Raw genomic sequence first — 72,089 nt, forward strand, 5'->3', positions numbered from 1 at the left:
ACACCAGACGTAGAGGGGTGCTTTCAAAGGGAGGGAACATGCATATGCGTACCCTAAATAACACAGGTTTTAGCAAGATTAGGGTTAGGGTGACGTCCAGGTAACGTGTGTTGTCGAGGGTTGAATTTAAGAATTTGGTCAGTGTAGATTATTGACCGCTGAGCAGTGGTCACCGGAGCATGTGTTTTACTAGTCCGGAACCCAGCCGATTTAATTTAAAGCCCCACTGCACTACTTATAGCTACTTGTGCCCTCTACATAGCAAACAATACCTAAGCGGTGACCGTTGGTCCCCCATGGTCCCCTTTTTCTTATGTTAATTGAGAGCTGATTTTATGAGATAACCATCGACCTGTCTGACCTTTCAGGGAGGTCTAATCCCTCCTGGCCAAACTAGTGCAGATAGGCTTTAAACAATATAGTGGGACCTGGTTATTACGAGGTCCTTTGGACCATGGAAATTGATGTTATATCGGGGTAAAAAAAACAAAAGATTGTAAAAAGCTGGGACCAGCACAATCACCTTGTTTATAACATAGAAAAAAGAATTTGAAAGAAAAAAAGTAAGTTTTTGATGGCTTACCAAAACTGTACATACAGCCGTAAATACATGTTATGTAGCCTGTAAATACCAATGTGTTTATTATTGTGTATATCATGAATATAACGTAATTTAATCAGCTTTTCTGTTATCTTGTCTCGGAAAGAGTGGTGATCCTCTTTTAAAGATGTTTTTACCATGTTATACCATGTCCAGTCTCTGTAAGATATGACACCTGTCTCTCTCTATCTTGTCTTACATGTTTGCAGTATGTGGAATAAATAATGAAATTAAAAGAGAAATGCATGTGGTTTTCTGTGTTACTATTGTATTATTTAAAGGGCGAAATATTTAGGCAAGGAAAGATAAGCTATTCATTCATGAATTAAAGGATATTTGATTAAAAACATATTTACGATTCTATGTTTAACAATTATTCAAGATCGTAAAAATTTATTTTACTGCATAAAAAAAACAGGAAGATTTGGATATGAAAACGGATTAAATGAATATCGGGCAAAAGTAAAACGCAGAAAGGGAAGAAAGAAGTAAAGGAAAAATGTGGAGCAGGAAAATCAAGAGAAAAGCGACGGAATGTTAAGGGAACGGGAGAGAGAGGAACAGAGATGGAATGTTAAGGGAACGGGAGAGAGAGAGAGAGAGGAACAGAGATGGAATGTTAAGGGAACGGGAGAGAGAGAGAGAGAGGAACAGAGATGGAATGTTAAGGGAACGGGAGAGAGAGAGAGGAACAGAGATGGAATGTTAAGGGAATGGGAGAGAGAGAGAGGAACAGAGATGGAATGTTAAGGGAACGGGAGAGAGAGGAACAGAGATGGAATGTTAAGGGAACGGGAGAGAGAGAGAGAGAGGAACAAAGATGGAATGTTAAGGGAACGGGAGAGAGAGAGAGGAACAGAGATGGAATGTTAAGGGAACGGGAGAGAGAGAGAGGAACAGAGATGGAATGTTAAGGGAACGGGAGAGAGAGAGAGAGGAACAGAGATGGAATGTTAAGGGAACGGGAGAGAGAGGAACAGAGATGGAATGTTAAGGGAACGGGAGAGAGAGAGAGAGAGGAACAGAGATGGAATGTTAAGGGAACGGGAGAGAGAGAGAGAGGAACAGAGATGGAATGTTAAGGGAACGGGAGAGAGAAACAGAGATGGAATGTTAAGGGAACGGGAGAGAGAGAGAGGAACAGAGATGGAATGTTAAGGGAACGGGAGAGAGAGAGAGGAACAGAGATGGAATGTTAAGGGAACGAGAGAGAGAGAGAGGAACAGAGATGGAATGTTAAGGGAACGGGAGAGAGAGGAACAGAGATGGAATGTTAAGGGAACGGGAGAGAGAGAGAGAGGAACAGAGATGGAATGTTAAGGGAACGGGAGAGAGAGAGAGAGAGGAACAGAGATGGAATGTTAAGGGAACGGGAGAGAGGAACAGAGATGGAATGTTAAGGGAACGGGAGAGAGAGAGAGGAACAGAGATGGAATGTTAAGGGAACGGGAGAGAGAGAGAGAGGAACAGAGATGGAATGTTAAGGGAACGAGAGAGAGAGAGGAACAGAGATGGAATGTTAAGGGAACGAGAGAGAGAGAGGAACAGAGATGGAATGTTAAGGGAACGGGAGAGAGTAGTATCAAGTCAAGTATCAAGTTTATTTGTCTTCCAGAAAACACATGTGACAAAATATAATAGAGTATAATCATAACAGTACAATGTAGAACAAAGGAAGACGAGGAGACCTTGGTTGAAGCACAGCTTGTTAAGTTAAGGCCCCCTCTTATGATGTGACAAAGATAACTTATTTATGAATACAACAACAAATATGGAATATATAAAACTATTTACAAAATACTCTCAGAGAACAACTACCCGAATTTGCATCTAATATGATCTAATATGGATAAACCCATATGGAATGAGAGAGAGAGAGAGAGGAACAGAGATGGAATGTTAAGGGAACGGGAGAGAGAGAGGAATAGAGATGGAATGTTAAGGGAACGAGAGAGAGAGAGAGAGAGAGAGAGAGAGGAACAGAGATGGAATGTTAAGGGAACGGGAGAGAGAGAGGAACAGAGATGGAATGTTAAGGGAACGAGAGAGAGAGAGGAACAGAGATGGAATGTTAAGGGAACGAGAGAGAGGAACAGAGATGGAATGTTAAGGGAACGGGAGAGAGAGAGAGAGAGAGGAACAGAGATGGAATGTTAAGGGAACGGGAGAGAGAGAGAGAGAGAGGAACAGAGATGGAATGTTAAGGGAACGGGAGAGAGAGAGAGAGAGGAACAGAGATGGAATGTTAAGGGAACGGGAGAGTGAGAGAGGAACACGAACACAGAGCTGTTTTAAATTAAAAATCTCTTTGAACAAAGGTTATTTCATCCAAGGTACTGAAAATGCACTTCAAAGGAATTGACCCGGGGAATTGAATTATAAAAAAAGTAATTTTGAGGCAAAAAAAAGGTTCCACATTTATTGAGCGCGGGAACGTTCCTACTAACTGCTGGAATCTACCAAAACTACCGAAACGGGTCCTAAAGCAATTTTGAGTACTCTAAATGAGATATTGAAAACGAAAAAAAAACTATATCAGTATACAGTGCACCTTCATGTCGAGATGATCGATGATGAATGGATTAACTATCGATTCATTCGCATTTGTCCTGGGGTTGGTTTATTGAGAAACTCATTTATCTGTTTATTAATGTAAATTATTTCTTCAATTTCTTCTTGAGGGACTTATTCACATATTTGCATTCATTTATCTATTTATTTATGATGTGCATTTATTTATTTACTTATTTATTTAACTGTTTATATTTGTATTTAATTTTTTTTTTTAATAACTATTTATCTATCTATTCGTTCAATTGCTTAGTAGTCGTTCATAAATTCATGTTCTTTATCATCGAAAAGGGCCAATCTTCACGTTTTCCCCCGCTTCATTCGTTTATCTATTTTTACTCATTCGTTGTTTTTTAGTTTACTTATCATTTGCATTTCTCTATTAATTGTATATACTTCATTTATCCCATTTTTAATACAGTCTACAAATACCACTTATCTGTTTCCCTTTGGCGGTTGCTATAATATAGACAGGTTTGACTGTATGCCGTGTTTCCTTTATTTACTTATAGACATTTAATTAGGCCTACTGTTATTTAATTTATCATATATTCATGAGCTCTATAAATATCCATTTACGTAGTCTTTCACAGTCAATCTACCGTCTGAGTAAAAAAAAAAATAGATAAATAATTTTCTATTCATTATTAATGCCCTAATCTTATATACTAGGCCTAATCTGGCCTCAGTTTTTAGTTCTTTGCACTATTTATTTTTATTATTCCTTCACTAATTTACTTCGATCTTTCATTAACTTAACTTAATTACATTCATGTAGGCCTATATGTATACATCTATTCCTGACAGTATTCAAAGAATTTCTGGGAACTAAAATAAGGATTCTTATTATTTGTTTTAATACCTTTTCAATGTTTGCTTAAAGGTACTATGTCCCATTTGCAGGCCAAAAAAAATGAAAAGTTAAATTCCAACTGCATTCGAAAGATAATACTAATTTAGAACTTCCCTAAAAAAGGTGGGGCTTGAAAATGTCTTCAAGTGGGAAAATAACGACTATTAGTTGTCAAATCGACTTTAGGGCTATAGAGCCCAAAAGTAATAGTCTTGATTTTCAGACAATTGTACCGAATGGTCATACGTTTTATGCTACGCAAAGATTCAATCAGTTTAATCTTGGCCATCACAAGAAGTGGGTTATCGATGTAGACAAATGCTCATGTACCCTCTACAACTCTTTTCATGTATGTTATTACCAAAGAAGAAAAAAAGCCAGTCAGTCACTCAATAGTGTCTGACAGTGAAGTCTAGCAAGTAAACGGGTTTCCTTGCATAATTTGAATATGAGGACACTGTTAACGTTTAAATTTCACAGATAGGACATACATGACATATTCATAATTCCTGCAAAGTTCTACAGAATTTGAGGTTGGCTGCAAAAGGGACATAGTACCTTTAAGGTTATGCATCGGGTAAACACTGAAGAAAGAATACTGACACATTTTCTGCAACATGTATTCATCTTTTTCTCGTATTACTCTTGAAACCTTGACAGAGTTTATTATTCTTTATGCCGAAGTCATTCCGGAAGATTCCTGCAATTGGTAGGATAGAGAATGAAAATTGTAAATGCAAGTCACGAGTCAGTCTGATAAAAGGGCACTTCGCGTTGTTCATATCCTTTTGTCTTTTATTGCTTAACTCGGAAGCCCAATCTTAATCTTATAACCCTAAATCCTAAGCCCCGAATGGAACCCTAACCCTAGCCAAACACATTTATTACATTTGTATTACCAGTTGCGCCGGAAGCAGTTTGGGATAAGGGGGAGGGTGCAAACATTCCAGAGGGCTCACGTTCCAGGGGCAGTGGCGTAATGAGCAAAAAAGTTTGGAAGGGGGGGGGGGGGGCAGAAGAAAAATTTGCATCACTATCACTCTTACACGTTACATGCAGGCCCCGCGGAACGTTTTTCAAAGTAGAGAATTAACGATAAGGTAGAGCGTAAATTGGCGTGGGGTCCAGGGGCTGAGCCCCCGGAAGCTCAGGGTTTTCAGTCATTAAATTATGATAAGATGAGCATCCAGGGGCCCTCTCTAAGGCCATTGATGTGGTCCAGGGGGGCAGAGCCCCGGAAGCTCAGGGGCATTATTAAAAGCACTTGCCGTCCTACGATTAAAAACAATTGCCCTCGAAGGGGCTATTGTAATCGATTATCTAAGTATTTAGTAGTTGATTCCCAGTGTGATTTTATATATATTCTAAGATAAATTATATTACCTAGTCTATAAATAATTAATATAAATATTAAATCTTACATTTTTTAAAAATAAATTTATTTGTTTCTTACATTAGGATATCAACTTTAAGATCATGTTTCCTTTCCTTTTTTAAGAAATAAGTTCACTTGTCAAAATATATGTTTTATTCGTATTTATAGTTATTAGCACTAATGTACTACACCTTCTACGCTGTCCAACGTAACAGCAGAAACAATTAAATCTCTTTTTGCCCAGCATTACACGATTAAGTACTGTGAATGCTCAAAAATACTACCCAGTATTTGACGACCAATCGAATGGTTGTACGGCAACGTACATGCCTCTCAAAACCGTCATAATCACACACCGACAATCCATTGGAAGGCAGGTTACTTTCCTTTTTTATTGTTTTAATTTTTCATTCCAATTTAATGAATTACCAAGTTTCAGATTCAAGGCTAAAGATAAAGTTGAGTTCTGGTCATGTGATTGCATTGTGAAAGAAACGGTGTGGAATCTATCAGAAAAGGTTGATCATCTAGTATATAAGTATTCGTGTGTATTGCAAGGTTCTGGAATCATCAAAATGATAAGAAATTTGGCCAAATCTTGGCCAAAGTTACAAGCACTGTACACAGAATGGTGTATATGCCCCAAGACGAAAATCCAATTGAAACCAATTGAACACATATTGAAATTTCAATTGGTTTCAATTGGTTTCAATTGGTCTCAATAGGTCTCAATAGGTTTTAACAGGTTTCAATGGGACCTCAGATGTTTTCAATTGGTCCAGATTGGCCCCATTGGACAAATTGGCCCCATTGGCCCCATTGGAATTCCTTCGCGCTCCTTTTGGGAGATCAACCGACCCGCGCGCATTTTATATTACATGACATATGGTAAAATTCTCGACATCTTTTTACACTTTTCTTTACCATTAAAAATCGAAATTGAGAATAATATCCTCAATCGAGATTTGAGAAGAAGGAAACATTTCCTTTACATTCCATGTAAAACCATGCCCTTACTTGAAAAAAAACCTCCGTCACTTTGACGTTGAACTTTACAATCCATTAAAAAAAATTACTCTCTCATACACAATGTCAATGGATCGGTCGCACTGTGCTCGATTGCCTTTCAATAAACCAATCTTTAACTTTGCAGCAACGCGTTTTGCGTCAAATTTGTAAATCCTCAATCACAGACAATGACATATGATACGTAAGCTTTTCATACATATAAATTTCATTTTGATTGATTCATTTTTAGCTCCGTCAATTTTCATGTCAAATCATGCTTCATGTCCCATTTTAGAAGCCCGACCCAGGGTTTTTGTGCCCTGTACTGTATGCATATACGTAATGCTATGCATACACATATAACTGAACATGCCTAAGTACAGTACATGTACACACGCGCAGCGCAGCGCGTACGAGCGCACTGCACTACATTTCATTGGGTCAGTACCATTATGAAAATAGGGGAACAATGAGTGGGATGGGTTTAGTGCCGTCACAATAAACTTGCGCATTACACGCGTACGTATAATTAGAGCAATTTATGCACCCCCAAGAAATAATGAATACAGCCCGACCTCTCTACACACAGAACTGCACAGATACCGCACAGTCCGGTCAAGGCGGTACGCGTAGCGTTAAACTGCCAAATTTACAGAAATTGTGAGGAGCGCTTTTGCTATGAAAGGAATTGATATGGCCCCATTAGACTTTAATGGGTCCCCAATTGGTTTCAATTGGTCCGGATTGGCCCCATTGGACAAATTGGCCCCATTGGCCCCATTGGCCTAGGCCCCATTAGACTTTAATGGGTCCCCAATTGGTTTCAATTGGTCCGGATTGGCCCCATTGGACAAATTGGACCCATTGGCCTAGGCCCCATTAGACTTTAATGGGTCCCCAATTGGTTTCAATTAGACCAATTGGCCTTAATTTGGACTTCAATTGGTCCCATTGAAACCAATTGGCCAATTGAAACCAACAAATCTAGGCATCTCATGAATATTCATTATCACTTTACACGTGTCACAGAAAAATAAATTTATCATGATTTGTTAAGCAAATTATGACAATGCACATCAATTTTGTGATTTCTTTATTCCTTCAGCAATTATTAACCAATAGATTATTTTGTCTGATCATGTTACAATTACATTCACGTTTTAGCAATAGATATATTGATTTATATATTGATTATATGATTACTAACCAAAAAACAATATACATATTTAGTATATATATTTGTACGAGCCAATGGCACTGTAAATGAAACTCTTGAATTCACTTCAAATGATCTTTGTGATGAAGTTAATGCAAATGAGATTGGAATATACCTAATTGGTGGACAGTTGCCAATATCGATTATGAAGTATCAATAGTTTGGAGGAAATTCTGTATGGGAAAGAGGAGAGAAATAAAGGAAAATATCAATTAATGAATCATGTTTTAATTCTTGTTAAATATCTGATTTATAGAAATAGAGAACTTAAAAAACCACCCTCTTTTAATGAAATAAAGAATAGTATAATAGGGGATAAAGTAGAAGAAAGGAAATTGGCAGCAATGAGGGGAACTCTCACTATTCATTTTTCTAAATGGGAAAACCTGAGTATTAGACAAACAATTGGAACCCAGAGCCAGTCGTCCACCGGTTAAGAGGGGGGGGGGGGGGGGGGTGGGGATAAGGGAGAGGTCGGGTAGGGTAGGGTTAACAAAAAGAGAAAACTTTTCTCTCAGGACAACAGTATAAAAAGAAGTATAAGTTGCTACATTGTTAAAACAAAAAAATTTGGATTATACAACTGCATATGTTTTCTTTGAAAATATGAATTTTTGTTTCAAATATGATGTATAGGAACTAACTATGTAAGTTTCTTTTGAAGCCGTTTGTAAGACAAACATTTATATTGATTTATAATGTCATCACATTTGCAGTGAGAGTTACATAATTATGATGATTGTAATTTGTACTATGATTATAATTTGTTTCAAGAGAGAAAAGAATAAAAACTGACCATAAAAAAAAAAATAATAATAATTTATCACTGGTTCTTCTAACTGGATCGATTTACCAATTGAATCCCCATTGAATGCCCCCATTGGAACCAATTGGCAATTGGTCCCCAATTTGGAGTAAATGGAAAGTGAAACAATGGGTACCCATTGAAACCAATTGGCAATTGGTCCCCATTGGAACCAATTGGCAATTGGTCCCCATTGGTTTCAATGGGTACCCATTGTTTCACTTTCCATTTACTCCAAATTGGATTCAATGGGGATTCAATTGGATTTTCGTCTTGGGTGGGACTACACGAACACATGGCGAAAAATCCTACCCGGATTTTTACGATGTTTCATGTCATATTTAGAATATGAAGGCATTTGAAGAGCCATGCATTTCAGGGAACATGTTTAATCCGATGTTCTTCCACCCTTGCATAATAACAATGATAACGCTCACAAATTTTTTTTTTTACCTCTTACCAGAACTCAACCTTCTCTTTAAACATTGTTGACTCGTTGTAACCATGTTACTCAATGAAACTCCAACCTCGATCAATATGACTTGAATAGTATAGTATTAATGACTGCTTTGAGAGAAATAGTTGTTTTATTACGCTCAAGGGAAGGTTAGAATTGTGCTATTCCCCGAGGCTTGCCGAGGGGAATAGCCCAATTCTAACCTTCCCGAGAGCGTATGAAAACAACTATTTCTCGAATATTAAAGCAGTCATTAATACTTTTATATGCCGAAAAAAAATAGACTAAAAAATAAAAAATAAAAATAATTTACATTTTTGTCGAAGACGGGATTCGAACTCTTGCGTACAACAAGAGGTGTATTGAAAACCAACGCTTAGACCACTCGGCTATCGCGCGTCGTTAACATGCTTGGCAGTTTTCTCCAATATAATTATACATTAAAATGGATTGAAAACGGCTCCGCGTGAGGGATGCTTCGCAAAAGCTCCATGAAACGGACCCTTCTTTTACTTTTGCAATGCATATTGGCACGAACTTAGATCAAGATCTATCGGCAGATGTTGTTTTTTTGTTTTTGAGAGTTAATTTTCGTCTTCATGTCAACAATGCAAGATAAAATTGTCGGTAAGATCGATCGAGATGTTATTAAGTATATATCTCTATGATCGAGATTCAATTGTATTGAAATTGCCGACCAATTTTTCGCACACGTATGGTATCCTCCATCGCTCAAACCATTTTTTAACATGTAAACCTATGGGGTAACCATGGAGACTGACCTATTTTTTTAATAACCATGGTTATTAAAAATATTGAAATGTTTTATGCATGGTTACCGGGAATTTTACAGGAACAGTTGAAGTTTATGAATGCAATTCGACCAATCAGATGGCTGGATTTCTTAAGTGAGGTATATAATGCACATTATAGAAGTCATTCTGATATTCAAGTTGGTTTAAATAGGAGAAGACATGATGGAGAGAAATGAACGTTTTAAACCAAATCTGATCCAAAGTAAATTTAATCTATCAAGCACAAAATAATAACTTGTTGACTTAATACCAAGGGGTATTTCGCAAAGACTAAAGCAGAGCCCCGAAAGCTCAGGGGTTTTTAGGTATTTAATTACGGTCAGATGAGGATCCAGGGGCCCGCCTTAGGGCCCTTGGTTGGGTCCAGGAGGCGGAGCCCCCGTTTGCTCTGGGGTTTAAGGCATTTATTTCCGGTCAGATGAGCATATTTTGATACCCCATTTGTGACATTGGCAGGTAACTTATTTGTTCTCTTTCTTTCTTTCTTTCTTTTTCTCTGTAACATACTTTTCAAAAAGTGAGGGGGGCTCGAGCCCCCGAGCCCCCGAGCCCGACCGTTCTGCAGGCCCTGACATGAAAGCTTCTAAATAAGCATATTTTTCGCCCGACTGTAATTTTGGGAATTTCTAATTTTCCAACAAACGCATCAAAAGGTATGACTTACAAAAATATTCAGAAAAAATACCGGAAAATCATGTCATTTCAGCAACATTTGTGAATCACTGGTATCGAATAAGAAATGCCTCCCCCATCGGTACGCCAGCGTTCAGGGGCTCATGTCTTCTCACTCCTCTAACGAAAAACATACACGCTTTCCCATCCTCTCATGCACAATATCTCCATGATATGCGCCTATCGCTATTATAAAAAACCGCCATTGATAAATATAGGTGGCATGCGGAATGTTTAGGAAATTTAATTGCTGTTAACTTTCCTTTTCTTTGAATGGAATTTTAAATGTTATTTAATTCAGGTTTTTTTTATTGATATGTTCTTTTTGGTTAGAAATACAAACCATCTCACTCCTTTACTGTTTTTGTTTTGTTTTGTTTTGTTTTTGTTTTTTTGGGGGGGGGAGAAAAAAAAAGCGTTTTGCCCCCCCCCCCCCCACTTTTTTGGTTGGGGGGAGTGCCCCCGCCCCCACTTCGGGCGCCTATGTGTACTATGTAAGCGTTCGGTAAGCGTTAGGTTGCAGTTCAACCTTGACGCATTATTAAGAGCACCTGCCGTCCTACGATTAAACACAATTGCACGCTAAGGGGCTATTGTAATCGATTATATAAGTACTTAGTAGTTGATTCCCAGTGTGATTTTATATATATCCTAATATAAATTATATTACCTAGTCTATAGATGATAAAACGATATTAAATCTTACATTTTAAAAAAAATAAAATTATTGGTTCTTTACATTAGGATATCAAGTTCAAAGTCATGTTTCCTTTCCTTTTTAAGAAATAAGTTCACCTGTCAAAATATATGTTTTTATTTGTATATATATTTATTAGCACGGACTGTCAGGCTGGTGTTCTTGCTGTCAGCAGAACTAATTTAAATCTCTTTTTGCCCGGCATTACACGATTATGTACTGTGAATGCTCAAAAATATATCCAGTAGACACATGTAATTGACGGCCAATTGAATGGTTGTACGGCAACGTACGCGCCTCTCAAAACCGTCACAATCACACACCGGCATTCCATTGGAAGGCAGGTTACTTTACTCTTTTTTTTTGTTTTATTTTTCATTCCAATTTAATGAATTACCAAGTTTCAGATTCAAGGTTAAACATCATTGTAACCATGTTACTCAATGAAACTTCAACCTCGATCAATATGACTTGAACAGTGCACATTATGGAAGTCATTCTGATATTCAAGTTGGTTTATATAGGAGCAGACATGATGGAGAGAACTGAAAGTTTTAACCAAATCTGATCCAAAGTAAATTTAATCTATCAAGCACAAAATAATAACTTGTTGACTTAATACCAGGGGGTGTTTCGAATCCTTCACTCTCTTTCTCCCTCCCTCTCCCGCCTTCTCGATTTCCCCTGTTTGTTACCGATGATCCAGATCCTATCTAACCTCCCTCTCCCTCCTATTCATCTCTCTTTCTCTCTCTCTCTCTCTCTCTCTCTCTCTCTCTCTTCCAGGCGCGTAGCCAGGGGGGGCGGTCGCCCCCCCTCCCCCAAAACGCCGGCCAAAAAAAAAAGAGAGAGAGAAAGAGAAGAAAAAAAGTAAGAGGAAGAGGAAGAAAAAGGGAAAGGAGTCGTCTTCTTCTCTAATAATTTAATGAAACGTCAAAGCTTCCGCGCTTCGCGCGGAACGGGGGAAATTGAGTTCAAATTAAGGATTAAGAGTCGAGAACGGAACAAAGAATCGTCCTCTTTCACCAATAATTTAATGAAACGTCAAAGCTTCCGTGCTTCGAAAGAGGGGGACTGAATACAGATAATGAATAAGGGTCGGGAAAGGTACAACGAATCGTCTTCTTTGTCTAATAATACGTCAAAGCTTCCGCGCTATGCGCAGGAGCTAGGGCGGACTAAATTCAGCCAAGGATTATGAGTCGAGAAAGGTACAACGCATCGTCTTCTTTCACTCCCCCCTCCCTGCACCCACCCACCCCCCCCCCCCCCCCTAGGGAGCGCGCTTTGCGCGCTCTTTAAGTGATTCGCACGCTTTGCGTGCTCACTACCGCCCCCCCCCCCCCTGAAAGGAAATCCTGGCTACGCGCTTGCTCTCTCCCCCCTCTCCTACCCTTGATCTCTCTCTCTTCCCCCTCTATCCCCTCTTACTCTCCCCCTCTCTTTGTCACATCCCCATTATCTCTCCCCTCCCTTTATATATATATATATATATATATATATATATATATATATGTATATATATCTTTCTCTCTCTTCCCCCTCTCCTACCCTCTTGCTCTCCCCTCCCTCTCTCACACCCCTATTCTCTCTCCCCTCTCCCTCCCTTTATCTCTCTCTCTCTCTCTCTCTCTCTCCTCTCCTGCCCTCTTAATGCTCTCCCCTTCTCTATATCACACCCCCATTCTCTCTCCCCTCTCCCTCCCTTTATCTCTCTCTCTCTCCTCTCCTTCCCTCTTAATGCTCTCCCCTTCTCTATATCACACCCCCATTCTCTCTCCCCTCTCCCTCCCTTTATCTCTCTCTCTCTCCTCTCCTGCCCTCTTAATGCTCTCCCCTTCTCTATATCACACCCCCCATTCTCTCTCCCCTCTCCCTCCCTTTATCTCTCTCTCTCTCCTCTCCTGCCCTCTTAATGCTCTCCCCTTCTCTATATCACACCCCCCATTCTCTCTCCCCTCTCCCTCCCTTTATCTCTCTCTCTCTCCTCTCCTGCCCTCTTAATGCTCTCCCCTTCTCTATATCACACCCCCATTCTCTCTCCCCTCTCCCTCCCTTTATCTCTCTCTCTCTCCTCTCCTGTCCTCTTAATGCTCTCCCCTTCTCTATATCACACCCCCCATTCTCTCTCCCCTCTCCCTCCCTTTATCTCTCTCTCTCTCCTCTCCTGCCCTCTTAATGCTCTCCCCTTCTCTATATCACACCCCCCATTCTCTCTCCCCTCTCCCTCCCTTTATCTCTCTCTCTCTCCTCTCCTGCCCTCTTAATGCTCTCCCCTTCTCTATATCACACCCCCATTCTCTCTCCCCTCTCCCTCCCTTTATCTCTCTCTCTCTCCTCTCCTGCCCTCTTAATGCTCTCCCCTTCTCTATATCACACCCCCATTCTCTCTCCCCTCTCCCTCCCTTTATCTCTCTCTCTCTCCTCTCCTGCCCTCTTAATGCTCTCCCCTTCTCTATATCACACCCCCCATTCTCTCTCCCCTCTCCCTCCGTTTATCTCTCTCTCTCTCTCTACCCCCTCTATGCCCTCTCCTACCCTCTTGCTCACACCCCAAATATCTCTCTCTCTCTCTCTTTCCTTCTATTCGTATCTGAGTTTACATGAAAGGACATCAAAGATAAATACACATGTACATCATGCAAACATCCTTTCTCAAAAAAGACATCACAGCCTTTATTCAAATTATTTTTCAATTTCCACCACAAATCATACATCTTTAAAGACCGTCAATACTACTGGGCCAGAAGGGATTAGACCACACAGCAAGATCACTGACAGGTTGCTATCTCATTAACTCGATTTTTGCACCCTCGCAAACAATGCCCCCTGTTCATCCAAGCGTGAACACACACCACACAAAAAAATGATACCAAATGATTTGCGATACAACACTCTTTCATAAGATGTATAATAATTTACTGTTCATAAATGATTTTTAAAATTATTAGCAATTTTCTAGGTGTAAACTTTTTTTTACTCGCACGGTATAAAAGCGGAATATTAATATTTTACTTGTTTCTTCCTCATAATGGTGCTTTGATGCGATCAAAGAATACCACCAAAGGACACAATACATGTGCATGTACATGTACAAACAAATCATCCACGACCAGAAATGATAGACATTCTTCAAAAAGAAAAGATTTCTCTTATTTTTCTCTGCTGGCCTAGCTACATGTAGACTGCAAAAGGAAACTAATCAGAAGTAAATAGCAAACATATTTTAATTTGTTATTTGTTTTAAAGGTAAAGACCAGTAATGGTCATGCGATTGCATTGTGAAAGAAACGTTGTGGAATCGATCAGAAAAGGTCGATCATCTAGCATCTAGCATCTGCAAGGTTCTGGAATCATCAAAATGATAAGAAATTTGGCTCATTCTTCGTAAAGTTACAAGCACTATACACAGAAAGATGTATATGGGACTACCCTATCTCTCTCACCAGACCATGAGAGAAATAAATTTACCAAATATATGAATTAGTAGGCGGTTTCCCGGCAAATTTTTTATCATCATGTATTAGTCAAAACATATTCTTTCACATGATTGGTAATGAGAGCTTCCATTTCATTTTTTGAAATTGGGGCGTTGCCAATACTGGTCTTTACCTTTAACTGCAATCTCTCTCAAATACAGTGTAACCCTCTGACAAACTTGTCAAAAATCAAACGTTTTCCTTCCTTTAAAGGCCGGATTCGTAACTTTGTCTCAGATTCTGAAACAAAATCCATATTTTGAAGAGGAGAGTTGTTGTATTTGATCAGTAAGGCTTCCTCTTCGCAATGATATGAGTTTTGCATCAATTCAAAACACTTTTGATTCTTTGTGTGTCTACTTTAAGGCTTGTTCAGATAAAACGTGGTAAACCGCTGCCAGAAAAACGCCCACTTTTTGTTATAATTGTAAATGAATGGCGGCTGCGCTCAGCAAAGGAATTGCACCCATTCACTGAGCTTTGTGTCATATTGCAATGTGAAGCGCTTGACACTTTACGTAAGTCATCATTTTTAAAAAGCAGCGGTTTTGTCACGTCTGAAAGAGCCTTTGGGTTGTTCTTACCTCCCCCAAACTGACAAAAAAATTGTTTGGTTTGAGGCATAACTGAAAGAAAGTGATTCATATATATATATATATATATATATACTCTCTAAAAAAATTGAGTGATCACGGACGTCACTCCTCTGGAGAGTGAAAATGTAGTGAAAATAGAGTGAACATTCACTCTTTTCTTCTTAGAGAGCACTCTAAAATCAATCGATTTTCACTCCTAAACAAGTGATCACGGACGTCACTCCCAAGAAAGTGAAAATAGAGTGAAAATTCACTCTTTTTTTTTTTAAGAGAGTACATATCTATTTCAAATAATGGACATGTTTTTGATAAATTTGTGTAAATTAAAAAATAATAATAATCATAATAATCACAATAATTAATGATGATAAAAATAATGATGGTGAATAATTATAATAATCATAATAACAATAATAGTAATAATAATCATGATCATGATAACAATGATAATAATAATAATGCTAATAAAGTTATGTTACATTGATTTAGCCCATTACATGAATACTCAATACAATTTACAATGTTATAATGGCTTATCATCGGGTCATAGCGTCGAGTCGTTACTCGACCTGTTGTGAAAGCATGCCATTTTACTCACGAAATGACAGAGGTAGTGTTTGTGAAAAATACCCCTCATCTTCGAATGGTCTGGTCCAATTTACCCAACACTGTGAAAACCCTACAGCTAATCTATAAAAGGACCCATCCTTAACACGCAATTTTACATGATCTTCCGCTTTCGTTTTCACAAAATATTGTGTGACCGGAAATGCGACCACCCGACCTGATGCGATTAACCTGATGATTTGAAGTGAGCCTGTTACATTTATGAATTACTATTATTTCTATGCATAATTTGTATCAAAATCAATTGTGCAAAATTTCCTGAGAATCAGATTGCAATCATTTGTCAGGTAGATGCATGTACAACAATCAGAATGCAATCATTTGTCAGGTAGGTGCATGTATAACAATCAGAATGCAATCATTTGTCAGGTAGCTGCCTGTACAACAATCAGAATGCAATCATTTGTCAGGTAGCTGATGCATGTACAACTATCAGAATGCAATCATTTGTCAGGTAGATGCATGTACAACAATCAGAATGCAATCATTTGTCAGGTAGATGCCTGTACAACAATCAGAATGCAATCATTTGTCAGGTAGCTGCCTGTACAACAATCAGAATGCAATCATTTGTCAGGTAGATGCATGAACAACTATCAGAATGCAATCATTTGTCAGGTAGCTGATGCATGTACAACTATCAGAATGCTATCATTTGTCAAGTAGATGCACAACAGTCAGAATGGTATCATTTTTCAGGTAGATGCACAACAGTCAGAATGCTATCATTTGTCAGGTAGATGCATGTACAACTATCAGAATGCAATCATTTGTCAGGTAGATGCATGAACAACTATCAGAAAAATGACACAGGCATTTTCAAATCCTGTCAAATCATTTTGGGGGCAGGTAAATCTAGCATTTCTTTGAATACACAATCTAAAAAGAAGAATTCGTACCATTCTGTAAATAAATAAGACCTAGTATAAACAACATCAACATCATAACAATTAATTCTGCGGTACGAGGAAAATGACGATTCCCTGGTTTCCTGGAAGAAACAAAAATAAGACGTTTGGCTTGACCTTTGACCTCATTATGACACTGACTGCCACAGAGCTCGGACCGACTAATCTGTTTCCTGAGCACCGATGACCTCATTATGATACTGACTGCCACAGAGCTCCGACTGACTGATCTGTTTCCTGAGCACCGATGACCTCATTATGATACTGACTGCCACAGAGCTTCGACCGATTGATCTGTTTCCTGAGCACCGATGACCTCATTATGATACTGACTGCCACAGAGCTCCGACTGACTGATCTGTTTCCTGAGCACCGATGACCTCATTATGATACTGACTGCCACAGAGCTCCGACCGACCGATCTGTTTCCTGAGCACCGATGACCTCATTATGATACTGACTGCCACAGAGCTCCGACCGACTGATCTGTTTCCTGAGCACCGATGACTTCGGCTGAAAGCTGTAGAGAACAGGAGAGAGAGTACATTGATAGGAGACAGGACTGTCATGCTACGGCCAAACAATGTATCTACACAAAGCTTCTTTTCTAGTAATTCAGGTTTAAAACTCTACAGAAGTACAGTTTTATCTGTAGTTTTGTTAGTATTGGGTATTCTGACTGAGAATGAAGAACGCGGTCATTGTTACGCACAATTATATAATATGGACTGGCCTTGAGAAAGATACCACATAATATTTCCCTAACTAGACTCATATTGCCCCAAGTCTAAGACAAGGGCAATATGGGTCTTGTGAGGGCAAGAGATGTGGTATCTCCCGAAAGCTAAGACATCTAGAGCAAATATATAAATGACAATCTCATAGAACTGAAAAAAACTTTGTCAAACCAGCACTGTGCATCCAGCTGCTTGACAAAATTGTTGATACACTGCAAACAGTGTGCCCAATTTGGTGTGATTATTACGTAATAAGAGAGTGCATGCAAAGTGTGCAGGTTCTCGTACGCATAAAAGATGCGCAATGAAAATGACACAATACGGCGTGGTGAATATGAGACTTTATTTCATGCTTTTTTAACATGTAGAGTCCATAGGCTTTTTCATGAAAGGTGAATATGGTCTCGTATTCACCGATTAGCCCTTTTAGGATTAAAAAAATAGTGTAATATGATTTTGTAAAACCACTGCTCAGATGTCTGATACAGGTAATAATCAAATATAATGTTACAAAAGTCCTATATATTTGAATAATTTGCATAAATTAAACATACATTGTTTTGCCGCACTACCCAAGCACTCACTATGGCAGAACATATGTCTCGATCAATGACGGAGCTGCTACGGCAAAACAACGTATCTCAAATTGTTGTGATGGCAGAATAGCGAAAGTGTACAAACAAGTGTACTTTTGACAAAGTTAGCGTCAGCACAGTTGCATTTGTCTGTGGAGGTGCTACTGCAGGTGCAAGCGCAAGCATGCATAGTGAACATGCACACTCACTTTACCATGGTCTCTATACGTAAATTATACTATACTGTAAATTGGAGTAGTGAGCATGGCAAAACAATGTATTGCTGTTCCGATTACATTGTTTTGCCATGGGCGCATGTTATGAAGGGGCGCGCATATCGCCGCTTACGTTGTTTTGCCGAAAAAATTACTTTTATTCCGAGAAGGGGAGTGCCATATTTTACTGAAAGGATGGTTCAGGTTTTAATATTTCATTGGGAGTTGGACTATACTTGTAAAAAGCCATTAAGGTTAAAAAGTCAATTTAAAAAAAAATTTGCCATACATTGTTTTGCCATCTCACGGCCGAGGAACATACAATGTACTATACAGGGTTCTGCAAAAAGATAAACGCATTGGCTCACAATACTCTCATTTTCATAGGTACAAATTTACACAGACTGATCTCTGACGTGCAAAAAAAAGTTATTATGACATGTACATGTACATGTTCCCGTTGCCTTTGATCTAAGATTTGAACTGAGGCTTTTAGGGGGCACATCTCGGAAGACCAAACTACACAAGTAAGGCCCTGGGGGCAATCTTGGTCCTGTAAAGCTCTTAGAGACATCATAGAGGTATTAAAGTGACTTGGTAATATTGTCTCGGATTCTGAAACAAAAATCCTGGATTTACATGTAGCTCATGCTGCCATCATAGTTATAAACCTTTCGGTCAGTTAGGAATCCAATGACTTTTACAAGCTGTTCACCTGTCTGATTATCAAGATATTTATGATTGGTTATCGAAATTTCATTTTGCGTTTTCATAACGGTTTTTATAACACTAGTGTCTGTTGGGAAACATGAGTATGGTGAAATTGGGGCGTTTCTAATACTGGTCTTTACCTTTAAATTAAAATCAAAATTTGAGCAAATGTAATGAAAGGGTTTACAGACCTGGACAGAAGCTGTGGCAGACTGGTTGGATGGCATTCCTTCATGGCTACCAGGGAGTGAGGTGAGATCGGATGAGGCTGGAGTCTGAAAAAGATTCATGGAAGTTAGATCAAGAGAAATTAGACTTGGTTGACACGGTTGACATCTCATTGAAACACTTGTATTTGAATTGGTACCCGTTTCAATGGGATGTCGGCGAAGTTGTACTAATGACAATTTTGTGAAATGACGCCCCGATAATAAATGAAATGAAACTTATTTCCAACATTTAAGGTGTCAGAGTGTTGAAAAGAATGTGGTCAGTAGATCAAAGATCTCTGGAGGCTTTCTCTTGACAAGGGAGTGGGGTATAGGCCTAATGAGAAACTTATCCCCCCCCCCCCCCTCTCATCATTCTCCTTTTAAAAAATTCCACCAATAGACTCAGGAAGCCTAAGATTTTGTTTAATGTGTTGATAACTGTGCTGGGTAGTTCCTCCTACAAGAAAGTTCCTACTTTACTCTCCCCCCCCCCTTTAAAGGCCGGCTGTACTTCAGCCAGAAGGGATTAGACCACCCAGTGAGCCAGCGAGGTCACTGTGACAGGTGGCTATCTCACTATCTCAGCTCTCAATTAACCTAGGAAAAAGAGGATCATGGGGGACCAACAGGTACGATAGGACCGTGTGACTTTAAAAAAAAAATGACCAATAGACTCAGGAAGCCTAAGATTTCTTACATGTGTTGATAACTGAGCTGGGTAGCTCCTGTTAGGAGACAAGGACGTCAAAGGCACATGGGTTATGGGTAGGTCACTGATGTCAACGTATGAAGCAACCTGCAGAAGGGAAGAGGGAGTTGGAGACATCGCATTAGAAATTACAGTGAAACCTGGGACCCGTTTCACAACACGTGTCACCAGTGACAAATGACATTTTTTGTTATAAGCTACTGAAATCCTTGCTTCTGATTGGTTATCAGCAGATTTATCACTAATTTTTGTCATTTGTCATTGGAAAAAAGCTTTGTGAAACGAGTCCCTGGGGGTGTTTCACTCACATTGCTTGTTTCCCTTGAAAGTGGTTTTTCATTGAAACCTGTACTAAAGGAACCTGTAAATAGAGACAACCTGCTTATAAAGACCACTTTTTCTTGTTTCCCTTGAGTTGTCTTTGTATATAGAAGGGGGGCGTTTCACAAAGACTAAGATCGACTTTAAGTTGGACTTAACTATGGCAGGCCATTCATGCCACTAGTTGCTCTCACCATTGGTCTTTCAATTATGATCTTTAGATACTATTTTTTTCCTTCAATAATGAACTATCAAAAAGGTAAATTATGTACATTTGTGACCAAGATTTGTACATACCTTGAGAAACCAATGCCGTAAATGGTTAGATGAACTAGTGGCATGAACGGCCTGCCATAGTTAAGTTCAACTTAAAGTTAATCTTAGTCTTTGTGCAACGCCCCCCTGTATACAAAGACAACTCGAGGGAAACAAGAAAAAGTGGTCTTTATAAGCAGGTAGTCTCTATTTACAGGTTCCTTTAGTACAGGTTTCAATGAGAAACCACTTTCAAGGGAAACAAGCAATGTGGTCTTTATACATGTAGACAGGTGGTCACTAAAGCAGGTTTGACTGTGCTTATGGGGAACATGGGAGAGAGTGTATAGAGTGCAGTGGTGAAAGAGGATTACTGGTATGAACATAGGATACAGATTCAGGGGTGATAGTGAGCACTAAAGAAAAAATAGGGTTTTTTTTCCCCCTCAACCACGCCCTCCTTGAGCAAAAAAAAAAAAGGATTCGGGAAGACAAAAAAAGGGAATCCAACAAAATCCCCCCCCCCCTTTTGCGTAACGAAATTGGGGGAAAATGGGGAAAATGGGGAAAATAGGGAAAATAGGGAAGAATATGGAATATCGGGAAAACCGGGATAAAATTGGGAAAGAAAAAAAATTGGGTAAAAAAAAATCTGGTAAAAATCAGGAAAAAATGAAAAAATGAAAAAATCGGGAAACCGATTTAAATCAGGTAATTATCACAATTGAACAAGGAACCCTCAGGAGAGACTGGAGATTGTCACAGCTCTAGAGAAAAGGAGCTATAGAGGGAGAGGCAAACACACCGACAAAAATAGGGGCCAAGAAATGGAGTAGGACAAAAAAAAGGAATCATTTTTTTAAAACAAAGATGCCATATAGACAGAGAGTAAAAGAGAGAATAGAGTAAAATAGACAGAGAGGGTGTATGCAAGAGAGAGAGCTCTAAAGAGATATTTGAGAATACACAAATCATGCTAAACTGTCCAACAATTAACTCGGTCATTTGAGCTTCAAAATCAGTTTAGGTTTGTAAATCAATAAATGACACTGTAATGATTGTGACCAAATGTCAAAGGTCACTTACCTCTGTGCCACCATCGATTGTCAGATCGTCTTTAGGACTGGGTACGGACGTCTTGTTGTCATGGAAATGTGTCCTCCGGTGAACAGTGAGGGCGCCACTTCGTTTAGCAGCATAGGGGCAAAGGTCGCAAAGGAATGGTCTCTCACCTATTTAGTTTGGGATAAGGAAATCATGTTAAAAAAAGAAAAGAGGAAAATTCTTTATTAACAGGTATAAAAATCTTGACTTCTTGCAGGAAATGAGACCTGTTACACAAAGTCTTTTTTCAAAGACAAATGATAAAATTCAGTGACAAATCTGCTGATAACCAATCAGAAGCAAGGATTTCAGTAGCTTATAACAAAAACTGTCAATTGTCACTGATGACAAGTTTTGTGAAACGCCCCCCTGAATGCTGCTCTTCCTTATACAAGTATCATCGGGTTCAAATTAGCAAATATTTCCCATGCATCATTACGGAAATTAAGCATTCTTGCATCTATATTAATCTTATTAACATGAATTTATACTCATAAATGATCAATGTCATCCATTTTCAGAAGACTGAAAAGTGCCATCTGGTCCAACCAAGATATTTCTAGGAGACTCAAAGTCAGGATCTACAGAGCACTTATCCTCCCTATTGCCACATATGGAGCAGAATCCTGGACTCTCCGAAAGTCCGATAGAAATAAGCTTGAGGTATTTAAGATGAGGTGTCTCCGGACCATCCTTGGAGTTCACCTAATGGACAAGATATGAAATGGCTTGAAATGGTTTGGCCATGTTTTACGCATGCCGCATCACCGCCTACCATACCAAGCATTCCAAAATTACTTTAATGGACGCAGACCACGGGGACGCTCTCCAAAGAGATGGAAGGCCAGGTTCAATGCGATGTGGGATTATCCACACAAGAGGCAGAGCAACGAGCCCAGGGCAGATCAGACTGGAGCATGATTTCTCGTAGGGGAGCAAGGGGACACACCGTCCTATGCACCTAAGTCAAGTAAGTCAAGGAAGAACAGGTAGGGTAGTAGTAAAGGTGGTAGAAGTAGAAAGGAATTAAGATTAAGTGCAGGTAGGGCGGTAGTAGAGGTAGTAATGAAGAAAGAGTAGGGTGGTAGTCTGAGTACAAGCAAGTATAGACTTTCCCCTAGTGTAAACAGGATTTTAATTCATGTTCTGTATCATCCCTCCCCCCCCCTCCCCTCCCACCTCTGAAGACTGGGGCGTGTTTCACAAAGTCCAACTTAAATTAGAGTTAAGTTCAACTTAGGATCTTTGTGAAACACTCCCCTGGTTATAGAGCATTTCAGTTTCTTTATCAAGCTTCTCACCCGTGTGTTTTCGCAGATGTACCGTCAGCCCTTTCTTGTCCACACAAGAGAACTGGCACTGGGAGCAGCGAAATGGTCTGATGGAAGAATGACGGGCCATCACATGACGCTTTATTTAAGATAAAAAGAGAGAAAATCAACAAGCCAAATAAAGTTAAAGATAAACTTGAGTTCTGGTAAAAAAAACAAAAAAGAATTCTCACAGAATCAAACGATACTTACACTGAATGTTCAAGATTACAAATAAATGTCATTTGCAAATCAATTTTGGTAGAAAATGTATACTGGCTGGGTAATGAGCATAGAAAGAAATCAAGGTTAGTAGCCCTGACACCATTTGTGTAGTCCCACATACATCTCTCTGTGTACAGTGCTTGTTAATACCAAGACTGGGCCAAATTTATTATCATTTTGATGACTCCAGAACCTTGCAGTACACACCAATACTTACATGCTACATGATCAACTTTTTCTGATCCATTCCACACCTTTTCTTTCATATTGCAATCGCATGACCAGAACCAACTTTATCTTTAAACCTGTCTTAGTGGCTGCCTATTCATGAAGGCCACCTGTCTAATAGTGGTCACCTATTACACTACATTAGTTTGTCTCCCTCTAGGAAGGAGCCTGTGTTGTAGAACCTGTCTAGAAAGGCCATCTGTCTACAGTGCCCAATATTCCTGTTTCCCATGGATGGGCTCAATAGACAGATTTCAGGTTTGACTCTACATATTATTTACATAAAGATAATTTTTTTAAAAAAGGCATGAAAGATTAATTTCTAAAAATAAAACTAGTAAACTGGTCTGTTTGTTAAATAAAGGGAATTTAAGATATCTTTGTACACTTGATCAATTGCAGTCAAGAGTCCCAACTCCCAAGATACTTGTATTAACTTCCCGGCTTCCCCTAATATTCAAAGATAACATTAACAGACCCTGTCTTACTCTTTAATAATCAACATCAATATTCTTCTACATCGTAACATCATATGGAGAGGATGATTTAATTCCAAAGGTAAAGCAGCTAATTGATAGAAAGGAGCAGACTAATTGGCTTGCGAGGGGCATTGAAATACTAAGAGTATGAAGGGGTAAGGGCAATTCGCTGGGAACTTAAAGGGATCTGGTAACTTTGTCTTAGATCCTTTAAAAAAATCCTTGATTTAGCTCATGCTGCAATGATAATTATAAACCTTTAGGTCAGTCAGGAACCCAATAACTTTTACAAGCCGATCGGCTGTCTGATTATCAAGATATTTATGATTGAAAATCGAAATCAAATTTTGCGTTTGCCCAACGGTTTTCATAACACTACAGTCTATCGGGGAAAACGAGTATGGTAAAACCGGTCACTCAACGGTTTTTACTTTTTGAGGCACTTTTTGATCATTTTGAAGCGCAATTTTGTTTAGATCTTCAATATAACACCATATCACAGACACTGATAACACGTTAGGGCCATGCATCTCAGATTTAACATTGTTAAACGGTCCCTTTAAGAAAGATAGGTACTGCAGCCTAATTTACCTTGAGAGTGCTCCCATCAGCAGCGGCGTAGTTACAGTGATTACAACGATACGGCTTCTCCCCAGTGTGCTTCCTGATGTGAACCAGGAAGTTATCCCTCTTCTTGGTGACATACCCACAATGCTCGCAGATAATCGGGTCCACAGCGTTCTTGTGCATTGGCGAGTGTTTATGCTGCTGGAGCTTGGAGGCCGTCACGAAACTCTTCTTACAAGGTACGCAGTGGAACTCTGACGTTTGCTTGCTGTGTTTCTTCTGATGAATCGTAAGCCTTGCTGATGATCGCGTCATGTAGTCACAGACGTTGCAAGTGAGGACCTTGGTGTCGGCGTGCTTGCGCATGATGTGGATTTTCATCCCGGAGCGAGTCGCGAGGGCATCGCCGCAGATCTCACAGAGGTAACTTTTCTTTTTCTGGTGCTTCTTGACAACATGTCGCTCAAGCTCGTTGGCCGTCTTGTACCGAGAGTGGCACTCCTTGCAAGCGAAGATCTTGGAACCTGTGTATTCTTTACGCAAGAAGGGCGATTCGATACCGAGCGATTCTCCAGTCGGAATTATAGCCTCGCTCTTGAGGCTCTTCTTGAAGTGGATGGTCGTAGGTGGGCGACTACCACCGGTGTGCTGCACAACCGTGATAGTGGTGGCTTCGGGGTTGGACTGTGAGGCTCGTTGAGCTATCGCTTGGAAGTCCACGCTGCCGTAGAGCTTGGACCCTTCCAACATCACCAGGGGCAATGTCTGCGGGGCTGGTCGGGGACCATCCTCTGGGGTTTGTCCTTGATCTTTGTCCAATGATGATGTTGCCATGTCTTCATCTGTTGATGTCCTAGGTAATGGATCTGAGTTGGCCACTATGGTCTGGCTGCCTTGAGGAGGATTCTTCTCCTGCTTTAAACTCTCAACATTCTCCGTCTCTTCGGACATCGCTTCAGGTTCTGAAGAAACGTGAGGCGGCAAGTCTTGGCCAGTGTCGGATCCAGGAGCCTGACCCTCGCTCACCGCTACACCCGATGACAGGGACTTGTCAACGATCGGCATTTCCGGAATCCAGCCTGCTCCTTTCTCTGTACCCTTCTCTTCCACTGTCTCGCTTCTGAGTTTCGCTGCTGCCATCATCGATTCATACGCCCTGTTAAAGTCGAGTTTGATGGCAGATGCTGCGATCGAAGTATCTTCCTCTTTCTTTTCCACCTTGGTTCTCAAATCCCTCAAACCATCTTTCCTGGTCCTCCCTATATCTGAATTTGCCTTGTCACTTTTTACTTTGGGGGACAAGGCTTGCACTTTAATTTGTTTCCTTCTTTCAATAGTATCTCCTCCCAAATGACTTGTTGCTTCCTTTGATGATTTTTCACTTATGCACAATTTACTTTCCGTGATGAGAAAGTCATAAAATCTTGCCAGATCCATTTCAGAACCATCAACCTCTTTCTCAGTTTGCTGAGGCTGCAACACACCACAATCATTGGTTCTCGAGTTACATAACATTTTCAAGACAACTTGATCTTTTGGAATAGATTTCAAACACTGCAAGTTCTGTATATCATTCAATACAATTTTCAGTGGTGTATCGGGGTCTTGTTGCTGCGAAGATTCTTCCGAAATGTTGGCAAAATCTTTTTCCTCGCTGGCCATTGTGACGTGGGAGCTCCTTACATGATCACTCATGACCCCGCTGTGCGATGAGTAAAAGTTGCATATTTTGCAGCGATGTATTTCGACCAGCAGCAATGTGGATTCAACATGCTTCTCAAAAATATGACGAACTGTTGTTGTCATGGTTGTGCTTGTTGCCATGGTATGATGTGCCATTTTGGGTAAATCATCAGAATGCATGAACTATAAATGGCAAAAACTAAGTTCCAGAGCAGCTCTAATTTGTTTGTTAATATTTTTACTGTTATTACATCGATATCGAATCGGGAGTCGAGAAAGTTTCTAAAAAACAAGCCACGTACTAGTCTACGTACACGCCTGCGGCGCCGGTGTAGGAGCTTCCTGGATCTGGATCGAGTTACATGTACATACAGACTACAGACATGCGCGATCGCATTATAAATGCACGGGAAGACCATTTATTTAACCTGCTGCTCACTCACCCTTCTCTCGTACTCGTAGGTATACAACCTTTAGTCTTTACCAACAGTCGGTCAAATTCGAGAAAAAATAGCTCTTAGCTTGTTATAGACCTATGTAACACTGAAAACCAAAGTCATTCATCTCTTTCATTCCTACTCCAACTTCAGAGCTCGAAACTCTTTCGGTGCAGTTTCAGATCGTTGGAAATAGGTGAATCCCCTTCCGATTTTCGGCAGCATAAGGGGTTCGTCGCTCTCAGTTCACTGAAAATTCAAGATGGATGTCATGACGTCAGCGAGCTAAACCGTAGTCTATATATTCAGTACCATATAAATATTATGAGAGATTAAAGACGATTTTATATTTTTTTGATGGATAGGTATCGCTAGATAATTAAATCAAGCGTCTAAGAATTAGTTTATTTTGGTTCAGAAAAACAGACATAAATGGAAATTAGCATTGCAATATTCGCCAAGGGCGGTTATCTTCAAAATATGGATTGACTCTGAGAGACTAAGCCTATTCTATTCTAAGGCTATTCTTTTTCTCAAAGCTGCGCATGCCTCCACGAGTATGAGACGCCAATTGTAGAATTATTATAAAGGCAAATTGATTGATTGATTGATTGATTTTTATTCGACAAGCTTCCAACATACAACAATATACAATAATAACAGATCAAAATTAAGTCAGCTTGAACAGGATAACCCACGAAAGCTCAAGAGCTTATTGTGCCAGTGGGGTCTCCTACAGACATGTGCAAAATGATAAGTTAAAATAGTAATATTTACAGACAGATAAGAAAATACAAATAATTACTTTTTAAAGATAATAATAATAACAACATTAAACTGATGATAGAAATGATAATAAGTACAAGAAGAAAAAGAAGAAGGAGAAGAAGAAAAAGAGGAGGAGGAAGAAGAGGAAACTAACCATAAATTTGTAGAATGTCTATAACGTATAAAAACTATATACAAAATGAAAAAGTATGAACCGGCAGAAGAATTTCAAATTATATGTGATATACTCATTATTTAACAAATAATGACCATTATTTACATATCATGCAATTAAATGAACATTTTTATTTGTAAATAATTCTTAACCAATTTGTATTGTTCATAAATAATTACAATTCATACTGCATTGTTTAACAATTACAATTCACATTTCCATTATTTATAAATAATGACAAATTACATTTCATTATTGATATATAATTGCTATTACTTTTACAGACAACTACAAATGACATCTTCATTACTTATATATAATGACAAATATTATCATTATTTAAAATATTTAATTGCTATTGTTGATGAATAATTACAATTCACATCTTATTTATAAATAATGACAAAATCCCAATTTCATTATTTATCAATAATAACGACCCCCCTCTTCATTTTTTTATAAATGATAAAAATTCACGAACCCATTATATATATATATATATATATATATATATATATAATAATCAAAGCGCATTTTATTATATATATATATATATATATATATATATATATTATATAATGAAAAACGCAAAACCATTACATATATGATTGCACATGCAAATGTGGCAATGGTGCACTGTTTTATTTCCGAGCGTGACGCGTATATGGTTTAACAAATTCAATTTAATTCATTAGATTTGGATTAATAAGACAGACTATTTTTTCATTTCGTTTATTTCCATTTCCAACAAAATAAATAAAGTACATGGGATGGCATTGTACATAGTAAAACAATGAGACTTAACAATATATTTGTAATTGGTCCACAGTGTACAACGGGCATATAAAACAGCTAGGTTGGTCGTGGAGGGGACTGCTGAAAAGCTGGGCTTGTAGATTGCAGCCCCCTGTTGTCTATCGCACCTGTGGAATTCCATTGTGGCCGCGAGAACTTATTGATTTACCCTTTGTACATCTTGATCAACCTCAGATGTATTTAGGCACATTTTCGCACGAAGAAGGGGCTGACACCGTTTTCCAAATAACAAGGTATCTAGCTGGTTTCTAAGCGAGCGGAAATATCTCTATGTATTATGGGTCAAAATGTTACTACGTCTTCAAAATGTATTTTATAACATATTCGAGCACTTCACGGTTTCTTGAGCGAGCCTAGTAATGGGGCTTTCACGTATACACTCCGGGGCCCGTACGGCGAGTAAAAACAGACATTTCGGGAATTTTCGGCCGGTGTCCGGCCGGTTGCCGTAAAGTTCCTACGGGCGCCGGGACAGTTTTTTTAGCCGTACGTGTGCCGTGGTGCTGAGTTGGCTGCTCCCAATTCTCCCGTGGTTTTTATCTGACCGTTAGGCCGTAGAAATCCCGTAAAGGACCCGTAGGGCACCTTACGGGTCCCATTCGGGCTCCGGACGGTGCCCGGACGGGCCCCTCACGATTTTGGGGGTTAATTCTCATGAAAAATCTTTACGGGCGCCTTGCGGTGCTCATGGGTTCCACACGTCTACGGCGCCCTCACGGGCCCCTCAAGAGCCCCGGGTGATATGCACAGCAAAAGGCGTCTGCCGTCCGGGGCCACTTAAAATGAACATTGCCCGTGCGGGTCCCTCACGGCGGCATCTCGAAATGTACAACGCAGATTTAAATACAGGAGGTGCGGATATATAACAGAGGACACATACAGAGTGAGTCAGAAAAAAATGTCCCATTTTTTAAAAGTTGTATTGTTTGAAGTATGAATATTTAATTATGAGTTTCATGATACGTCTTGATAGAGTTATCCTCCCAGTACATTTAGGTACCATTTTCATTTGAATCTCTGCATGCATCACTGAATATCAGACAATCTTTACGAGACTGCCAGATCTCACTTGCGCCAAGTTACTGGGTAAGGAAATGAAAATCGGACGGTTCCCGTACGGTCTCTAAATCCACGGCAAGCCGCCGGGTAGGGAAAATCGTACGGGGCCCGGTTTATATGTGACCTAGGCATAAGTGATAACAAAACAATAACGGTAAAACAAACAAACTATTATTTCGTATTCAAAGTACTCTAGATTAAAATTGAGTTGAGGACTTTGTTTCCTCAATATGAAATGATCGTTCCCCTCTGAATTTTCGTGGGCTGCAGCCCCCGGCCCCACCTCCCCGTATACGCCTATGATCTGCACAAACGTTAAAGGGACTATGTAACATTGTTCAGATGAGAGATAGTGGTGCTAAGGTAGTGACTTCAATGCTAGATGTACAATTAAAGATAATCTGAAAATTTGAGTGAAAACGGATCATTAATTTTATTTTATTCTAAGGGGTCGAATTCACAAGATCTTTGAGTAGATCTTTAATCTGTCCCCACTCAATTTATGTTATTTGTGTTGTCATCTACTGATTTTGCTATGTCCATCTTTTTATATTTGTTATACATGTATGCGCTTATTCGCAATTCTATGTGTCTGTTTTTTATATTGAGTGAATAAATTATTTGAATACTTGAATTTGAATATTATTTGAATATTCATGGTACAAATTGGGAAAAACTGATCTGATCTATTCCTTAATTCTCCCAACTATATTATTCTACTTTTATTCTGCTACTTGTCAAAGCCTGTTCAGCTTCAAGACAAGGACAATTTAAGTATAATTTAGGTGAATGTAAATCGTCACAAAGCAATAAAATGGCTCTACATTCCATTCCAGACAGTTAAGTGTTGACAGATTTTTATAGCCTGTTTTATGTATTTTTGTCATGGAAAAACGGTTGGGAAAATTCAAAAATGGTTGGGAGAATTTATTGTTAATCACTGTTAGAGGGTGCCTCACATTTACGCCTTCAAAGAAAACCATAGATATCTTTGTGGTTTGAGAATTTGTTCAGGATTTTTTGCATGTCAGAGGGTTAGTATAGTAGAAGGAATATAGTAAGTAACATTTTATACAAAAATTAAGCAATTTTTTCATCAACCTTCAACCGAGTCACTTTAAAGGGATCGTTTAACAATGTTAAATCTGAGATACACGGCCCTACATATTATCAGTGTCTGTGATGTGGTGTAATATTGAAGCCCTAAAAAAATTGCGCTTCAAAATGATCAAGAAGTGCCTCAAAAAAGTAAAAAAAATCTTTGAGTGACCGGTTTTACCATACTCGTTTTCCCCAATAGACTGTAGTGTTATGAAAACCGTCAGGCGAACGGTTTTCAAAATTTGTAATTCCAATCATAAATATCTTGATAATCAGACAGGCGATCGGCTTGTAAAAGTCATGGGGTTCATGACTGACCTAAAGGTCTATAATTATCATTGCAGCATGAGCTAAATCCAAGATTTTGTTTCAGAATCCGAGACAAAGTTACCGGATCCCTTTAAGTCTAAATAGGGTTGAAAATTACCAACCAGTTGAAGGCCTAATGGAAATAACTATCATCATTGAAACCTACACATTTCTGTCAAAGGTTATTAACGTTTAGACTAATAAATTCAAAGAGTGAGACAGTTTGTAGATGAGGGTATTTTACTCATATCAAAATGTATAATTCAGTCCTCCTTAGTTACTTTCGCATTGCATCCTACTAACTCGAACTTTTATTATCATAGAGTATAGTGATTATACAATTTGTCAATTGTAAGCAAGATAGGGATTTCATTTGACTTATCAATTGATTCTCCTTTTCCTCAAAATTCAAATCCTTTTTTTTTTACTTCCTAAGAGAAGGTTGAAATCTCAAAATACATTGAGATGATACATTATACAAAGTCTAACTTTTGAAAGGACGTAAGTGAAAAAAAATGTGTTTTGAAAAAAGAGAATTAATGGAAATTATGTACGACGTATACCTGTATTTGAATGTCTGGGCACACTTGTTGAAATAGTTTTTGATAAACATATTAAACAAACCATCATGTGTACAGTGTTTGAGGTTTCCGTCATCGCTATCGACAAACCGAGGTAACCCCTTGGGGGGTGGGGGGGGGGGGGGGAGAGATTATGGAATACCTTCGATAATCAGCAAGTTTTCTCAAATTTGTGAATTCTATACAATGACTGTAAATAATCCATCTTACATACACAATTCTCTTGTACTATTTCCGATCTGTATGATATATCATGCTCTTGTATAGTATTAATGACTACTTTGAGAGAAATAGTTGTTTTTATACGCTCAAGGGAAGGTTAGAATTGTGCTATTGCCCGAGGCGTGCCGAGGGCAATAGCCCAATTGTAACCTTCCCGAGAGCATATAAAAATAACTATTTCTTGAATATTAAAGCAGTCATTAATACTTTTATATGTAAAAAAAAAAAAGAGTCAACTTATGACACCACCTTGGCCTTTATCTAGTTTATCTGCACGGTATTTTTTATGAGTGTATCTTTCAGAGTAGACTAAATTTTTTTTTTTTTTTTTTGTCGAAGATGGGATACGATCTCTTGCGCACCCAACGATGATGTGACTGGAATCACCGCCTTAGACCGCTCGGCCATCGCGCACGTACTTATCCCATATCTAGCAGTTTTCTCTGATCTATACATTAAAATGTATTGAAAACGGCTTCGCGTGCTGGATGCTTCGCGGTAGCTCCATTAAACGGGCCCTTCTTTTGCAATGCATTGGCACGACCTTAGATTAAGATCTATCGGCAGATGTTGTTTTTGGAAGTTTATTTTCGTCTTCATGTCAACAATGCAAGATAAAATTGTCGGTAAGATCGATCGAGATTCAATTGTATGTATTGAAATTACCGACCAATTCATCGCACACGTACGGTATCCTCGATCGCTCAGACCATTTTTTAACATGTCAACCTATGGGTATTTCACCAAGACTGAACTATTTTCCCGGTAACCATGGTTACTGGGATTTTAGAACTATTTTTTAGAACTATTACATGGGTTTGGAATTTTACCGGGAATTTTACAGGAATAGTTAAAGTTTATGAATGCAATTTCGACCAATCAGATGGCTGGATTTCTTAAGTGAGGTATATAATAATTAATGAAGATGCAAAAAGAAGGTATTGCTGTGGGCTGCTACTACGCAGACGTACAGTTAACGACTGACTTTATATTTTAGCTGAACCCCTTTGACCCTCCCAAGGTCGGTGTCCGTATAACATTTACAAATAAAAACTGAAATAACCTTCATAAAAACACATTTTTGTTAGCATAAGTTCGAAGAAAGCAAGAATATAAATGTATCATATTTCACTCCCATAAACAGGGGCTGATCCAGCCGGCGGCTAGGGAGGGGCCCCAATTCGTGAGAATATATTAAGCAGCGACTCAGCTAGCCGACCAGCCGAATAAGCGGGGGGGTAGTGGGCACTATTTTGTTTTGTTTGGCTCAACAGGGGGGGGGGGAGGGGGAGCTCTGTTTTTTTTATTTTTACTCAACACACCCCCTCCCTTTTTGAGCACAAACACAAAACAATCCCTTTTTTTTTTCCTCCTAATTTTGGGGGCCAGGATCCGAAAAAGTAAAATATGAACATAATTTCCTTGATGCGAAACACAAAACGCTTGCTGAAAACCTATTCTCCAAATTCCACAGTTTCGTTAGGTTCACGAATCACGATTAAAGTAGACACACGAAGAATCAAAAGTGTTTTGAATTGATGCAAAACTCATATCATTGCGAAGGGGAAGCCTTACTGATCAAATACAACAACTCTCCTCTTCAAAATATGTTTGGGGCCCGCAGTAATCAACTCTCAAAAATATTAGTTTTGAGATCCAGATTTTCTGCCTTCAGCGGTCCTTTGTAGAGCGTCAATATTTGTGACGTCACACACGGGACACGGCTGGCTAGCTGCAGACTAATACACGCGCGACTCCGGTACCGAGCCGTTTGTCCAGTGTGTGATGTCACTATTCAGAGCTCGCTACGCTCGTGTGTTTGGCTTACGTTCGGGGGCGCTTGGGGGTCTAAGAAGGGTCTTGAATAATTGCATTTTACGCCTTTCCATGATATCTATATGATTTCTTAGCAAATCATTCGTGTTTTTCAAGAGAAAATCTTTCCATCCATATGTAATTTGTTCTAATTTTCAGTTGTTAGTGAATTTTCTTTTCTGAAGATTATCTTTAATCAGGTTATGCTTTTCTTTGAAGTTCAAAAAGAGAAAGGGTGAAAAGAAATATCTGTATAAATGTAAAAACTATTCTTCGTTTCCGTGAGAAACAATGCAGAGCATTTACACTGCGAAAACCGGTGGAGTTTCGGCCGGCCTTTCAAAAAACCTCACTTCAGAGGCACATGATAAGTTAAATGTATAGAACACAGTATTTCATTCAAAACTGATGTGGAGACATAACAAATTATAACATTATTAATTTTCTCGTTTATTAAAACAAATGTGTGCACTTTTGGTTTGTACTTCTATGTTTTCTTCTTCTTAGCTTTTGAAATATATAATGTGTACATAGGGCCTCTCAGACGTGTCAGAAGTATAGTTTTATTACAAAGAGAAGAACGTGTATAAACTGTTTTATACAAAACAAATGAAGCAAAAATAAATGTAGGCCTACATGAAATGAACAGATCTGAATTTGAATTTGAATTTATTTATTTCATATGCTCGAATGTATACAGAAAAGAAACAATATAAACTACACATTGAATTCATCACGGGACGATTTAGGTGATGTGCCGCTTTGATCGAGACATAACACATGTAGAAACTGATTGGGAGATTTGGTCTTTAAAGGCACACTGTCCTACTTGCAGCTACTCGCTCCCTCTATATAGAAAACTTCCCCAATCGGTGCCTGGTCCCCCATGATCCTCTTTTTCTTATGTTAAATGAGAGCTGAGTTAATGAGATAGCCACCTGTCACAGTGACCTCGCTGGCTCACTGGGTGGTCTAATCCCTTCTAGCTGAGGTAGTAACGCCTGCCTTTAAAACAAAATTATCACATTCCATTTATATTACACGCATATCAACAGATCAATCTCCCGTGACGCGCGCACGGGCTGTAACCAGAAGGCTTACCGGCCTAATTGACGTCAATTTCATGCATATCAAATATCATTCTTAGATGGCTATCCATGACAGAAAGATAACACGAACTCAATGGGAGATAGCACGTACAAGTAGAAACCATGATGGCAGATTTTGCAGTCTTCAAATTAAATCGGAATTTAAACCATGATCCCCTCATCGAATCGAACTCAATATTTTGACGCCAAAGCTTTAGCTCTCTGGGGTTCTCTTTCTGAAATATATCACTAAAAACATAATCTGGGAAAGTTTCCTTACTTTCTTGCTTTCTTTACAAGCGCAGTATCACTCTTCTTGTATCTCATAATAATTTCTTGGCTACAAATAACTTAACCAAGGAATGTCTATAACATTGATATATCCTTCAATCTACCATAGCTTCTAAGCCATCACTTAGCGTCCCAATTAAGAATCATATAGACATGATACAAGAATTTTAGCATAACCATCCCTATGACCTCTTTCCATATCTCTAGCATCAAAGAATGGAACAGTTTGCCTGATGATATAAAAAAAAGTAGTCCAACTCTTTCTAGGTTTAGAAGGTTATCTAAAACGTACCTACTTGGAAGACTGACATAATTCTACTTTGTATCTTAATAATTTATCATTCTCAAATGTTAAATAGACCACTAAGGACTGTGTGTGTGTGTGTGCGTGTGTGCGTGTGTGCGTGTGCGCGCGTGTGTGTGAATATTTGTTTGTGTTCTATATTCTGTAGCTTTGTTTGTTTCCATCCCTTGTCTAAACATTACATTCTTTTTATTCACCTTGTCATATCGTTAATGTATGTATTTTGTTGACTACAGGGCCCTGCATATTGCTCCGATTGTCTCATTTTCGCTCGCGTGAACATTGCCAGCACAAACCACTGACGTCTGCCTCCTGAACGGATCATCGCCCATTCCATTCACTATACGTTACGTACTATAAAGGCTGTATTGTCTGACCGTTCATGAATATTCATGTTTTTGCTAAACTCGGCAAAATGTTTGCTTTTACTAAATGGAAAAATTACGGTGGGGGGTTGGATGAAATGGACATAATGAAATAGGCAGAAGTGATCTATGATAATTCATGCTTTTTATGTTTCGTGTGCTCGACCTATAACCTTCAAATCGCTTGGTAAACTGAGTCCAAAGTTAGACTTGTTTCACACGTGTATTATAGGCAATGACGAGCTTGCAACCTATTTTGAAAAATTACGGTGGGTGAACTTTCAAAAGTCAATGAGACATGAGGGCTCAAATGAAAGAGCTAGTGATAACGTACGTCGGGGTGGATGTGCTTTTCGTTTAAACAAAAAATGAATTTTTAACGATTTTTAAAAAAAAACGTCCATAGGCTATATACATGTTAGGCTGCCGACTCAGATCATGCTCTGACGATAGGGGGCGTTGTGAAATGAGACTAACCGGATATGCTCACAAGCTTAGCTTCTACAGGGGTCCTAAAACCATCAAGTATATGTTGATTAATATACTATTACCAGTCTCTTTTTCACGTAAAATATTATATCATGCTTTGTGTGGTTTTGAATAAATGAACTTGAACTTGAACTATTGCCTTATGAACTTCCTATACTTTACGCTCCGAGACTGAGGGTCGTTTGTGCACAAAGACCCTTAAAATGTTATTCTACTCTCAGCCTTCACTGATCCATGAATTAACTAGTCATTTCTTGTCTCAGGTAATCACAATTATACTGTATAAACTCATAACACTTTCTAAACTATTCATGTATTTTACAATAGTCATCTGCATCACTTTGATCCAATACTTCCTCAAGTTCCAGCGAGATTACTGAGCTTCAAACGACACATCTTTAACAACTTACATTCTAAACTCCCTACACTATGCACATGACTAGCAAATAGTCCTTGTCTGCACTTATTATTGTACAGCACCACTAGTGAACTTACAAACAGTTATGATTTCCTCTTACTGGAATCTCATCTATAGGCCTATACATCGATTTCATATTCTATCCATTTAACAGATAATAGTTTACTAAATGTAAAAATCTAATGTTACATACAAAGTAATCTTAGAGTAAAAAAGAAAGGGTCAAACAATGCAAATAGAGGGAGAAAGAGAGGGGGGGGGGGGGTGTGATATATATAGGGAGAGAGAGAGAGTGAGAGAGAGAGAAAGAGAGAATGTAATTCACAATAACATTTAGCCTGAATTTTCATTTCTAACAAATATGATATAATGAGTTTCACACTGTGATTATGCAAGTCTTCAATTACAATATTACATCAACCAATCCCATACTACTACTGAACAGTGTGACAATTATAAGTTTCTCAACAAGCGTATCAACCCTAAAGACCTTCATTGTCTTCTCATTTTGTAATCAGACCCTGACTCTACTCTAGTCTAAACAAACCGACAGGTGTGTCAAATCTGACAGATACGAGAACCCAATATTATTATTATTATCATTATTTCCAAAAACATATTCTTTCATTCCCACCCAAAATACCACTTCCTTGCAAGGTTCAAAAGGGCAAACAGTTTCTACAGCACTTTCTAAGATCATCCCTGAATCAAGGGGATACGAGTAGCACAGAGCAAGTATACATGTATCTGTCTGAATTAATGCACAATCTCCCCGTGGTTCAATGTCCAGCCGTCATGTCTCATAGACGGTCCCTTGATGCTCTTTATCCTCAGTTTTCTTATTTATAACTGATTTTCCTTATAAAACTAAAGATAATTATGGCGTATATATTCAATATTGAATGAACGCCAATAAACAATTACCCAACAACAACAACTTGATGCTACTCACGCATCAGTAATATTGTGACGTGAGACCCTCCTCACCAAACTGGTAAATGCTGCCACCACATACTTTTATAGGGGTATGAACCCTCACAGACGATCTGATAATCAAACCGACTGTACGGGAATTCAAAGTGACGTAAGACAACGCATGAGCTCTGCGATTACAGAAAAAAAAAGGGGGGGGGGTAGTAATTCACTAGGGGCGAGGGTAAACTGAACACTGCACTGCGCATGACACACAATCAATCATACACACATCTGTATGGAAGCAGGAGACCGTCAAAAACATGGATATACGTCGTGTCGTAATTCGAATTGCCACACTACCTAAATAATTACGTCGTGTAGCAATTCAAATTGCCACACTACCTAAATAATTACGTCGTGTCGTTATTCGAATTGCTACACGACGTAATTCCGAATTACTGCCCAACGATTTAACGTCATGACGTTAAATGAATTGATTGATTGATTGATTGATTTTATTCGTCAAGTATAGTACATTGAATGCATACATAAAGCAAATGGAACGAGAAGATACATTGACAGGATAACCCATGAAAGCCGGAAAAGGCTTATTTCCAACGGGGTCCTATAAAGTACGTGTACAGTACGGCATGAGAATAAAATATCACAACTAATAACTACTACGAATATTACGAATAAATAATATAACATAAACAACAACAAAAATTTCTAGAACTTATAGCAAACAATGATCTACGGTATATTATGCAAGATTAAACTTAAAAACATGCGCTACACATAATGAACTGTGATTTAAGATAACTGATATTACTGTTCTTGAAGGGATTCATGCTTTAGGTATTGTTTTAATACACTTTTAAAGTGTGAAAAAATCTTAACTATTTTGACATGTTTTGGGAGAGAATTCCAAAATTGGATACCATTAAAATAAAAAGAGTTTCCAATTTTAACTACACGACGTTAAATAATTAAGGTCGTGTAGCAATTCAAATTACTACACGACCTAAATAATTACGTAGTGTCGTAATTCGAATTACCACACGACCTAAATAATTACGTCGTGTTGTAATTAATTACTGCTCAACGATTTAACGTCGTGTAGTTAAATCATTTAACGTTGTGTAGTTAATTCATTTAACGTCATGTAGTTAAATCAACCAATGAGACCGTTCGTAATATATGCGTTGCGAAGATCATAATTGCGCGCCAGAAATATGTATACGATGCGCGTTCGTGCGCTTTTGTAGTGGCCGTTCTTCGCATCTGATATATTACGAACGGTCTCATTGGTTGATTTAACTATACGACGTTAAATGAATTAACTACACGACGTAATTATTTAGGTCGTGTAGTAATTTGAATTGCTACACGACCTTAATTATTTAATGTCGTGTAGTTAATTCATTTAACGTCATGACGTTAAATCGTTGGGCAGTAATTCGGAATTACGTCGTGTAGCAATTCGAATAACGAAACGACGTAATTATTTAGGTAGTGTCCCGCCCCCCCCCCCCCCCCCCCCACTCAGAGGTCAGAATGACCGCATGCGTGTTGCCAAAATGTCCGGTAAAGGGGTACTTTTCGTGCGACAAAGTCCGGCCCGAGAATTGTAAAAAAAGGGGTGTATTTGACTTTTCACCCGGAGATTTCTTTAAAAAGGGGGTGTTTTTCTTTTTTTCTCTCATGTTTTTGGACTCCTGAGAAATTATTCCGAATTTAAGGGGGTACATTGAGCATTTTTCCTGATTTAGGGGGGTCTCCAAGGCTGAGGAAAAGCCCGCGAAAGGGGGGTTCGGAAATGTTGGCAGTCCTCAGATAGGGGGTGCTTTCACTAAAGAGGGTATACGAGCATATGCGTACCCTAAATAACACTGAGTGGGGGGGGGGGGCCGGGGGTAGTGTGGCAATTCAAATTACTACACGACGTAATTATTTAGGTAGTGTGGCAATTCGAATTACGACACGACGTATATCCATGTTTTGACGGTCTCCTGCTTCCATACATCTGACTGCTCGACTGCTCTCTACCGGACTGACCACCTAATCAAGTTTATTTGTCTTTCTTCCAACATAAATGTAATACAATTTAACAAATGTATAACATGCAAAGAATATAAGAGGAACATTTATAAGAATCAAGTTCACACAATGCATTTACATGAGAAAACAAAAAAAGAAAAGACGAGGAGACCTAATTAAAGCTTAGCTTGTAGAGGTCAGGTCCCTCAAAAACAATAACATAAACAACAAAAACAGCCTGGTTATATAATAGATTAATACAAGAAATGTTCGTCAAAGGCGCTAAAGTACTAAAACAAATAACTATAAACAATAACCATATGATTATACACATGGTTTAACTGAGTAATAAAAATGGGTGGGGAGAAGAGACTATGTACAAAAGGGGGAGATAAGAGTGATAATAATGTGGGATATAGAAATGAAGAGAGGGGGCGGGAGTGGGAAAGAGAGGGAGAGCTCGAGTGGGGGGAGAAAGAAAAACAAAAAATATATATATACTTTCACTGTAAACTGAAAGCTAGCTACAGGCGAGAAAGGAAAGAAAAAGGAAAAGGTAAGTCGGCAGTTGCTATACAGTAGTAAATTGGGGAATGGATTAAGTTCAAATATAAATCACGACACTACAGATTAAGAAACAACTAAGTAATTATTCAATAAGTACAATTTCAGTTTACGTTTGAAGACAGATATACTGACAGAATGGCTAATGCTTGAGTCAAGAGTGTTCCAAAACCTTGGTCCAGTGCAAACTAAAGTGTTGAGAGTAAACTTTGTCCTTGCATGGGGTAAGTGGAATGCAGAAGCACCTCTTGTGGCATAATTGTGAATTTGATTGTTTCTCTTGAAAATCTTGGCTAATGCCAGTGGCAGTACACTTGAGTTGAGATCATACATTAAGGAACCCAATTGCATATAATAAATATCTTCTACCTTTAAAATCCTATGATGATAAAAAAAGAGGATTTGTATGAGCACGAAAGTCAGCATTACAGATTGTTCTTATTACCCTCTTTTGAGCCAAGAATATTTTATCTAATTGTGTTATTAGAGATTTGCCCCAAGCAAGCACACCATAATTAATATAAGGTAGAATTAAAGTTGAATACAAGATTAGTAATATGCTTTTAGGAAAAGTAGACTTCAACCTACGAATTACACCAGTATTCCTTGATAATATTTTGCATAGATTATTTACATGAGTTTTCCACTTCAATTGTTCGTCGATATAAAGACCTAAAAATTTAGTTGATGTTACCCTGTCTATCAGAACACCATTGAACATAATGTCACCGGGCAACATCTTGAGCGAATTGCTATATATCATATAATTGGTTTTTGTAAGATTAAGAGACAGTTTATTAGCATGAATCCATGAGGTAATATTGCGCAACTCTGAGTTAACTGTTTGCACAAGAACTTGTGCATCTTTGTGTGAAAAAAAATATGCTTGAATCATCTGCAAACAAAATAAAGGATAATACATCAGAAGAATATTGAAAATCATTTATATAAAGAATAAATAAAAGAGGACCAAGAAGTGATCCCTGTGGGACTCCACAGCTGACATTTTGTAACTCTGAATCAAAACCATTTATGGATACGAATTGCTGTCTGTCAGCTAAATAGCTCCTGAACCAATCCAGGGCAGCACCCCTGACCCCGTAATGGGATAATTTACATAACAATATTTTGTGATCTACTGTATCAAATGCCTTAGAGTAATCCAAGAATATTCCAAGTGTGTGCATGTGGTTGTCCATAGCATAAGAAACTTTATTGATAAAGTGCAGTATATAGCATGGGTGGTAGTATGTTTCTCACGGAAGCCAAATTGAAAGTTGGAAAATATTTTACTTGAATTGAGAAACTTTACAGTTCTCACATAGATAAGTTTTTCAAGAATTTTAGAGAAAGTTGTTAATAGGGAAATGGGTCGGTAGTTCGTCAATAGTTTTGGGTCACCCTTCTTAAAAATTGGGACAACCTTTGCCACTTGACCAGCACATCAAACATCCAGGACATGACTGGTAAGTTTACTATTAAGTCTAATATCTCAGTTACTAAGCCTAATTGAATACTAACGGCTGGCCACATCAACATTCAATCAAGTATGCATCTCAGCTATCATCCAGGACAACGTACAGTGTACTCTGGCCTGCACACATACAAGCTGTACAGTGTACAACATGCACTCTCTTGCATAGGTACAGCGTACATGGGCGCGCACGTGTACAGTGAACACCTGGGGGGTGTTTCATCAACTAAAATCGATTTCGATTTTTAAAATCAATTTTAAGGCCGAATCAGTTTTAGCTTAAAACCGATACGTGTGAGCTGTTTCATCAAATCGATTTTAAGCTAAAATAGATTTTTAGGTGTCTGCAATCAAGGCTAGTCAATTTGGGGTAAATCGATCACAAAATGGCCTTGCTTAACTACAGGGAGAGTCCTTGAAAAGTAAGTAAAATCTGTTTTTCTTTGAAAATATCAATTCTGTTGATAACAAATCTGTTATTTTGGAAGAAGAAAAGTGTTCCTCTCATTATTATGCAATTTCATTTTTGTGTAACTGAACGAAATCTTAAATAAAATCAATTTATATCACTCTCCAAGTGGACGAATTGCACCGGTTCAACCATTTCAGTCCCATTCATATAAATTTATGCAGGTTCAATAGTTATTACCTAACGACGTTTATTATTCGGTTAGGACAAACAGGTACAAACTCATTAGTCTAGTTTATTCTTGCAGTAGTATTGTGGTTTTACTAGTTATGCTACTAGTTGTAGATTTGGGCTTAGAATTAAGATCTAGGCCTAGATCTAAGCCTAGGCCCTAGATAGATCTAGATCTAGGGTCTATAGATAATAGATTCTAGAGTCTAGAGGTCTAGATCTAGTCTTCTATCCCTTATTTAGACTATTTTAGCATTGTCTTGTTTTTGTTGATATAGTCTAGATTCTAGAGTCTAGAGACTAGTCTAGTCTAGGTCTAGATTTTCTAGACTCTAGATCTAGACTAGTCTAACCTAGATCTATAGATCTAGAGCTAGGTCTAGATCTAGGCCTAGGGTCTAATTATAAATGATAGATCTAGACTCTAGGTCTAGGTCTATTAGGCCTAGATCTAGGGCTAGGCCTAGGGCCTAATTATTAAAAATCAATAGGATTATTGTTTTGAAGGTAAAATTTTATGAAAGAAAATTAGACTCTAGATCTAGATCTAGAGGTCCTAGAGTGTTACTGTCAGACCCAGGTCTAGATCTACTCTAGATGTAGATTTAGTCTAGAGTCTAGGTCTAGATCTACATGATACTTGATAGATCTATATCTACATGATACTTGATAGATCTAGATCTAGGGTAGATGTAGATCTCCTAGACCTGTAAGTGAGGTGGGGGGGGGGGGGGGGGGGGGTAAAGAGCGCATTTCTTTTTGTTTTAGGTCCCGAATATTTGAAAATCGCGCCGGCCGCAAATTCGCTCAGTGGGTGGGGGGGGGGGGGGGGGGGGGGGGGAGGTAACACTTATTTTTTTTTATTTTGCCAGGGGGGGGGGGGGCACGTCCCTGTTGATAAGTACATTTTTGGAAAATTTTGCTGATTTTAACATTGTGCCCCCCCCCCCCCCCCCCCCCCCCCCCCTTGATCCATCTGTGGTTTTAGGGTCTCTAACACAGTCCAACTCCAAGCTTTAGACTATACTAGACCTCTAGAATTAATTTTTTTTTTTTTTTAAATTTCAGAGTCGGACTAAAAGATGGAGTGGACCACAAGTCGTATCCACCAAATAGACCTTGGCTTTAGTCCAAGACTCAAAAGTTCTCTTCTGCCGTGTCTCTACAGTCTTGGATTTCTCATTCTTCCTTGGCCTCAGGCTCAAGGAAAGGGTTTGGATATGCAGAATGTACTCAAGCTCAATGTCTAGGTGTACTATGCTAAGCGGCCTTGTGGAGTGATCTTCTTACTAGTAAAATTTGCACACCAATAATAAAACAAAGGTAAGTTTTTTTTTGTGTGGTTCTTCTAGACCTATGTATAAACAGATTACTTATTTGTTGTTGAGTGTGTAAATCTTGATTTTCATTAAATTTTCTACGTACAATCGCAAACTGATAAATCCATGTAAGGGGGAACGGAAGTCAATTATGACATGTCTAAATCAAAGATAAATTACTTCATCAGCCAGCCTGATTAATATTGTACATACAAATAATAGGGCAGCAATTAATGAATAAAGAGGTGATTGAACAAACTGCAATGAGAATATATGTATGATGAAAGCTGCTCTGTTTGTTTTATACCTCTTTGCCTTCTACTCACGACAGGGGAATGTTCATTGAATCTGTGTACAACAGTGTTTGGTTCAAGAGCAGGGTATCCGAGATCAAGATTAGACTCCATAGTCAATCTTCCAAATGTCTAAAACTTACAATTTGGTTGGTAACAATGTCTTGGACCGAATACATGTAAATTACTGTTATAATTACTGATAAAAATGTACTTATGTTCTTTTGAACACATTTGATACAGTGACAATTACTTTTCTGAAAAATAGATGTGCTCTCTTCATAACAAATATATGTATCCCTGTTTTAAATCCTAGGTTGCAAAATAAAGAGCTATGGCATCTGCATGTACTGCTAGTTTATGACAAATGAACATTTATTGTCTATCTCTTCAAATTGAAAAGGTAAGCAGTATCAATTACCAAAATTGATCTATCATTTTTCATAATCCTTGTAAGAAGTCTAATACCCATCTTACCCATTCTGTTAGATAAAACATACACAAATGGTAATGAAAGGATATTTTTTTTTTATCCAAAGCAAACAATTAATCATTTATCTTCTGTAACTATTTTTTATTTCCCCTACTTTATTTATTTAGCAATTAAAGTATTTGAAATAATCATAAATACAAAAGTTGAAGATCGATTGAAAAGTTATACTAGTATTTAGTAATTGATTCATTTATTACATAACTTTCAATTCCTATTCTAGACTGCAGAGCCTGAATTACCTGCAACGTTATGCTTCTTATGAAACATCAGCCAGCCTACAGATAGAAGCTCCCTTTTCCAGCTTTAAGCAAGAGGAACCACAATGAGATACAGATCTTGGTATCATGGACTGGTCACTTTTTACAACCAACACTACTTGTAAAATAAGATTTACAAATTAATTCCTATAAGCTATTAAAAATGCTCTAGTCAAGGTACTAAAATTTTGCCATCGAGTTTGAGGTTTTGGGTTTGATAAAATTTTCACATAAAATATTTTAAAGGAAGTAAACGTTTTAATGATACTTCCAAGATTTCCTATATTTTAAACAGAATTTTAGAATCTTGCAGAAGAAAAGAGAAGAAATAAAAAGCTATTATTCTGTCATGGAGGTTATTGTTACCAAACTCACATTACATAGATAATTTTGTTCATGGCAATAAATCTTAAAATATCAAATTGGAATTTCTAATTAGCAATTCATCTGAGCAGCAGTTTGATGACCTATTTGGAACTCTTCCTAGAGGCACTTCTTGCATGACTATGTATCGATAATTACCTGTTGGTGCTTGAAGTGCTATTGTAGCAATTGCACAACAACAAATACAAAATAAACAACAGCACATTGTGATTGAGTGAAAACAGATTTTTCCTGCAGGAAATATATTAACTCTGACTTATGTTGTCCTTAGAATTTTTTGTCAAAGCTGATAGAAAAGAATTGATGATCAATTTCATATAGACAAACTATTGCATCAAGAAACCACATTCTCACCGACTGCGTGACCTTACATGACAATGTATATCATCCTTAGATTAACAACCGTATGAGTAACAGAAATATTTGTGACAAGAATTACTCTTTTAATCTCCATAAAGGTAACTCGAATAGACAGTGGCAGATATCAGCTGCAGTAGTTTTAACAACTGGCTGATACTTTCATAGGAGCACTTTTATTTGTGTCATGTAAAATATTGTAATTGTATCCCTTGAATGTGTTTGCTATGCTCATCATTTACAAAATGTAGATTTCATTCATTAAAGCATAAACATATTGATTATACTTTAAAATCTGTGTTAATTTTATTTTGTATGTATTTTTTGTCTTTTAAGAAGATAAAGGGGGGGGGGGGAGGATGAATAGATGAGATTGTACGCTAGCGCATGGTGATAATAATTACATGATGATAAAGGGCAATGATGTGATTCAAGAATGGTGTGTTTGTATGCTGGTGAGTTATTGTTATAAGTAGGTGTTTATTTATTCATTTTTGTTCTTTATTTATTTTTTTGTGGGGGAAGGGGGGGGGGGTGTTCATGAAGAAACAAAATTACGGCAAGCAAAGCGTTGTGATGGGAGTGTCGTTTTATGTTAATGAGAGAGAGAGAGAGAGAGAGAGAATATGAAAGAAATGACACATAATTGTGAGCGCATATGGTAAAAAAAAAATATAGAAAAAGGGGCACATAACAAAATGGAAAAGGGTCACTTCTAAGAAGAAAACATAAAAAGTTATCAGAAATAACAAGAGGAACTTTAAAACAAAGTGAAACGGGACAAACTACATGAAGGAAAAGTGCACTTGTAATAAACAAAAAGGGATGTTAATCAGATGCAAAAGGGGCACTTAAACCTTATCTAGCATGGGTTATTTTGAAACTGCATAGCCTGGGGGGTCCTGGCCCCCTCCCCTGGAGAAAAAACGTGTAAGAACACGTTAACTGTACCTTTTTGTTTGGAGATGGGCCCCCTCCCCTGGCGCTCAAGGGGGGGGGGGGGTGCGATTTTCAAATTTTCGAGGGCCCCCCCCCCCCAATAATTTGTTTTTATATTGTTTACTACCCCCCCCCCCCCCCCCACTGAGCGAATTATCGGCCGGCTGTTTCGCTGCTAAATATTGTCTCACGAATTGGGCCCCCTCCCCGTGCCGCCGGCTGGATAAGGCCCCCCCCCCCCCAGGCTAGATAGGGTTAAGGGGAAAACGGGCCGCCCATGTATTTTTGAAGAAAAAAAAATAGGCTATTGTGCTCCCCCCCCCCCCCTCCACCAGAGGGCCATATTTGGTATTGATCATGCCTAACTATGATGATTTAGAAAAAAATTGGTTATGAACAAAGATTTGTTCCCCAAGAACAGAATTTTTCATTTTCAGATGTATGTTCAAATTGAAGCTAGCCGACACTTGCGCCTTTAAAACCAATGAATGCTGAACATAGCATATCAATAATGCAATGAATAAGGATAAAATTGATTTAAAATTGATATGGATCACACTCTAACTTAAAATCGATTTTAAGGCCAAAATCGATTTTATTTATTTAGTGAAACTGCTGCTAAAATCGAAATCAATTTTAAGCCCTTAAAATCGATCAAATCGATTTTAGATCGATTTTAGGGCTTTAGTGAAACACCCCCCAGGCCTAACAACGGCAGTTGTTAAGTGTACTCGTACTTGCGCATGAACAGTGAACACCATCAATCAGGCAGTGGTTCAGTGAACCTCAATCATTCAACAATAACACAGACGCTCAGCTCATCTCACATACTTCTGATTCCCACTCATTCTCGCCTCCTGTCTCACGAGTAGCATGGTAAGAATATTCTATTGTCGAGCGTCGATGACGGGAACGTTTGTTCGAAATATACGAACTCTCTTATTAAGTTACTTAAGTTACTCAATCACATCAACAATCATATTCAGTTCATTCAGGCATCTGTGCGACTAAACCAGGTCTAAGTAATTTCTCGTTTGGAAACCATAAGTTCGGGTTGTACCCAATTCAAAACATTTATTAATGTAAACAACTTTAACAATGTAGAACTCAGCAATTCAAAACGCGTGAAGAGTAAAAGTGACATGTTCGATCATAACTATTTATAACTTAGTATTTACATGTACATGTTTAAACTACGATCCTAGGTTACATGGATGTCCTTTAGAAATAAGTACAGTGTATAGCGACAATAATTTAATCGTCACTAAATCTACTATGCGTACAGTGTACACTTATTACTTATTAGTTTTACATCAACTAACTTTACGGTTTACAACTACTCTAGAAATGACTGGGATAAGAGTAAGTGTCTCAAATGTATGAATATTGATCTTCCAATATCAGTATCACTAACAGATCCAAGCAATATATAAGTATAGACCTCTGTTCTATTCTATTCTTCTCACCCTAATATCCTATGCCAGCATAGCGGTACATTCCATTCCCTATAAAACTTCTCAATCCGGCTAAGCATCCCGCCAACTCCGCCACTACTATGTTCCTAGCCTATCCGATATGCATCGGGCTTTACAAGTAATCTAATCGCGTTTATATGGAGAGTAACATTGGCACGGTCAGCCCGAGCGCCTATCATCACTGGTACACGCGAAAAGTTTTATTTTCTTTTATGTACCATGTTTCGTTCGTAGAAAATCTACGAACCCCCTGCAAAGCTCTTTCATGAATATTTATGTGGCAAGGACAAAAATAGGCCAATGAGCGATGGGGAACGCGGAGATGATATTTGATTGGTTGAATCAAAGTGATCGGTCACCAAATAAGGCTAGTCTTATGAATCATGCATGAGAATACGCTCGTCACACATACGATACACATATATGAATAATGATGAGTTGACCAGTGATGATAGGCGCTCGGGCTAACGCCCGCGCCGATGTCAGTCTCCCAAACGCGATTAGTACACTTGCCATTTAACCCGACGCCTATCGGATAGGCTACTATGTTCCTGGCTCTCTACCACCCCGGCCTCTTTCCTGCCCCGAATCTACGTTGTAATGTAATAGCCTCGAGATTTTATCTCCTATAACATTAGACTAACAAAGTCGTTATATAAGCTTGTTCACTGTCAACGACATGGGTAACATTCATGCACAATACAACTCCAAAAGTCATAATAAGCTACATTTTATGTCATTACCATTTCTTAATCTAACATTATAATCTAATCATGCAATAATATAAGTAGCATAATCCAATTATTATCTAGTGTAGATGTAGGCCTACACTTAAAAACTTATTGTACAGTGTACTTCACTATATAACTTGTAAGTACAACATTCTAGTTACTGTTCAACTCGTACAGTAAAATTCTTCAAGTACAATTCTACATTCTACTGTCTTTAAGGTCTACTTATTATCTAATATAGTACAAGTACAGTTCATTATTTATGAGGTACCCTTGAGTGACTACGTCACTCCTATTTCTTTCACTCCATTCGGACGTTTCATTTTGTGTTCTTTTTGATAAATTACGTAATGAATAAAAGGGAATAGAAATAAACAAAACTCTTCTTTAGTTCTTTGTGTACCGCATACATTATAAAAATCAGCAAGCGAATAATAACATTCGATAATAATTCTCACTCCAAGAAGCAATTGATCAAACAATCAAATACAAATTCTCAGTCGGGCTTAACCCCAAATAGATTCATCATTAATATTCTTTGTGGATAAATCCTCTAAATTTCCCTTTATATAAAATAGGAATAGATATTATGCAATAAAATACCAAGAGATGAATATTAGAAATATTTATAACTCACTCTTCTTTTGCCTGAAAACGAGATGGAATTAGAAATGGAACTTGAATGAACTTGGTTTGAACTAAACTTCGTGGACGTCTTGTAATTTGGAAGATGATGCAGTAATATAATTTATGTAATTTTTCATCCCCTTTTATACTGGGGCCCCGGGCCGTAAATCGCCTCAGAAAAATACTGCAGCCTCCCGCAATTTTAATTGGTCAAAAGTTTGTGACGTCACTACGCGCGAAGTCCAAAATACAAGCTATTCCATTTTCATTAGGGAGAATTCACTTTTAGTGAGCTAAATTAGATTATTTAAGAAGTAGTCTTATCAGAAAAAGGGAAAATATGACACCAAGCAACTATTTTAGGAAACATTGACAAGGTAAGTGATTACATAAAAGAATTATTCACATAAGTTCAACATCGCACACGATGTTTCAGATACCCGGTCCCACATAGCAAATTCTGTGTATTTGAATAAATCTAAAAAATAGCACTAATCGGCTGCCGTTACTACGCTCATTGATCGCTGTAGTAAACAATCACAGCTGATCTTACTACTTTCATCCATCACTGAAACAACAATCCGCTATGCATATTTCAATAAAGATAAGTTCTCTTTTACAATTCTTTAAAGATAAATTCAGGCTTAGAGACATTTGTATTTAGCGCTATATAAATTAAATTTATTATTATTATATAGCTAAATGACAAATATAAAATGAAAATTAAGGGAAAAACAGGGGGGGGGGTATTTCTTCACAATATTAACAAAAATCTCTTCGTTAGGATCAATAATCATGCACAATTATGGCAATGAATGATAACATGTTAGAAGGTCGTTTTTAAATTGTTTATATACCAAATGAATAGTAGGGAAACTAGTAGTGATCCTTGTGTTACGCCACGTGTTATCTCTTCCATGCGAGATTCGCAGCTAAGGTAATACAAAGTTTTGGGAAATTGGAAAATTGGGCCGGGTGGATAGTGATTCTTTACAATTTTAATATATTTGGATGCCCCTGTGAATGTATTATAAGCACTAGAAAATTTAGTCCCTAAAACACTTTTGTTTTCGAGAAATATTGAATATAAAAATTTACCGGTGCTCCCTGTAAATTTTGATACATTTCAAATACTGCCTACGGCCGTAAAATGGTAACTGCGACCATGAAATTCTTAGACTATGTAGTAGTGATATATAATTTTCAAACGGGAATAGCTAATCGGTCGATTTAAGTCAAGAAACATTGTTTTATAGCTTAATTAATATATTGACCTTCAGAGGGAGCTATACAACATAAATAATTTAAAATTTCATAACTTTAGACTCGATTTAAACCGCGACAACGATCACTGAATTTTATAGGATCGCATATGCTTCCAATATGCTCATATGAACTAAATGCATGACCCCGTACCAAAACTTTGTAATACCTTTAGCAAATGCATATTTTGTGATATCTGACATAGTTCGTGTACCACTCCTAAGCTCTTCCGCTAATACCATAATGAGAAAATTGGTATAAAAGGATAATCATGATTCATCGTGTCAAAAGATGAATGATTATACAGGAATACTTACAGTTTCAAAACAAAGGAAATACATGTAATTCAATTAGTGGGTCTTCAACTCTATAAATCACTCGGATATGAAACTAAGCGATGACGGTGGTTCCTCTAATCCTTCCAGGTCAATCAAATCGCGATACAAATTCAAAGATTTGTCCACCAAACTCCTGTCTTCCTTTGAGAATGGATCCAAGGTTGTATTTCTCTTTGGTCTATGAAACTGACCCTCTGCATTCGTTACTGCACATGCAAGCCTTTCTTCATCGATGGTTATATGCAAGTATTCAAGGATTCGTCGCAGTTCGTCCTTGAGATGCAGTTTGAGTTGCTCGTAATACACGATTAACATCGACTTGCAGGTGTTGCCCGAATGATGACATTTGGAGATGTAATGTTTATATAGCCCGATCCAACGGTCAGAGTTTTCGCTGACATATTTACGCCACTCTATAGGAAAGTAGAAGCGAATTGAATATTCATAATTATCATTGTAATTTGTTATGGAATTATTAATTAACCGTAATAATGTTTTGTTTAACTAGCAAAAAGTAGCAGTAGTAGTCGTCGTAGTTGTAGTAGTAATAGAAGTTGAAGGTGATTTTGTGGCTGTCGTTGTTGTTGTCGTATGTATATACAGTATAGTAGTAGTAGTTGTTGTTATTATAGTGTTACTTGTTGTTGTAGTAAATTTAGGAGCAGCAGCGTTTGTAATGTTAGCAGTAGTTGTCGTCGTAGTTATAGTTAATAATTATCGAGCTTTAGATTCTGACACCGAACGACCTCGACTACGAGTGACGTCATTTTTGAGGAACTGCGCATGCGCGCGACACCTGCTTCTAGTTCGTCGTCTGACACAACGGGAGTCGGGCAAATTCTAGGCCTTTCTTGAAGTGATCACAACGACTTCGCCCTGGACACAAAATTATGCCGAAGCCGGCCATCAGACTACAATATTTGGTGAGATTATGATTCAAGAAGATATAAGTGATTGCAATGAAACCATCAAATACCTATGAATTTGATCACTCACGTTACTTCAGCCTATTTAATTTCACTTTTTTTTGACGAAATTAAGGAGTTTGTGGTTCGAACAGCTGTGCAGGCGTACCGATATCTACAATTCGATATCGATATGACGTAACAAAAAAAATTCGCGAGACAAAAGCTGCGCATGCGTTTAAACACCCTAGCAACGTGGATTCAACTACTGCGGGCATAACAATGACGTCACTCGTAATCGAAGTCGTTCGGTGTCAGAATCTAGAGCTCGCTAGTAGTATTTGTAGTACTAGTAGTTGTTGTAATTGATATTGTTGTATAACAGTAATATATAGTAGCAGTAGTAGTCGTCGTAGTCGTAGTTTATAATAGAAGTTGATAATAGTAGTAGTAGAAGTAGAAGTAGTAGTAGTAGTATAACAGTAGTAGTAGTGCTATTACAACAGTAGTAGTAGTAGTATTTATACGAATAGCTTTAGTAGCAGCAGTAGTAGTTGTGGCAGTAGTAATACAATATAAGTAGAGGTAGTAGTAGGAGTAGTACAATAGTAGTAGTGAGTTTTAGGAGCAGCAGCAGCAGCAGTAGTAGTAGTAATATTATAACAGTAGTAGTAGTAGTAGTAGTAGTAATATTATAACAGTAGTAGTAGTAGTAGTAGTAGTAGTAGTAGTAGTAGAAGTAGTAGTCTTAGGATTAGGAGTAGTAGTAGTAGCAGTAGTAGTAGTAGTAGTATTAGTAGTAGTAGTACAATATTAGTAGTAGTAGTAGTAAGTAGTAGTAGTTGTTTTAGAAGCAGTCGTAGTAGTAGTAGTACAACAGGAGTAGTAGTAGTAGTAGTACAATATTAGTAGCAGTAGTAATAAAAGATTAGGAGTAGTAGTACTTAGTTTTAGGAGGAGTAGTAGTACAGTAGTAGTACACTGTAAAAAATAATTTGTTCATTGGTAATTTTTACGTATTTTTTCCATGTATAATTTACTTAAAAAACATTAGTTTTGCCACTTACGCACTAAATTTAAGTCTTGCTAACTCAAACTTTCAATTTAGTAGAACATACGTGGAATATTTAAGTAATATCAAATACATAAGAACTTTAAGTAATTTCAGCTTGTATTAATTTAGTAATTTTAACTCAAAATCAGAAATTATACGTATTACTCAAACAATTTATGTTGACTATTCTTATCTTTTTAAAGTAAGGACCGATGCAGTGCGTAATAGAAATATTTACATAATTTATGAATATTCATTAAGACCAAATTAAACTCTTTTTTAAATAAAACAATTCTTTTTTGTGGTAGAATGAAAATTTAATGACTTTAAAACATTTACTAATTCATTAAACATGGCTAAGCAAAGACAAGACAATTTTTAATTGTTACCCAGTTCAAAACAAATCAAAACTTGAAATTTCAGGAAATTGTCAACCAATTTTCCTTTTAAGATGCTTCGATCAAGTATATATAACATTTGGAGCCTTTCAATATGTGTCGAATCTTAATCTTAAATAGAAGTAGTGTTAGTGATTAGTGATCAATCTTAAAGAAGTAGTGAATGATTAGTGGATGTTACTTGTTAGATTAAATGGGTACCAAATCGTGCAATATGTAATCCTATCATAGCTTTTTTTTTAATTATCTAAAATGATTAAAATACTTAAATTATTTACGTTAATGTAACTCGATTTAACTGAGTAAAAATTTATTCAGCAAAAATAAGTAAATTCTACTTAAGATGCCGTAGGTAATATTTACTTAATAAAAATAAGGCAATTCTTTTCCTCAATTTTATTGAGTTATTTCGACTATTATTTTTGTACAGTGTAGTAGTAGTAGTCGTAGTAGTAGTTTTAGAAGCAGTAGTAGTAGTAGTACAATAGTAGTAAGACAGTCGTAGTTGAAGGAAAATGGGTTGTAGTACTTTAGTAGTACTAGTAATAGATAATAGAAGTAGTATTAGTAGTAAGAATGGAAGTATCTGACTCCCTCTAGTGCAGTAGGAGAAATCTGTCGAACAGAGCAGCAAGACCAAGCTCTGTAATGATTAGGATCTCTGTCCAGTAGTGCCGTGTTTGTGTCATCGAACTGGATCGACCAAATCAATTGATTCATAATAAATATATATAATATTTGTTTCCGTAACATGAGAGTAATTTTAAAAGTTTCATACTATTAATTAAATGTAATGTTAACTGTTATTGTATAATTGTTTTAAATGGGGGCACGCTGCAAGAGTCCTATCTCGCACCCCGGGGCAACGTGTCTGACACGGCCGGTTGTAGCAACTACTCCGAAGATCAAGATTACATTTATCTTGATCTAAGGAGACAAGAACGAACGAGTAGGAGAACTAATATTAGTAGTAATAATAATAATAATAATAATAATAATAATAATAATAATAATAATAATAATAATAATAATAATAATTACAGTGCTTATATAGCGCCTAACACTTACTTTGTCAGAAGTCTCTAAGCGCTCTACAATAATGCAGCATAATTACCCTGGCTTTAGCAGTGCAGCTGTTACGCGCGCTGCGTTTCAAGGAATAAATTCCTACCAGGTACCCATTTACTTCACCTGGGTGGAGTGTGGCCAAATGTAGATCAATGTCTTTCCAAAGAACATTAGTAGAAGTAATGGTGGTAGCTGTAGTAAAGTAGTAGTAGTAATAGTAGTACATATAATAGCAGGAGCAGTTGTACTATAATAGCATTAGTAGTGGTCGTAGTTAATATATAGTAGAAATAGTAGTTGTATCAGTAGTAAGAAGGAGAAGAAGTAGTAGTAGTAGAAGTAGTAGTAATAGTAGTAGTAGAAGTCTTTTACTCGTATACGCACTTCCTGTGGCATAACCAGTTGCAGTCTGTATGAGATGTCTAACCCACGTATTACCTGACCCGGGAAAGCTGGCCAGCGCTATAGGTGGGAATGTCCCTTCTGGCATCAGTCGTGTGTCATTGCAGAAAACCAAACCTGCCCCTGTGAAACGATACATTGCATAAGAAGACAATTATGTGCATATTTATATATTTATTCTTGTATTTTGTTATCTTTGATCGGCAGGGTAGTTCCATTCAGTACCAAAGAAGGCCTGTTTCATTAGGCAGCAGTGCTATGAACAAGATAATTCAACATGAAATATAAAAAATATAAACTACATGGTAATGATAATAACAGCTTTAAATGAAACGAAAACACAAACCAAAGATATGTGATTTTTACAAAGCAAAAGGAAAAGAAAAAATAAATACATTACAGTAAAATTAGTTTAATGGTTATAAGTTACATATATAATATTAAAATCAAGAGATGGATGCGAAAAGTCTTAGGTGGGTTTTAAAACTTTGTAGGGAAGGGGATGTTTGAAAGAACATTGAATGTGAGTTATACAGTTATATTACACAGTATAAGAAAGATTATGTCGTATGTTTAGGTAGTTACAGTTGGTTATAAAGAACTTGTCTAATAGGGGCATTTTGATTGCGCAATATGAGTCTGCTAGGGGTGAGGACATTTACTAATATAAACATGAACATACAATATTGGAGGTTTAGTCTAGTGTCGATTGAATGACGTTTAAGAGCATTGTTTGACTGTATGGGTATAATATTTGGCATTAAAAATGATGCGGGCGAATTTATTTTGGCATCTTTGAAGGCTCAACATGTACGTGGGGGCCGAAGCGGCTGCCGTCCCCCTTTTGGCGGCCTATAAAAGGGGAGTGAGAGAGGAAGACAGAGTGAAGGGGGGGGGGAAAGAAAGGGAAAAGAAGGTAAAAGAGAAAGAGAGAGGAAAAGGAGAGAGAGAGAGAGAGAGAGAGAGAAAGAGAAACAAGAAATGAACAAAATAGTATCAGTCGGTCTGACAAGAGCGTATAGGATGGGATCGAAACCCCACCACACTGTAAGCTATGCGTGTTGTGCATACATTTATAACTCAATGGAGGATGAGGGGGAGGGGGTGAATCGCCCGCGACCCCTCCTCCATTTTGCGGCCTACAAAAAAGAAAAGGGAGGAAAAAGAGAGCGACGAAAGAAAAAGCAAATAAACGGATAAGAAGGTAAAAGAAAAGAAGATAGAGGGAGAGAGAAAAAGGAGAGAGTGTGGGAAGATTTTGTATGATAGGTATGATAGGGCCAAATTAATACGGAAAATGCAACCATTTATGAAATGCTGAAGACTTGGCAGTATGGTTTTAGTTAACATTATAGTTCTAAGTTGTTTTTGATTAATTTAGTTAATGATATGTTTAAATCACTGGATAAGGGCAGTGTAACACTAGGTGTATTCCTAGATTTCCAGAAAGATTTTGATACAATTGATCACGCAATATTGGCTGGTATATTACAACATTAAGGAATAAGGGGCCTGCCTCTTCAGTGGTTTAAAGATTATCTTTTTAGTAGATTTCAGTTTGTGAATTATGATGGACATAGCTCATTAAGACAGATAAAAACATGTGGCGTTCCTCAGGGTTCCGTTTTGGGACCTACACTGTTTTTTATGTATATAAATGATTTGCCAAACTCAACAAATAATTTCAATTTTTAGACTTTTTGCCGATGATTCTAACTCGTTTCATACATTTCCACCGAGACTGAATATGATTGATATGTATACAGTGGTAAAATGCATCTTGATAAGGTGACCATATGGTGTAAGTTGAATAAACTTACATTGAATCTCTTAAAGACTAATTAATTTGTTAAAAGAAGGGAGTAGGCAATCAGTAGTAACTCAAGTTTTTATTAAAAAAATAGCAGAGGCTGCAATAGTCCGGGTTGATGTTGCATAATTTGAAGGAATTTATATAGATCAACACTTGACATGGAAACCTCATATCGAAAGGGTTAATAAGTGTATTAGGAAAAAGGTTGGTGTTTTATATAGATTAAGACAGTTTGGGCCAAAGTGTGTTTTAATGTTACTGTACACAACGTTCATTCAACCGCATATGACCTACGGAATTGAGGTTTGGGGAAGTAATTTTGAAATAAACATGAAGTGTTTATTATTAAGCCAAAGGATGGCAAAACGAGTTATAACGTTTAGTCCATTTAGGACTCACTCACAACCGATATTTAGGGAGATAAAATTATTAAATGTGTATCAACTCCATAAACTATCTATTTGTCTTTTTATGTATCAATTATTGAATTATAAATTGCAGCAATCCATAATTCAGTATTACTGTTTCATAGAGCACAAATATGAGACTAGACAAAGAGAAAGTAAGACATTGAGTGTGCCTTAAGTAAGGACAATTACGCAGGGCAAATTTTTAAAGTCATGCAGAGGCAGGGGCGTAGACAACGGGGGATGAGGGGGATGCACCCCCCCCCCCACCTCACAAGGTGGGGGGATGGCATGTACAATCATCCCCCCCCCCAGGTTTTGGGGAATGATATTTGCTTATTTAATAAGTCATAATGATGATAATAATAGTAATAATAATAATGATAACAATTATAATATTGATAATAATAATAATTATGATGATGATAATAATAATCCTCATCATTATTGCAATGACGAACCTTCGTCATTGCCTTGTTTTCGTTCACATTCTTCTTATTAATATTCTTACTTCTTCTTCCTCTTCCTCTTCTTCTTCTTGTCGTCCGGAATCCCATTCGTTTTGCACGTAGTGCTTGTTATTCCTAGTTAGGTGCTTTCCTCATGTCCTTTTCCTTTCAAATTTCATAGGCATAGTCTCTAACATCTCATCAAGGTCACTACATTCTTCGATTCTCGAAATCACTCATGCATAACCGTCCAGGCGCCATTTTGTCCGTTTCTGGTCCATTTTAAGGCCTTTCTTTGATTCTTCCTGTCTCCACTATCCTAGATCCTACATCCTTCTAACAAATTCCTCTAGATAGTCTAAGAAATGTTCTTTAATCTGCGACGAATAACCTGCCCTTCAAAATGCCATCTTCGTACTCAAAATTTAAATCTGAAACCGACTCCGTCAAAAATCTCTCAAATTCTTGAAAAATGGACCCCTAAATAATCTAAAACTGCCATAACTTTCACATATAAATTCCGTTTTGTATTTAAATCTCACTGTATCTTTATCTCACAATTGCACATAGCCATGCCAAATTTCATGCTCCATTGGCTATGCAAAACATAAATAGCGCCCTCTAAAGTTCTGGGAATTGGCTTTCTTTCTGTGGCCATATCTCCATTATGGCTTGGCAAACCCGCGTACCCTTTTTGGATTTAGATACTTGAAGATATGCCCTTTCCAGCCATATACAAAATTATATACCCTATCACTGACCAAATTGCCCTCCAAATTCGCCATTTTCAAGAAAATTGAGAAATAACTTCAACTTGCTCTAAAATGACGATCGTTATACCTACATCAATGAAACTTTGCAGACATATGTATCCATATACGTGACAACTGTTTATTAAGTTTGGTAAAATTCGAATATGTCAGCGCAAAGTTATCGCCAAAAGTGATGAATTTACTATGGATTACGTAATAGCGCGTTCAATGCGCGCAATAGTTAACAATGGTGTCAAACTGACCGCAATGAAGTGCCCTTTCGGGTGATACCAAGTATTATATATGTTCACACAGAAAATTGTGAGTAAATCGCATTTGAACAAAGATCACTACACGAATTCCGCCGAGTTTCCGCCCGAACCTAACACGTTTCGGCTATGACGTCATGTTTTCAGACTGCTTTTCGCCCCTTAAACGTCCTTTTTTTTTCCTTGAAAATTTGCAGTGACATGCCGAGTTCCAATACGCAGGGCACCTCTTTGCCGGATTTTTGAAATTGGTCAAGGGGGCCATTTAAAACGCCATTTTGTCCTATATATCTATTTTACATCACGTGTTTCGATAGGATTATCATAGAAAAAAAGAGAGTGGTTTACAATAACAACCATGAAATTTTCTTTCTAATGATACCAAATACGGCCCATAAAGAGACGTGAAGAGAGAGAGAAAAAACAATTTAACTCCGGCCATAATACAGATCCTGCACGTTTTCCGCCCATTCATTACACGCATTGTCTATGGGGCATATCGGGTTCACGCTTTTGGCCCCCACAACGAACTTGATTGCAATGTCAAACATGCACCAAATCCCATTGGTTTGTGCACGCAGTGCTTGCGAGCCCTTTCTAGGTTCTTTCCCCTATCCCAATTTCTTTCAAACTTCGTAGGCATAGTACCATCCCATCAAGGTCATTGTTGATGCCTTTCTTTCGCCCTACCTATCTCCAATATCACAGAAGCTGCAGACTTCGTGCAAATTGCTCTGGATAGTCCGAGAGAAGCTCTTTCGTTCGACACGTAGAAACACGGCGTCATTGCACGCACATCGTTCTGACACGATTGCATTTCTAGTTGTAATTGTGTTTATTGTTATTAGCCGCATTCACACGGTGAAAGCCAATTCAGACGGTAAAAAAAAGAAAATCTAACAAGTATTTTGTGGTTTTGTAGTATTTTGAGATTAAACAGGCGCGGATCTACGGGGGGGGGTAGGGGTTTCAACCCCCCCCCCCTTAGGCGGCCCAACAAACAAACAAAAAACAAAAAAGGAAAAAAAAAGAAAAAAAAAGAAAAAAAGAAAGAAAAAAGAACGCACGCTGAAGAGAAACCCTTTCAAGTGCAAATATTGTGAGAAGATATTCAACTCATCTGGTAACTTAACCAAACACATGATAACTCTGGATATAACTGTGTATTTAACTGTTACTTGATTTAAAAAGACGTTATCATGCACTGCTTTTTATGGTCTCCATTGTGTTAATAGATGCCAGGAAAACATCACTTACGGGGTTCAAATAAACACCCAAACAAAATTTGGCTCGCCGCTTCGCGGCTCGTGGACGATGCTCCGCATCGTCATTATTTTGGTCACCCCCCCCCCTTAGCAAAAAGCTAGATCCGCCCCTGAGTCATCCCCCCAGGTGTACGAACCTGTCTACGCCACTGTGCAGAGGCACATGCTTTGGGAATAATCAACCCTTATCTTTAAGGGAGAAACATCAGTGTCTTTCTTTCGTAGAACTCTAATACCAAAAATGTTAATAAAATAATTATTTTGAAGTTTCTTGCCTTTTTGTAACTATTATGCCGGGTTATATAATTCTTTATCTTTTATTTAGTGTAAAATACCAAAGCTTTGTATTTAATCACAGAATATATTGTAGCCTAGATGTAGAATAGTTTATAACTTAAGTATGTATTCAATAGTTATTCATATTTATTCATAACATTCTCATTCATTGTTGTGATACTTTTGTGTGTTAGTGGTACCATACACGATTAGCATTTGATGCTATTTTCTGGTCCCATTCATCCTTTCAATGTTAAACATTTACATTTGATTGTTATATTGATGTATTTTGTGTTTGGATAATAAAACTTCAAACTCAAACTCAACTCAAACACTTCTGGACCGTCAAAGAATAAGTTTGAGAGCCCTTGTCCTGTACATCCACCATTGTCTACGTTACTACAAAAAAGAATAACAACAACATTTATAATGCGCACATATACATCCCAAGGGATGCTAAATGCGCCTTAAAGGGGCACGTTCCCGCCAGTGTAGTTATCGGAACATCTGCGTAAGAGCCGTATTCTGTTGGTGTCAATAGGCAGCTATAGCACCGTCCACCAGCGCGTACGTATTTTGAACGCCCTCTGGAATACGGGGAATATGCCCCTTTAAAGGTAAAGACCAGGATTGGAAACGCCCCAATTTCAAAAAATGAAATGGAAGCTCTTTATTACCAATCATGTGAAAGAATATGTTTTGACTAATACATGATGATAACAAAAATTGCCGGGAAACCGCCTACTAATTGATATATTTGGTAAATTAGTTTATCTATTGGACTGTGAGAGATAAACGCACGTGTCGCGCATGTGTGCGTAGTCCCATATACATCTTTCTGTGTACAGTGTTTGTAACTTTACGAAGACTGGGTCGAATTTCTTATCATTTTGATGATTCCAAAACCTTGCAGTACACGCCAATACTTATATGCTAGATGACCAACCTTTCCTGATCGATTCCACAACGTTTCTTTCACAATGCAATCGCAAGACCATAACTGGTCTTTATCTTTAACAAATTTGGAAATTATTACCCCGGCTTGGATGCCGTTACGGCGCTCTAGCATTTCAAGGAATTAACTCCTGCCAGGTACCCATTAACATCACCTGGTTTGAGTGCGACCAATGTAGATCAATGTCTTGCCAAAGGACATTAGTGCCGCCGTGTGATTGATATTGTGCTTATTAACTCACTTGTCATTTTATACTCGTTATAATGTTGTTATCTTAGTCCAAATTAAAAGACGATATTGATACGTAGATTTAAAGTTAGAATGTACAAGTAATATTTTATATAACACTTAGTGCTTGGAGCATTTGAACATTTCAGCTTGTGTAATTTTCCCTTTATAACTCTCAACGTCTGTATGATTATAAGTTTTGTCTATTCGTTTGTCTGGCTCTGCAATTTTATCGGAAAAAGAATTGATCAAGAGTACTAGGAAATGTATGCAGAGTGATAAATCAGTTGATGTACATATACCTATTGAATCATTGCAAGTAACGCAATGTCCAACCTGACATTGTTTACATATATTTAATTGGGTCTTCACTGAATTTGGACAGACTATACAAAACATTGGACAACAAGAAAGGTTTAAAACAACTAAAACATATATCAATATCAAAGTACAAGGACGTTGAAGTTCTAGCAATGCACCACGCTGAATAGAAGCACGGAGTTACTCAGGCACTATAAAGTAGATGCTTAAGTCATTTCAAGTCACTTTCGTTGGTGATTAAGCGTTTGATTGTTTTGCCTCCAGTAGTGGGGAAGAGGCCAAGAATTCTTCCGTCTAATGACCACGCCGCTAGTATCTTTCCACATTTTTTCGCTTTTGACAGTAAATGAGCATTTGACTGGGTGAGATCTTCTTCGATACCCATCTTTGTGCCTTTAAGCTCGCGACGTTTGGAGATGACTTTGAACAGGTTGGACATTGCGTGTTGTAGTGTCTGTCCAAATTCAGTGAAGACCCAATTATATATATGTCAACAATGTCATGTTGGACATTGCGTTACTTGCAATGATTCAATAGGTATATGTACATCAACTGATTTATCACTCTGTCAGATGTGTTTCCTATGCAAATACTATACATTCCCTTTTCAATAATTACCAGATTATGAATTTGTTGAACTCAATACAAATAAAGAGAACAAAGATCATATAATACATGGAGTAAACATTTTTAATAATGTCTTTTGCGCAATAAATGATGAATCTGATGAAAAATATGACAAGAATTATTACAATATTCCATACGATATATTTAATAACCTAATAGAATGCAAGTATTATACTGAATGTGAATTTAAATCTGTGTTTCAAACATTTGAAAATAGTTTTAGTCTATTGCACTTCAATTCTCGCAGTCTCAACAGGAACTTCAGTTCTTTATCAGAGTTTATACATTCTCTATCTCGAAACTTTACAGTCTATGGTTTTTCCGAAACTTGGATTAATAGTGATAATCTGAGTACCTTTTGTATTGATGGTTACTCATTTGTTCATACAGATAGGAGAGTAGGGAGAGGAGGCGGTGTTGGACTTTTAATTTCTAATACAGTAAATTTTGATATAAGAAAACATATACTAACTGATTCTGATGACTATGAGTCACTTTTTATAGAAATACATGTACCAAGAGGTAAACATATTGTTGTAGGTATTGTATATAGAAAGACCCAATCAAGTAGTAAGAACTTTATAGAAACATTTGATAATTGTTTGAAAAGTTTAAGCAATGAAAATAAACTGGTGTATATAATGGGTGATTACAATATAAATTTATTAATGTATAGTCAACAATATGTTAATGATTTTTTGAATGTATTATATGCATCATCGTTCTTACCATTAATCGATAAACCCACACGTATAACAGAAACTAGCGCTACTCTTATAGATAATATTTTTACAAATAATCTATCTTCTAATATTTCATCGGGTATATTTTACACTGATGTGACCGACCATTTACCAGTATTTCAGATAACGGCTAACCAAAACCTTCATCATAATACAAATAATAATAATATTCATAGATATGTTATTAATAAAAAAAACATGAATTGTTTCATGCAAGATCTAGATAACACAGTCTGGGAAGATGTGTATAATTGTTCAAATGCCGATATATAGCTTATCAACACTTTTTGAAACAATTTCTGTCCAAATATGAGAAAAACTTCTTAGTAAAAAATATTTCTCTAAAAAAACATGCAATTTGTAAAAAACGTTGGATGACAAAAAAGTGTTAAACATGGTGAATAAAAAGAACATAATGTATAGATTATGTTGTAAACATCCATCAAACAATAACAAGATGAGATACAAAAAATGTCGAAATAGTGTAAATAAATGTTTAAAAGAAGTTAAAAGATTACATTATTTCAATGAATTTAAAAAACATAAAGGTAATATGAAAAAAACTTGGGATGTTATTCGATATATTCTAGGTAAATCTTTAAATAAAACACCTGCTAGCTTCAATGTAGATGGTCGTGACATATATGATACACTGTTGCTCATAACGGTGGAATATTTTTTTTTATCCCAATTTATGGAATTATTTTAAAAATAATTTAAAAATACTAGATCTAGATAATAGTATACAGTCTCAGATTTTATTGAATAATAATTTGCAAATATGTGTTTTGCGTGACTGCTAAAGCATGTATATTATGCTACTATGTTTATCAACCAGGGGACCTATGCCCTTAAGTCATAAATGACAGTAATGAGGATTAATGCCTCACAAAAGGGCACTAATATAGCACATCGACACGGTGTTGATCCTGGGGCCTCACAGTTACGAGGCCATTGCTTTGTCACTGAACCATGACTGTACGCAGCGGGGGCTAGGGTAGGGGGCAGTTTCCATAAATTAAAAAAAGAAAAGAAAATGCAATAAATTTTCAATAATTTATTGCATTCTACCCCGGTCCCCAACATAAAAAAATCTTCTGTGTGCCCATGCCTTGAGCCATAATGCATGGCCGTCCAGAGTATTTTTTATGTTGGGGACCGGGGTAAAATGCAATATTATTGGAATATTTATTGCATTTTCTGTGTTTTTTTTAATTTATAGAAACTGCCCCCTACCCTAGCCCCCGCTGCGTTCAGTCATGGTTCAGTGACAAAGCAATGGCCTCGTAACTGTGAGGCCCCAGGATCAACACCGTGTCGATGTGCTACATTAGTGCCCTTTTGTGAGGCATTAATCCTCATTACTGTCATTTATGACTTAAGGGCATAGGTCCCCTAGTTGATAAACATAGTAGCATAATATACATGCTTTAGCAGTCACGCAAAACACATATTGGCAAATTATTATTCAATAAAATCTGAGACTGTATACTATTATCTAGATCTAGTATTTTTAAATTATTTTTTAAATAATTCCATAAATTGGAATAAAAAAAATATTCCACCGTTATGAGCAACAGTGTAGTAAAGATATTTCTGATATATTTAATAACTTTTTTTTATCAACATTGGTCCATCTATGTCAAGTACTATTCCAGTTGATAGTGACATATCTTATCAATCTTTTTTACCACCTCCCTGCGAAAAGTCATTATATTTTAAACCTGTTACTGAAAACGAATTAATCAATATTGTCAGCGGAATAAAGAAGAGTAAAAGCACAAGTATTTATAACATAAGTTCCATTGTTGTAAAGAAAGTTATATTTTACATAACCAAACCGTTACTTTATATCTTCAATCTTTCACTATCAACTGGAATAGTTCCTACAAATCTAAAAATTGCAAAGGTAATCCCAGTGTACAAAAAGGGGGATAACCGCAATATATTGAATTACAGACCAATTTCTACATTACCTTTTTTCTCAAAGGTATTAGAAAAAATTGTATTTACACGTGTTCATAGTTTCCTTAGTGATAATGTAATATTGAATTCATGCCAATATGGTTTTAGGAAAAATAGATCGACTGAAATGGCATTGATTGATTTGCATAATTATTTGATTTCATGTATTGCAAAAAAATGTCACACTAGTATCGGAATATTTCTAGATTTAAGCAAAGCTTTCGACACGATTGATCATAATATAATGCTTTATAAGTTAAGAAATTATGGATTTCGCGGTCCTGTTTTAACTTGGTTTGAGAATTATTTAACTAATAGAAGTCAAGTGGTATATTTCAATGATGTTACTTCAAATAATGTACAAATTGTGTGTGGTGTACCACAGGGTTCAATCCTGGGTCCGTTGCTTTTTTTACTCTTTATTAATGATCTTTCCAATTGCTCATCTGTTCTTAAACTTGTACTTTTTGCTGATGATACCAACATTTTGATTAGTCATATAATGATATTACACAGTTACAAATTATGCTTAATACTGAACTACAAAATGTATCTACATGGTTCAATTTAAATAAGCTATCTAATAATGTAGAAAAAAATGTATATATGTACTTCTATAATTTAAAAAGTAACAGAAACAATGCACATGATCTGGTAGTTAAAATCAACAAACTCGATATAAAACGAGTCATTTTTACCAAATTTGTAGGTATTGTAATTGATGAAGACTTATCTTGGAATAGCCAAATTCTTGCGGTGACTAATAAGACTTCAAAAGGTGTTGGTGTCATTAGCAAACTACGTTATCTCTTGCCTAAAGAAATTCTTATTCTACTATATAATACATTAGTTTTGCCTCATCTTAGTTATGGAAATATTGTTTGGGGAATTACATATCCATCAAAGTTAGATAAACTTTTAAAATTACAAAAGAGAGTAGTTAGATGCTGTACTTTATCTGATTTCCATGCACATTCTAAACCTTTATTTCTCAAACTGAAAGTACTTGATATATATCAGCTTAATAAGTATTTAGTAGGATTAATGCTCTTTAGATATGTTTACACATCACTGCCTGAAAATCTGCAAGTGCTATTAACTTTTAACAATGAAATCCATAGCTATAACACTCGTCATAGAGAGAAATTTCATAAATTCAAATGTACAACAAACTCTGTGTCCTTTTCTTTTAAACATACTGCACCTCTTGTCTGGAATGCACTCCCTCAGGAAATATGTCAAACTAGAAATTGTAATGGATTTAAAAGAAAAATCAAATCTTATTTATTAGCGAGTACATAACCCCTTTATACTATTTTATGTGATAAAAAGAATTTCATTTTTTTTTTGTTCCTTCTTCACTTATATATATATATATATATATATTTGTTTCGTTTCGTATTGTTTTGTTATTGTCCAGTAAATTATTTATGTACATAGTTATCTATTTCAAAAATATTTTAATTCAAACCTTTGGCACAGCCTCGACAAGTTCAAATTTATTTGAACTTTTGCAGTGACCCAAATTCCATTTGATTTCTTTACCTTTAAATGTACTGATCAGTGACCTTCTGATGTTTGTATAATTTGTATTTTTTTTTTTTTTTTTACACGTGTGTTATCTTTTATATACATATATGTTTTTTATTGAATGGAATTAATAAATCTTGAAATCTTGAAATCTTGTATGTTTTTATCTATTCGAATATCTGATTGAATTACCTGTCTCTGTTGTCTTCACTGTTCTGTTTCGTGTTATCATGGGGTCAGGTTTAATCCTAGGGCTCGAGTGTCGGACTCTACTTCGAAGATCTAGACCGTCGTCAATTATGAAAATGCAATAGATTGCAATAAGTCCGCACAATAAAATGTAAAAGAAAGTGGTCCTCTGATTCCAGGCGTATCCCATGGCTACTCTCAGGACAATCTAAAGACAGAAACGGAAGAGAAATAATAGTCGGTTAGACGAGAAATTCAAACTGCAGCAGGGGTAGTATATCGTACTGGTGATTTTACCCTGGTTCATTGTCGAGTAGACAAGCAGGCAGGGGCGTCACCAAAGGGGGGGGGTGTAGGGGGTGCGACACCCCCACCTGTCAGGATATTGTCGGTAAAATTGCGCTGCCGTCGGGAAAAAGAGAAATGGGGGAGGGAAAAAAGAGAAAAGGGGGAGGGAAAAAAGAGAAAAGGGGAAGGGAAAAAAGAGAAAAGGGGGAGGGAAAAAAGAGAGGGAAAGAAGAGAGGGAGAAAAATGAGAGGGGAAAAAAAAAAGGGAAAAAAAGAGAGGGAAGGGAAAGAAAAGAAAAAAAGAAAAGGAAAAGAAAAGAAAGAAAGGAAAGAAAAGAGAAGAAAGAAAGAGAAAAAAGAGAAAGAGGAGGAGAGAAAGAAAGGAAAAGAAAGAAAAGAAAGAAAAGGAAAAAAAGAAGAAAAAAGAGTAAAAGGGAAACAAAAGAAGCGGGGGATGAAAGAGAGGAGAGAGAGGGGGGAGGTAAGAGCCTGAGAGAGGAGTAGTGGAAGTAAAAGAGAGAAGGGGTTGTTGGGTGGACCGGTGGAGTCGTCTCGTCGAGGGAGCAAGAATGACACGGGTAAATATGTTTATGTGTCGGGTCAGCTGTGTCGGTATTCTTGCTCGATCCTCATGTACTATATCAATGCAGAAGTTTGAAGTCGGTGAGATGTATATTGTCGGTGTTCCCTACGAACTGTGACTTTTTATCCGCTGTGACGACTTCAAGAGTGACAACTACAATACTTGTATTTTCTCGAAGTTTCACTTTCCTATAGCTAAAGAAATCAGAGGTTTAACATTTTCGGGGAAAGTAAATGCGAACAAGGTTTAAAAGTCAACAACAGTACGAAGAATCGTCTTCCTTTCTCTATATTGTGATGAAACGCCAAAAATTCCGCGCTTTGCGCGGAAGTGGAAAACTTCATTTAGACGAGTCGAGAACGTTACAACGAATCGTCTTCTTTCTCTAATAATTTAAGGAAACGTCAAAGCTTCCGCGCTTCGCGCGAAAGGGGGAAACTGAATTCAGACAAACAGGGCTTATTAAGAGTCGAAAACTGTACAACGAATCGGCTTCTTTCTCTAATAATTTAAGGAAACGTCAAAGCTTCCGCGCTTTGCGCGAAAGGGTGAAACTGAATTCAGACAAACAGGGCTTATTAAGAGTCGAAAACGGTACAACGAATCGGCTTCTTTCTCTAATAATTTAAGAAAACGTCTAAACTTTCACGCTTTGCGCGAGAGGGGGAAACTGAATTCAGATGAATAGGGCTTAATTTATAGGAGGCGCGATAGCTTAGTCAGTAGAGCAGTGGTCTCGTTATCCGGTGACCCGGTTTCGAAACCAAGTCAATGCGCTAGTGCCCTTTAGTAAGGCATTAATCCTCATTACCAGGTCCCTCTGAGAAGACCTTTAGCCGTCGGTCTTCTGGTCGCTTACTAACAGGCATTTATTGCTTTCTTAGCTGTCAGGTAAAATAACCACCACTTTATATCAATATCAATAATAAGAGTCGAAAACGGTACGACGAATCGTATTCCTTTCTCTATATTGTGATGAAACGCCAAATATTTCGCGCTTCACGCGGAAGGGGAAAACTTCATTTAGACGAGTCAAGAACGGTACAACGAATCGTCTTGTTTCTCTAATAATTTAAGGAAACGTCAAAGCTTCCGCGCTTTGCGCGAGAGGGGGAAACTGAATTCAGACAAGGATTAAGAATCGAGAACAGTACACCGAATCGTCTGCATTTTCTCATAATTTAATGAAACGTCAAAGCTTCCGCGCTTCGCGCGAGAGGGGGAAACTGAATTCAGACAAAAAGGGCTTATCAAGAGTCGAAAACGGTACAACGAATCGTCTGCTTTCTTTAATAATTTAAGGAAACGTCAAAGCTTCCGCGCTTCGCGCGAGAGGGTGAAACTGAATTCAGACAAAAAGGGCTTATCAAGAGTCGAAAACGGTACAACGAATCGTCTTCTTTCTTTAATAATTTAAGGAAACGTCAAAGCTTCCGCGCTTCGCGCGAGAGGGGGAAACTGAATTCAGATGAATAGGGCTTATTAAGAGTAGAAAACGGTACAACGAATCGTCTTCTTTTTCTAATAATTTAATGAAACGTCAAAATTTCCGCGCTTCGCGCGAGAGGGGGAGAAACTGAATTCAGACAAGGATTAAGAGTCGAGAATAGTACACCGAATCGTCTGCATTTTCTCATAATTTAATGAAACGTCAAAGCTTCCGCGCTTTGCGCGGGAGGGGGACAAACTGAATTCAGACAAGGATTAACAGTCGAGAACGGTACAATAAATCGTCTTCTTCTCCTAATAATTTAAGGAAACGTCTAAGCTTCTGAGGCCTATCACCCACACCCCTCCCCTAATTCGCGCGCTCTTTAAGTGATTTGCTTGCTCACTACCGCCCCTCCCTAAAATAAGATCCTAGCTCCGCGCCTGCATTAAAATGTATAGCTATGATGCTGACTAAGTACACGAAATAATTTATAAATTAATATTTTTTTATGTCGTCGAGGAAAATTACCCTTTGCGCATACGCAAGTACTATAGATAGTCCATGAAAAAAAAAACAATTTAGCCTTCGGCCCCAGGTTTATAGGGTTAAATTTGTAGATATGGGACATTTAATTTTGTCGGTAATTGGTGGCTATTTTCGTCAGAAATCGTTGGCCTCTACACCCCCCCCCCCCCACTGAAAAAAGTCTAGCGACGCCCCTGCAAGCAGGGGTAGTATATCGTACTGGTGATTTTACCCTGGTTCATTGTCGAGTAGACAAGGATTGATTCACTTCACTAGGCCTAGGGCCCCTCCCCAGCAAAAAAAAAGAGAGAGGGAAGGAAAGGGAAGGAAAAAAGGAAACGAGGAGGTAAAGGGAAGGAAAAGAGGAAGAAGATAACAAAAGAAGGGGAATATCAGTTGCGATTTTCCCGCCAACAAGTTGTGGATCGGGAGTGGGGGTCAAAAGGCCCTTGCCTCCCCCCCCCCCCCCCCCCCCAGCAAAAAAAGAAAGAGAGAGAGAGAGAGAGAGAGAGAGAAAGGAAGGGAAAGGGAAACAGGAGAGAAAGGAAAAAACAGAGGAAGAAGAAAGTTAGGGGAGATCAGTTGCGATTTTTCCCCGCCAACAAGATGTGGATCGGGGGCCGAAAGCCCCCCCCCCCCCGCCCCAGCAAAGATAGGGAGATAGAGAGAGAGGGGGAGGAAGGGAAGAGAAATAAGAACAGAAAAGAAGTAAGATGGGAGTTTTATCATCATTGTACAACTTAAATTGTACATGTACTTGAATATATTCATATTTTTATCCATTTATTCCTGTTTGAGAACAATAATATGGATATAAAATCATAACAGTAAAGAAAAGAAATGCAGAAAGAAACGCAATAACGATCATGCATTTGCATGTAAGTGTATCATTAGAAATATTCGTTTCGTTTCATGACATCTTGTGAAATAGTATGCATTCAAGATTTTGGAACTTTTTGTGTGTATTTATATGAAAGAAAGCGTTTGGAACTTTAAATGCAAACGATGCAATTTCACGTGCAATTAACTGTGTGAAACGCCTTGTCGAATACTCTTTTTGTTTTGCTTAACCTTTTATACAGTAATAATACAGATATGTGCAAGCCAGCCAATTTTGTTTTTAAAGTATGTCAACCGCAATCTGTTTAAACCTGATCAAATATGGGACACGCACGGCCAGGCACTAGTGTAGAAAATCTTCAAATGTTAATCAGTTTAACCTGTCTGTGGCCTTACGAAAAAGCATATATTTAGTCAGGCCCGAATTGAGTTGCAAAACAATTATTGTGTTAAACGGAAAAACAACAACATATTTGATGACATTCCGAATTCCCCAATAACCAATACAATTGGATAGTGAGTACTCGTTTTGTTCTTCTTCAAAACTTACTCAATACAAATAGTGGCCCGGATACTTCAGCCTCTCACCAAACGCTATTTTCTATGAGAGGGTGGAGTATCTGCCCAAACAAGTTTAACTGTAAAAAAAATACAAGTTGTCTTTCTTCGCATGCTTGTTCCAAAGAACCTGCTACGTATAAATTTGTAAAAGTGACATAGTAAACAACCAGTCTTTCATTCTGGTTATGAAGGTTATGGAACACAACTTTTCATATTACAGGTCAATTAAGATCTTTAACTTGCTCGGAATCATCGCGGTCAAAGGTAGCCCTTTTCTCGCGAATGATCGATTTCCCTCAATAGCTATTCATGGTATCTCTAACAAAACATGACGTAACTATTGATTGTGTCTGTGATCTTATCAATGTTCTCACAAGAACCAAAGAACAATTCCCAGTCTGTGATGTCCAAGGCTGTCTGCAAGTCTTCAATTGACTTTGCATTCCAAACACGAACGGCTTTTTTTACCGTTTTTTCTCGTTTTAACTTTTTGGGGGGTATTTTGGCAGAAGGTGAATCACATTGTGATCAGAACGTCCAAGTGGTGGCCGTATAATAGCTTTGCATTCGTTTTCTATAGAGCTAGAATATTTCCACCTCGTGTTGGTCTATCGATATGCTGGTGGAAATGGGGCATAGTGTCCTCCAGCCGACAATGGTTGAAATCCCCTAAGACAATTTTAAGGAAGTTAGGGGCCTGGTCCTCCATCACCTGTATCGCAGGATTTTTTCAAGGGGGGGGGGGTTAAAATCGGGCCCAAAATATTTTGCTCCCAAAAAATTTAAAATCGCGCCGGCCGAAAAGTCGCTCAGTGGGGGGGGGGGGGGGGGGGGGGGGGGGGGGGGGGGGGGGGGGTAAGCGGACACTTTTTTTTTTTTTGGGGTCCAAAAAAAGTCGCTCAGTGGGGGGGGGGGGGGGGGGGGGGGGGGGGTAAGGCGGACACTTTTTTTTTTTGGGGGGGGGGGTCTCGAAATTTGAAAATTTGACATTTTACTTCGTTGGGGGGGGGGTAAGGTTACTTTTTTTAGGTTAGCCGTGGGCTATTTTTTTTTTTTTTTTTTTTTTTTTATAATTAAAAAAAAATAAAAAAAAAAAAAAAAAAAACAAAGGGGGGAGGTTTAGTTTTTTTAGGGGGGTTTACACACATAAAAATACCAAAGGGGTGGTTTGAACCCCCCCCCCCCCTGCGTACGCCCCTGACCTGTATCATAGTAGTAGCGCCGTACCTGCGTCGGCATCGGGGGGAATGTACAGCACGAAATCATGTAATTGTGGAAATTCACGCGGGAGGTAAAATTGCCGGTATGAGACACACAGTAATTCCAAGTTTTCATAACATATTGAGCATCTGATTTTGGCATTTTTACACCAGGGAGATGTTACAATACTGATTATTCGAAAAACATACACAGTCCTCCCCCTTTCAATTTATTCGATGATTCGAGGTTTCTCAGGTTTATTTAGGAGAATGGAAGATTGATATTGTTTAGTTGTTCGAGAACACCACTCAGTTTGATTTGATTGCACATTATATCTCATTTAATGAAACAGTGAAAAAGCTATAGTCTCAAGCGAACCTACACCATTAAACTTAGTGCCAACACCATAACACATGCACCAAATTTAGTAATACGTTATTTTGTATCTATAAAGACCGAGGTTTCACAGGTTTATTTAGGTAAATGAAGATTTAATATTGGTAAGTTGTTCGATAACATCACTCAGTTTGATTTGAATGCGCATTATCTCATTTAATGAAACAGTGAAAAAAACTATAGTCTCAAGCGAACCTACAGCATTAAACTTAGTGCCAACACCATAACCAGGGGCGTCGCCAAAGGGGGGGGGGGGGTGGGGGGGTGCGACACCCCCCCCCCCCCACCTG

General features: G+C 37.7%; 1 protein-coding gene and 1 long non-coding RNA gene across 3 annotated transcripts; one reads left to right on the top strand and one right to left on the bottom strand.

Annotated features, from left to right (window-relative positions):
* Window positions 1–15,535: 15,535 nt before the first annotated feature.
* Window positions 15,536–26,355, bottom strand: LOC100889453 (zinc finger protein 711). Of its 2 annotated transcripts, XR_971383.2 has the most exons (7): window positions 24,353–26,355; window positions 22,821–22,929; window positions 21,502–21,647; window positions 19,828–19,926; window positions 19,110–19,193; window positions 16,869–17,200; window positions 15,536–16,804 (listed from the first exon to the last, which is right to left on the bottom strand). XR_971383.2 is itself a non-coding variant. In XM_003729922.3 (6 exons), exons 1-6 carry the CDS (start codon window positions 26,189–26,191, stop codon window positions 17,129–17,131), a joined length of 2,349 nt encoding a protein of 782 aa, XP_003729970.3. In that variant the 5' UTR covers window positions 26,192–26,355; the 3' UTR covers window positions 15,536–17,128. The 2 variants fall into 2 exon arrangements, 1 of the variants encoding a protein (XP_003729970.3); XM_003729922.3 differs by having other exon boundaries at window positions 15,536–17,200.
* Window positions 26,356–41,447: 15,092 nt separating this feature from the next.
* LOC115927500 lies at window positions 41,448–45,279 on the top strand. The gene is made up of 4 exons (XR_004065677.1): window positions 41,448–41,664; window positions 42,951–43,205; window positions 43,811–43,897; window positions 44,208–45,279. It is a non-coding gene; the product is annotated as an uncharacterized LOC115927500 (long non-coding RNA).
* The last annotated feature ends 26,810 nt before the right edge of the window (window positions 45,280–72,089 follow it).

This window comes from Strongylocentrotus purpuratus, unplaced genomic scaffold (assembly GCF_000002235.5).
Source record: "Strongylocentrotus purpuratus isolate Spur 01 unplaced genomic scaffold, Spur_5.0 spur5_scaffold_20, whole genome shotgun sequence".
Lineage (NCBI taxonomy): Eukaryota > Metazoa > Echinodermata > Echinoidea > Camarodonta > Strongylocentrotidae > Strongylocentrotus > Strongylocentrotus purpuratus.

Excerpts from the sequence above, each read along its gene's own strand:
- LOC100889453 (XM_003729922.3), bottom strand. The coding sequence starts at position 26,191 with ATGCATTCTGATGATTTACCCAAAATGGCACATCATACCATGGCAACA. Across the intron at positions 21,648-22,820 it reads ACATCTGCGAAAACACACGG|GTGAGAGACCATTCCTTTGC; the intron begins GTGAGAAGCTTG and ends CAAACTAAATAG. Across the intron at positions 17,201-19,109 it reads CTGCCACAGCTTCTGTCCAG|CTTTCAGCCGAAGTCATCGG; the intron begins GTCTGTAAACCC and ends TGTTCTCTACAG.